At 36.5% G+C, this 72,089-nt stretch overlaps 1 long non-coding RNA gene across 1 annotated transcript; it reads left to right on the forward strand.

The window, feature by feature from the left end:
• The first annotated feature begins 25,866 nt into the window (after positions 1–25,866).
• Positions 25,867–58,600, forward strand: LOC136386070 (uncharacterized). The gene is made up of 3 exons (XR_010747884.1): positions 25,867–26,073; positions 33,600–33,742; positions 57,907–58,600. It is a non-coding gene; the product is annotated as an uncharacterized lncRNA (long non-coding RNA).
• Positions 58,601–72,089: the final 13,489 nt, after the last annotated feature.

Raw genomic sequence — 72,089 nt, forward strand, 5'->3', positions numbered from 1 at the left:
GTGTCAATGGGAAAGTATACTGAAAAATAAGGAATAGTTGATGATCACTGATAAAGACATTTAGGAGATTAGTGAAAACCAAAAGAATAAACAATATAGCATAAGATAAAATTAACTAGGGAAGATCAAAGAAAAAAAGAGACAGCTCCCCTTCTAAACTTCGTGATTCTCAACCTGCTCTCTCGTTAGTTCTGGCCCACAGCATAAATCCTACTTTTGACCAAATCACTTCATAAGGCAGTGAGGTATGACTCAACCTCTCACATACTTTGTTCATTTTTTATTGTAATAGACATTGAGAATTGCAATGCCCTGTCAAATACTTATTTTAAAAGACATATATACAATGGAATATTTCTTGGCCAAGAAAGAGAACAAAACCTTACTATTTGTATGGATGAACCTAGAGGGTACAAAGCTAAATGCAATAAGCCAGTCAGGGAAAGACAAATGCCATGTGATTTCACTTATATGTGGAATCAAAAGAACAATATAAATGAACAAAACAGAAATAAACTCAGACAGAGAACAGACTGATGGTTACCAGAGGTGAGGGGGTTGAGGGACTGGGTGAAAAAGGTGAAGGGGTTAAGAAGTATAGATTGGTAGTTACAAAACAGTCACAGGGATGTAAAGTACAGCATAGGAAATACAGCCAATAATACTGTAATAACTATGTATGTTGCAAGGTAGGAACAAGAAATATCAGGGGGAACACTATGTATAATATATAATTGTTTAACCACTATGATGCACAACTGAAACTAAAACAAAACACTGAATGCAAACTGTAATTGAAAAAATACTCATAAAACAATAGAGAGGTCCTGGCTGGGTAGCTCAGTTGGTTAGGGTATTGTTCCCATACACCAAGGTTGGGCTTTGATTCCAGGTCAGGGTACATACAAGAATCAACTAATGAATGCATAAATAAGTGGGACAACAAATCAATGTTTCTCTCTCTCTCTCTCTCTCTCTCTCTCTCTCTCTCTCTCTCTCACACACACACACACACACACACACACACACAAATCAATCAATAAAATTTTTAAAAATATAAATAAGTAAACAAATAAAAAGACAATAGAGATCACTGCTGGTGGACAAAACAGTGCCGTGGAAAAAAACTGTTCTCCGTGCTCAGTTTCAGTATAAGAAATCATCCTTGGTTCCTTTCAAAACAAAGGTAAATGGTATTTTTAGTGGAGTTTTCTTTGAATTGTACTTTATTTTCCATCAGAAAAGAAAATTAAATCACAACAAAAGGGTATCACACCATGAACCAAAGGTGCAATCTGAAATCAGGTCTCAACATTTTTTCATTTTAATAAGTGAGAAAAACTACATTTGAACAGCTGTTACAGTCTTGATGACCCAGATATGACAAATGTGAGAAAGGAGGTAATTCCTTAGCTTTTAGTGCATGGCTTGGATTAAAGGCTGGACTACTCCAGAAAAACTACACATGTGGAGACATGTGTCATGTCTTGAAGAGTGGTTGGAGTTAATTTAGATGGTCACCATGACAACTACTAGTTGAGACAAATTTTTTATAGTGAGGGTACAGAAATTATTAAATACCACAAGAATGGGGTCATGTGGTCCTGGGCCAAATGGACCTAAAGCAACTTGAATTCATTTATTCCTATTGTGAAGCCTTTTTATCTTAGTCTGACCATAAATGTCAAAAGCAAAGAGCTCAAGGCAGTTATTACATAAATATTTTTGCACATAATCTTGCCTCATTCTTTTCCCAGCTGCAGACAAATGTCAAGTGCTGCTTTGCAGAAGTCAGAGTAATTAAAAGAAACATATAATTTGTTAGTGCAAACTATTTTACATCTCCCCCTTCAAAAGTGTGTTTGTCCAGCGCTTTGTCATTTCCTTTCTCTTAATGAAGGCTTCAAGTATCGCATTTCAGAGTAGTTGCCTTGTTTGACAAAAGATAAATGGTAAAAAAGTTAATTCACATACTGATCCAGCTGTAGGACAGAGACAGGAAAATGGAGAGCAAATAGTATGTCTGATGTTGAGAGTCTCTATGATTTTATTAAAATCCCTTGTATCCCATCTTTATAAGTAAAAACTCAAACACATACCTAAAAAAGCTGATAAAATTAATTCTGAATACTGTATTTCAAATTCCAAAAAATTGATGAATCATTGCATTTTTCTCCAAGAATACTACTGATATTGGATTCCCAGGTCTCTAAATACCATTCTACTATAAGTTACATATATACTACATGCACTTTTGTGTTTTTCAATAAAGTGTACTTCACAACCTCCTCCAGGTCACTCTTGGTTAACATCCAGTCTCAACTGGGTGGAACAGTAACTAGGCACACTGGTTGATGGGTGGATTCCACATAAGCTGTAGCAATCTCCATCTCCCCTTCTTTGTGTACCAGCCTCTCTCCACTTCACCATAGAATGTACAGTGAGATTATATATTCTGAGATATGCATTATTTTGTGATAGAGACAGGGAGAGAGACAGATAGGGAAAGACAGGCAGGGTGGGAGAGAGATGAGAAGCATCAATTCTTCATTGTGGCTCCTTAGTCTCCTTAGTTGTTCATTGATTGCTTTTTCATATGTTCCTTGACTGGGGGGATACAGGAGAGTGAGTGACCCCTTGCTCAAGCCAGCAACCTTGGGCTCAAGCCAAAGACCTTGGGCTTCAAGCCTGCAACCTTGGGCTCAAGCCAGCAACCATGGGGTCATGTCTATGATCCCACGCTCAAGCCAGTGACCCCACGCTTAAGTTGGTGAGTGTGCGCTCAAGCCCAATGAGCCTGCGCTCAAACTGGCAACCTTGGGGTTTTGAACCTGGGTCCTTCCCATCCCAGTCCAATGCTCTATCCACTGTACCACCACCTGGTCAAGCCTGAGATGTGCATTTTAATCCTACATTACTATTTTATGCTTATGTCAGAAAAGAAGTTTTGTGCTAGAAGTATTGAGGGAGGGACAGCAATTAAGGTGATATCCCAAATGTGATGTAGGGAATATCTGGATGAAAGACTAAATGGGAGGCTAAAGTTGAACTTTAGAATAGGAGATAACAAAGAATTGGAATTGGGGTCAAGAAGGACCTTTTACAGAATCTATAATCAGTTGACTAGAGAGGGAGTGATGAGGTTAGTCAGGGGGATATGCAAAGGATATCTAGGCATAGAGCTGGGAGCCAAATGCTGATTCACATGCCTAGGCCAGAAGAGAGGACAGTTTAGACATGTATAAGTTAAGTCTAGTAGACAGAATCCTTTTAAACAAAAGCCAAAATAAAATGGTTGCAGCTCACACAAAAAATAAACATTATTTTCCAGTGAGTATGAAAGCTGTATTGGACTGGCTGGTAATTATCAAGATAGGACCATAATCATTAAAAGACTAAATTACTGGTAGAGTACTGCCCCTTAAGGTGTAAAAGGCTGGAAAAAACAGAATATTCTCTTAAATTACTAATTTGAATAATATGAGACAACCACAGTTATGTACCTATTCTGACTCATTAAGTTCCTAGGGCTTTTTTGTTGTTATGGATTATATATATTAAACAACTGTTTATGATGAACTTCAGTGGAAGTTACAAGGAGTGAGATCCAGTGACAACCAGTTGATTATGAAGGCACCATGCCTCACTGTTGCTTGAGTATTATCTGTAATATGCAATGGCTCTAGTGAACTGACAACACCCACAGCACTCATTGGCCAGGCCATGATTCATCTTTCTGATTCCCCATGGTGTTCATGGTGATATCTTCTGGACTTGAAATATTAGAGTGACTTGACATGTTTTATCTCTAATATCTAACCTCACATTATATCTAGATAAAATATGTTAGTCTGAACTCCTAGGCCCTTCATAATGTGACATCAGCCTACACTCACAGTAATTATCATTATTATTATCATCATCATCACTGCTAACAGTTATTTAGCATTTATTGTGCACCAGACCCCTTTATATACTGTCCTTATAACAATGATAGAAGATATTGGCATTCTTAGTTTACCAATAGTGGCTTAGTGACATTAAAAACATTCTTTCAAACTGCACAGACAGTGTATAGTGGAGCTGGAATGTACACTTATGCCAGTCAGTTTTGAAATCTAGAGAACTTAACTGAAAATGCATCAGAAACACAAGGATGACCTTTACAACACATTTATATATCTAACCAATTTTTAAAGCAACAGAAAATAGAGATTATTACAGAACATTTTTATTGAAGATTATAAACAAACATATGCATAAACTAAAAATTTCTGATATAGAATAATATTCCACAAAGATGAAAGGAAGATGGACAAAGAAAGAACTTGTCAGGGACTGCAGTACCAAAAAGTTGTTTTGTGAGGTGTGCAGTTCCAACTAAAATTCTAAGAATACAAATGATTTCTTACCTGAAAAATAGCTTTTTGAATAAGAAATTTACTTTAGACCTCATTTCCCTATGTGGCATATGAAAAAATTCTCTTCAGTTGATAACAGATATGCCTGAGAGCTCCTATCCTTATATTCACTCCTAAAAATACAATCTCCATCTTTCACTTGATCTTCTCTTGTAGCTGTTTTTCCTTGAGTGCACACATACAGGATATGTGCCATTCTCATTTCTTAGGAATCTAGACTAAGATCCCATTCAATTGGTCTTTCCTTGAACTTTTCCCCAAAGAGCACGTGTGCAGGCATCTTCCTATCTCTGAAACTTGAGAATCCTGTATTGGATGCCCTCTCACCATGCATTTCCACATCTATTATTCCATGAGTGCACTTAAGCTGGCCACTTCCTGTACACTCCTTTTAGACATCCAGTGGAGGACTTCCTTTACTTGGTCTTCTCTGGGGACTAATTTCCTGAGTGCATATTTAAAGGCCCACTCAATCACTTTTATTTTAGGAATCCTGCATAAGACTTCTTTCATTTGTCCCTTACTTTGGGCTGATTCAATTGCTGAAACTTATTTTCATGATGGCACAGAGGAGAGAAAGCTTGGACTACAATCTCTAATGTCCTTGTTTTATTGTAAACTAGAATTGTTTGCATAGTAAATCTGGTGGCTTTTTGTATAGGGAAGAACCCCAATACTCTTATGTTCTTGTATCCCTGGGGGTTGTGATAAAACTTGTTTTTCTTCTTAAAAACAATTTATTTTACCCATGAAGGTCTAGAGCTCAGGCTGTGGGGAGCAACTCTCTATTATTTTAATGCAGCACCAATTCCCATTGACATCTCATTCTGAAAATTTGAAATCTAGACCTCCCTTGCTTGTTTAAGAACCCATCTAGTTCTCCCCTCTCTGCCTCTCTGTGTTAGGAATACTTCCAAAGTTCAATACACATGTCTAGAACTCAAATTATAAAACCTGATTTCTAGTTTTGTACAATCAATAATGTCAACTGATATGAACAAATCTCAGAGGTTGACACAGGGATGGTTCATTACAATAAATCAGTATAATAAATCAGTGCAGTCTCTTGAGCATCTACTGAGGTGTGAATAATCTGATGAGTTGAGAAATGTGGTCCTACAGAAATAGAGAACCTTATCCCACAAAGTCAAGGATTTACAAACCTGGTCTAGATAACAAAACATGCTACCTAGGACATGTGCATCAGAGTGGAACCCTTGTGTGTCAGGCTCTTATTCAATCACGCTGAGCTCAGATAGAATTTCCTGTAATTGCTATGGAAAAATACAAGTAGAAGATTCTGGGAAAAGGATATACAAATAGGATACAAATATTATAGGAGACCATTGCCCCATCATTTTTCTATCAGATGTCTCTGATAGCCTGTAAGACAATCAAAACAAGGGCTGACATGAAGCAACGTTTCTAATGTACAGGAAACAAACCATGCTATTTGTAAATTCAGGCCTTCTTGATTCAGAACATTTTTCTTTGTCTCTTTTTCCTGTCTTCTCCAAAAGACGTTTCTGAAGCAAATGGATAGCTTATTTCAACAAGAAATGGGATCATTACTTTGCTAGATGATAACAATGTTCAAGGTCACTTTCTCTCTGAGCAAAGAAAGTCAGGCCCTACAGACGTTTATGTACTGGTTCAGAGGACTCAGAAGTTATGAAGAAATCACCACCCTCCCAAGAAGACATGTTAACTATGAAAGTGCACAACTACATCATTCTGGGGATAAAATTGGGATATATTTTGTGATGATAAATTTCCTTCTCTGCATAACAGGTAGCAATATTATTATTATTTTTTTGTATTTTTAACTGGAGCAGAAAAAAAGCTCTCATTACATACTGGGCATGCAAATAAGGTCACAATGATTTTAATAAAAATGTCAGCACTTGTATGAGTTCCCATATCAGCACTGCAAAATATCCAACCCTCGTATCATTATTCTACTCCTGGTGTAAGATTGAAGACAACTTACTGGAATGTTGTATACTGTGGGACCGACCCACCAAATGTCTGGAGTTTAAACGCAAATATAAATTAAGAAATTCTGCATCTACCACTGGAAGTAGATGCTACACAGTGCACAGTGAAACCAGAATAACATCCATGCACAGAAATCTAGGGAAATCATTCCCGAACCTCTACTACCCTCGCCAAAGTAACTCAGTATAAGTAGAACCCACAGAGCCAGATTTGACTCCACACTACCCCTACCACACAGTGTTTTCAACAACAGTCCCATGTCATTCCTGTTTATTGACACAATACATTTTTTGGTACAGTTTTTCTTTTGGTCCTGTTTTATTTGGGGATTGAGAGTTGAGGAGGGCATGAGAGTGTAGAGATAAAATACTCACTAACCTTTCACTGTCACAATCAATTATGACTACCACCTACCACCATAGGTCATTATAGACAGTTATAAACTCTAATCTGTTGTTTTACAATTAAAATGTAACTATTAATCTCAGAACTACCCCGTAGTGTTTGAGTTATTTAATCATAAGAAATTTTGAAATTCAACCTGTTTTACTTAGAACCCCACGCATCAAAGATAATGACTGGTGGTTTACTATAAATCAGTTTCCTTTTATTCACATAAACCTTTTCCCATTTCCCTTTAAACAGATGGAGCCATGTAGTTGAGTTTTATAAACACCACTTCCAGATCCAACACAACAAAATATGTCTTGTACTCTTCACTTTCTTCTGGCACACAAAAAAAGAAAACCCAGCATGATATATGAGATCACAATAACAAATACACATGCACGCACTAATATGCAGAAAGTACCATAAATGAATGTTGATAAAAAAACATTAAGCTACAGTATCAGATCCACAAACATTGCACATATTGGAATTACCAGATAGATGTTTAATACAAAAAACATAATAGGGTATCATGAATATGAATATGACAAATGATATAATTCAGCAAATACATATTATCTCTCACTCTTATATGTGAACATATATGAGAACATTAGTTTCTCTGAGCTAAGCTAATGGAATATGACTGAGAAATTTTACTGGTTCCTCCTTGACACTTGATCTGGGTCATGTGGCTTGCTTTGTCCAATAGAAAAATAGGTGTAAGTGACAAGTTGCCAGTTTCAAACTCATGTCTTCAGTGGCATTTTTGTTTCCAGCTGACCTTTGGGAAAATTTAGATTTCTGCCATGAGAAGAATATTTATTAGGTAGCTATAGCTCCTCTCACTTGTGTCCAAAAAACAAGACACATAGAAATACCTGAATTTGACACACAATTTGAAGCAGAGCTTTTTTTAATCATACAAAGGCATTTCATTAGCAACTATATTATTCACTTCATTTTTCTTTAAATATGTTTGTGCAATTGTGTACATATAATGTGTGATGATAATGATAATAATAAAAGAAAACATTTTTTCTATGTTTCAATGGTTAACTTATCCTCATTCTCTTACCAGTATACAGAATTTGAGGCATTTCAGGCTAACTTGAGAAATCAGTTAATCAGTGTCAACAGCTATTTAATCAAAAGGTATAAAGAGGAATACACTATTTCTATGTGCTATTTCCTAACAAGGAAAGGATGAAAGTGACTATGGTCATACCAGCACAGTTCTGAGGTTAGCAGTGAAAATTTGTCCTTTTGGTGAGACTATTCCAGTTAGTTGTAATCTCAGAGTGTATGTTCCAAAAACAATGTAAATTAAGGTATCTGTGGCACTCCTAAGTCAGTGCTTTAAGAATGAAGAAATAAGAATATTTCCAATGCTTGCTTAAAATACACAGAATGTATATGTTCTTATGTGTACGAGAATACATATGTGGTGGACCTTTGTTGTCTCTGAGCTAGGCTACTGAAATATGGCTGACAATGTTTACTGTTCTTCCCTTAAACGGTTTTAGCTGAGTCTTGTTAGAAATGGAAGAATCAGCATTACAGTCTGAAATAAATATTTTTCTGGAACAACTTCAGGAAAAGGGAATTTGATGACCCAATTTTTGCCTACACAGCATTGCTGGGTAGTGCCTTTTCCCTGAGAGTGCAAGTCAGCCAAACCCTAATTGTACTGCACCATTTACACTGGAGGCTTTTGGGGCCTGGTTCTCATTTCTTCTCATACCAGTCCTCTGACTCCAAATGTGAAAAGTTTATGTTCCTCTATTTAAAAATCAACTTTCTTAACTTGAAACAGGAACATTCTTGGTTCTAAGACTGTTTAGGAAAATCTAGCTAATAAGTGACAAACAGCATTTATTCTACAGGTTACTGACCACACAACACATAATGCCATATATTTAACTTTTCACTCCACATGGACATGTTTGCCTTACTATGCATGTTCTGACTTCTGAGTGTTAACAAAAGTTAGCTTAGCAACTGCCAGGGTGTTTGTATAATCCCAAGTATAAATTGCAAAGCGTACCTTAACTCTTCAAGAACAAAATTTAAAGTGAATTGTATAATTACAGCTAGTTTACAGCATAATTCTGAAATCAGCAAAAAGGGCTGTAATTGATGCATACATGAAATGACCTTGCAGACCTAGATCACTTGTGATTATTATTATTTTTTTTAATTTTTCTGAAGCTGGAAACGGGGAGAGACAGTCAGACAGACTCCCGCATGCGCCCGACTGGGATCCACCCGTCACGCCCACCAGGGGCAACGCTCTGCCCAGCAGGAGGCGATGCTCTGCCCCTCCGGTGCATCGCTCTGCCGCGACCAGAGCCACTCCAGCGCCTGGGGCAGCGGCCAAGGAGCCATCCCCAGCGCCCAGGCCATCTTTGCTCCAATGGAGCCTTGGCTGCGGGAGGGGAAGAGAGAGAGAGGAAGGAGGGGGGGTGGAGAAGCAAATGGGCGCTTCTCCTATGTGCCCTGGCCGGGAATTGAACCCGGGTCCCCCGCACGCCAGGCCGACGCTCTACCGCTGAGCCAACCGGCCAGGGCACTTGTGATTATTTTTTAAAATTAAACGTCAGTTTGAATATAATACAGTTTTTATAATTTAATTTTAGTTTTATTGTAAAATATGCCTAACAAAATTGGTCATTTTAACCATTTTTAAAGTATGCAGTTCAAAGGCATTAAGTACATTCGCATTGTCCTACAACCATTACCACTATCTTGAGAAATTTTTTATATTTTAAAACTAAAATTCTGTATCTATTAAATGGTGACTCCATAGTCACTATTCTCCATATACTTTGGCCACTACAATTCTACCTTCTGTGTCTGTGAATTTCATTATTCTAGGTATCTCACATAAGTGGAATCATATATATTTGGGCTTTTGTAATTAACTGACTCACTTAACATAATATCTTCAATGTTCATTTATCTATGTTCTAGCAGGTATCAGAATTTCCTTCCTTTTTGATGCTGAATAATATTCCAGTATGTGTATAAATTGTATTTTGTTTATCTATTCATTGCTGATGTACATTTGGGCTATTTTTACCTTTTGGCTATTATTAATAATGCTGATAAGGACATAAGTGTACAAATATCTATTTGAGTCCTGCTTTCAATTGTTTTGGGTATATACCCAAAATGGAACTACTGAATTATATAATTCTATGTTTAATATTTTGAGGGGGCCTGAGCAGGTGGTGGCACAGAGGATAGAGTGTTGGACTGGGATGCAGAGGACACAGGTTCTAGACCCCGAGGTCGCCAGCTTGAGCACAGGCTCATCTGGTTTGAGAAAAGCTCACCAGCTTGGACCCAAGGTCGCTGGCTCAAGCAAGGGGTTACTGGGTCTGCTGAAGGTCCACAGTCAAGGCACACATGAGAAAGCAATCAATGAACAACTAAGGTGTCGCAATGAAAAACTGATGATTGATGCTTCTCTTCTCTCTCCCTTCCTGTCTGTCCTGTCTGTCTGTCCCAATCTATCCCTCTCTCTGATTCTGTCTCTGTCAAAAAAAATATTTTGAGGGACAGTCATCCTGTTTTCCATAGTGGCTGTACAATTTACATTCCCACCAGCAATGTATAAGATTTCAATTTTTCCACATCCTCACCAAAACTGTTTTTCCTCCTTTCTTTTTATAATGCAATTAATCCTAATGTGTGGGAGTAGCACTAGATTGTAGAGTTGATTTACATTTCCTTAATAATTAGTGATGTTACACACTATTTCTTGTGCTTATTGATTGTGAATATTTGGAAATATTCTTTGAAGAAATGTCTAGCCAAGGTCTTTGTCCATGTTCAATTTGGTAGTTTGGGTTTTTATTTGTTGCTAAGTTGTAAAAGGTGTATATTCTGGATGTTAATCCATTCTTCAGATATATAGTTTGTAAATATTTTATCCCACTCTAGGTATTGTAGTTTCACTCTGATGATAATACCCTTTGATGCATACATATTTTTTAAATTTTGATGAAATCTAATTCATTCTTTTCTTTTGTGGCCTATGTTTTTGGTGTCATATAAAAGAAATCATTGCCCAATCCATTGTCTTGAAACTTTGTCCCCACTTTTTCTTATAAGAGTATTATAGTTTTAGCTCTTACGTTTAGGTCTTTGTTCTATTTTGAGTTAATTTTTGTATATGGTGTAAGTTAAGGGTTTGACTTCAATCTTTTGTATGTGAATGTCTAGTTTTCCTAATATTATTTTCTGAAAGCTCTCCTTTCCATATTGAATGGCCATGAAATCTTGAAGAAATCATTTCACCACACATGTAAGGGTTTTTTTCTAAGCTATCTAATGTATTTTATCGATCTACAGGTCTGTCTTTATGGCAGTACTATACTGTTTTAATTACTATTGCTTTGTAGTATGTTCTGAAAACAGTAAGTTTAAGTCCTTCAACTTTATTCTTTTGAAAGATTAGTTAGGATATTATGTGTCCATTGAGTTTCCATATGAATTTTAAAATTGATTTTTTATTGCTTGAAAAAATGTCACTGCAATTTTGTTAGGGATTACATTGACTCTATAGATTGTTTTGGCAGTATTAACATCTTAACAATACCATGTCTTTCATTCATGAAGACAGAATAATTTTCTACGTGTTTATGTCTTACTTAATTTCTTTCATCAATGTTATTTAGTTTTCAGTGTCTGACTCTTTGCTGTCCTCAGTTAAGTATTTTCCTAGGCATTTTATTTTTCTTGATGCTATTGAGAATGAGATTTTTTTAAATTTACTTTTAGGATTGTTCACAACTGGTGCAGAGAAAAACAACTAATGTTTGTGTATTGATTTTTTAACCTAAAACTTTGCTGAATTTATTTGTGAGTTCTAACTATGCATGTGTGTGTAGCCATTTGGGTTTTGTACATATAGATTTATATCATCTATGATTAGAGGTAATTTTACTTCTTCCTGCTTAATTTAAAAATTTTATATTTATTTATTTTTATTTTCAATTTTATTTTAGCTAGAAATTTAACAGGGTGACATGAGTACATAGGTTTCCGGAAAACATCTTTATAATAGCATTTGAACAGTTGATGGTGTAATTTACTCATCACCCAAAGTCAAATCACTCTTTGTCAACACATTCTTGTCACGCTTCACTCCCCTCCCTGAGACCCTCTCCCCAACACCTGCCTCCTGATAACCACTTCATGTTTATGTTTGTCCGTGAGTCTCATTTTTATATCCCACCTATGTGCGAAATCATATAGTTTCTAATTTTTCTGATTTACTTATTTCACTCAGTATAATGTTCTCAAGTTCTATCCATGTTGTCATAAATGGTAATATGTCATCTCTTATTCCTGAGTAGTATTCCATTGTATATATATGTACAACTTCTTATTTATCCAATCCTCTATTAAAGGCCACTTTGATTGTTTCCATGTCTTGGACACTGTGAATAATGCTGCGATGAACATGGTGGTACATGTGTCTTTGCCTACCAATGTTTTTGAGTTTTTTGGGTAGATACCCTGTCGAAGGATTACTGGATTATACAGTTGTTCTATTCTTAAATTTTTGAAGAACCACCATACTTTCTCCCATACCAGCAGTGAATGAGGTTCCTTTTTTCCATATCCTCTCCAACACTTATTCTGACCTGTCTTGTTGATAATAGCCAATCTAACAGGTGTGAGGTAGTTCTCATTATAGTTTTGATTTGCATTTCTCTGAAAACTAGTGAAGATAAACTTTTTTTTACATATATGTTGGCTAATTGTATGTCTTCTTGGGAGTAGGGTCTGTTCAGGTCCTCTCCCCATTTTTTTTTAAATTAGGTTGTTTGCTTGTTTGGCTGAGCATTGTGAATTCTTTATATATTTTGGATATTAATGCTTCATTGGAGCTATTGTTTGCAAATATCATCTCCCATTTGGTTGGTTTCTTTTTTGTTTTGTTGTTGGGTTTTTTTGCTGTGCAGAAGCTTATAAGTTGGATATTGTTTCATTCATTTATTTTTGCCTTCATTTACCTTGTCTTTGGGGTAAAATTCATAAATTGTTCTCTATGCTAAGGTACATAATTTTATTACTTATGTTTTCTTCCATGTAATTTACTGTTTCAGATCTTATATTCAGGTCTTTGATTCATTTTGAATTAATATTTGTGCAGGGGGACAAACTGTAGTCAGTTTCAATTTTTTGCACATAGCTTTCCAATTTTCCCATCATCATTTATTGAATAGGCTTTCTTTTCTTCATTGTGTGTTTTTGGCTTCTTTATCAAAGATTAAATGTCCATATATGTGTGGGGTTTTTTTTGTGGGCTCTCAATTGTGTTTCGTTGATCTGTTTTCTGTCAATAACATGTTGTTTTGATTTTCATGTCTCTAGAGTATAATTTGAAGTCAGGTAATGTGATACCTCTTGCTTCATCTTTTTTCTCAAGATTACTTATTTATGTGGAGGTTTTTATGGTTTCATACAAAGCTAGTGATTTTTTTTCTATTTTTTTAAATATTAGGATTTTGATGGGGATTGCATTAAATTTGTATATTACTTTGGGTAATATGGCCATTTTAACTATGTCAATTCTAATCCATGAACGTGGAATATTTTTCCATTTCATTGTGTCTTTTTCAATTTCTTTCAATAATGCTTTGTAGTTTTCAGTATATAGTTCTTCACATCCTTTGTTAAGTTTATTCCTAGATATTTTATTTTTGTTGATGCGATTGTAAAAAGAATTGGTTTTTTTTTTTTAAGTTCATTTTCTGAAGCTTCATTGTTGGCATATAGGAAAGCAATAGATTTTTGTATATTAATTTTGTATTTTGCTACTTTATTGGTTTATTGTTTCTAATAGTTTTTTAGGTGGAGTCTTTGGGGTTTTCTATATACAGGATCATATCATCTGCAAAAAGTAATACCTTTACTTTTTCTTTCCTGTTCTGGATGCCTTTTCTTTCTCTTAAGTGATTTCTCTGGCTAAAATTTCTAGAACTATGTTGAATAACAGTAGAGAGAGTGGGTAACCTTGCTTTGTTCTTGATTTTAGAGTAAAAGTCTTATTTTTTTTACCATTTAGTATATTAGCTAATGGTTTGTCACCTATATCCTTTATTATGTTGAGGTTCTTTCCTCTATACCCATTTTATTGAGTGTTTTAAACATAAATGGATGTTGTATCTATTGATAGAATCATATGATTTTTGTTCTTTGTTTTTTTGATGTGGTGTGTTACATTGTTCAATATACTTATGTTGGACCATCCTTCTACTTCTGGAATGAATCTCACTTAATCATGATATATATTTTTTAGTGTTTTTTATATTCGATTTGCAGTTGTTTTGTTTAGGATTTTTACATCTGTATTCATTAGCATAATTGATCTGTAGTATTCTGAAGAAAGTGCTTCCAGGCACTCCTCCCCAGACACTGAGCCCCTCTGTTATTCAGTGGAGAGAGTGGCTCTTGAAAGATAGTTGTATGGTCTGTCTCTGCCACTCTCCATACCATGCAAGGTAAGGGTGGTGGGATCTGGGGGATGGGGCTACACTTAGGTTTTCTCTGTCTCTGCACTGAGTGCAGGCTGCGGGCAGACCACAGAAACACTGACCATGACCCTTCGTTCTGCTGCCACTCTGTTTTAGTATCTTTCCCTCTACCCCTCAATCTCACCACTCTTTCTGGCAGAAGACCTAGTCACTCTGGGATTATCCCCTCTTTGTAGCCTCAGAAGAAAAAAACTCCAGTTTTTCCAGGCTTACCCCCTCTTCTGAACCCCCAGCATGCAGAATTCAGAGAGTCTGAGCTTCCTCCTTCTCCAGACACCTGCAGAAAAAAACACCCAGTCACTCTGGACTTCTCCTCTCTGTGGAGCCCCTACAGATGAAAACCCTCACAGTCTGAGCTTCCCTCCTTTCCAAAACCCCAACCAAAAACAAAAAACAAAACAGCCACTGTGGCTTTCTCTCCTCTCCAGAGGCCCTGCAGGCAAAAATCTGAACATTCTGGATCTCTCCTGTCTTTGGTGCCAACTGTAAGTGCATCTTATCTTATACCCCTGTTCAACCCTTCTCACTTTCAGTCCATTCACTGTGTAGATCTTTCAGGTGCATCTGCAAGCCCAGCTGGGGTTGCTTCACTGTGTTATAGTTGTTCAATTTGTTGAAATTTCAAGAGGAGAGATCTGGAGTATCTCTCACACTGCCATTATTCTGACATCTTCTCAATTTAAATTTTTAAAGTTTCTTTTTCTTCCTTAATTTATCTGGATAGAACTTCAAATATTATTTTGAATAAACTAATATTTATTTTTACTGAAGTCCCAATCTACAATTTCAGTTTACATCAACTCCCACTGATTCATATAAAAATAATCTAGAAATATTAACCTTCCTTCCACTAGTAAGAAGTTGGAACACCAAAGAACTTAAATAGGATTGGTCAAGTGGATAAAGTATCTGAAAGTGAAATAGTAGATTTTAGATCAAAAGCTAAAAGATCAGTAGCAAAAGCAGCTCTGGACTGTGCAAGATCTAAGTTTTATTAAACTATAGTGTATTCCTTTAAGGAAAAATACAAACCATAGCAAGATATTGAATATTTATCTAAAACAAGAAAGGAAATGAAGACAAATATTGATAGTCTTGGAAATTCAGGTCACTTTGAGAAACTTTAGGAAGCTTGTCAGCAATGATTATTTAAACACATTGTCTGATTTCAATCTTGTTACTGTTCTCATCTGGAATATGCTACGACTTACAGAAACTGTTAACATTCCTAAGACCCCTTGCAATTAAAGGGTCCTGATGATGAGTTGCCCCCCAGCACAGAAGATGGCTCCATGGCCTCTGCCTCAGGCGCTAAGAAGAGCTTGGTTGCAAAGCAACATAGCAATGCTCTAGATGGGCAGAGCATTGTCCCTTAGTGGGCCTGCCAGGTGAATCCCAGTTGAGCAACATGCAGGAGTCTGTCTGTCTACCTCCCCTCCTCTCACTGAATATAAAGAAAAAAAAGATTGTGGAAAATTATTATTCCCATTAACATTTGAAGGAGCTGATACACAGAGAGAATTATTAATTTTCCCAGGGAAACAAATCTAATAAGGTGGGTGGTGGTTCTGGAGACTATGAGCTTAATTGCAGCACTTCACTACCTTGTCAGGCTTTACCAACTACTGACGAATAGGTGGTATTTATTTTTGATGTAAAAGGTTTCAACTATAAATGAGTATTCTTTCACCCCAGGAGAAGACCAACTACTTCACTTCCTATCATGGTAGTTACAAGAGCATGTAGTTGGAAGTATATTTGCTTTTTAAGCACTTACTAATCTGCATTCTGGGAAATCTTCTCTAGCTTGTGTTAAGATTCAACTGTCTTTTTAAATTTCTTTTTTTTCCCAGTCAGTGTCTTGAAAATTCCTGGAGCTCCTTTTGGAGCCATAGGAACTGACTGGCCAAGTATTGAAGATACTAGGCGTATTGAGCATTGGACGGAGGCCAAAAAGGAGATATTACATTCTTTTCCTGTAAAAGTCCCCAGTGATGGAGTGATCTCACCTGAGTATCACCTACATCACCTACATACCAGTCACTACAGACAAAATTAAACCAAATCAAAGCAAGACATAGGGTTCCTAAAAGCAGCAGTGGCATTCACATTTCTCTATATTTCTGTCTCTCTTCCCTGTTTCTAAAACTAGAGGAGCTATATATGTAAAAGGAAGGTAGTGGGAATACCCCAGACCCAAACCCCATAAATACATACACACCCACACCAACACAGAGCTACATTAAAGGCAAGAGGTTTGAGAAGTGCTACTCCAGTTCTCTTTAGACACAAACACAGCACTAACTATAAGAGCTTCAGAATAATAAATGTGATATTAAAGTTTTAAACAATACTGTACAAAATTTTAATATCTAAAAATAAAATATTTGCCCACTGTTTTATGAAAAGGAGAATTTGAGATTTCATGTTTGAAAGCAGTTAAAGTGAAGAGCATTTCACATTTATAGTTTAAATAGTTCACGATGACATATCAAGGTCAAGGATGTAGTAGAGGTGAGCATACCACCTTGACAGGAAAAAAATATTTTATTGCTGACACTGTTTAAAATTACTGGGCACATGCTGATAATGACAAGTATACAAACTTTTAGTTGATTTTATTATTATTTTTAACATTTCCAGAGACAAAATATTTCTTGACTGCTTGCACAGGGGTCAGTCTCTACCAAACTGCCCTTGTCACAGGACTGCTAATTGAGACTCCCCTAAAAGACATTTACAATGGCTTAGTGACCTACCTAAAGAAATAAAACTTCTTTTCTTTCCTGACCAGTCGGTGGCGCAGTGGATAGAGCATCAGACTGGGACGCAGAGCAACCAGGTTCAAGACCCCGAGCTCACCAGCTTGAGTGCGGGCTAATAGGGTGTGAGCAAGGCTCAGCATCTTGAGCCCAAGATCGCTGGCTCGAGCAAGGGGTCACTCGGTCTGCTGAAGGCCCACAGTCAAGGCACATATGAGAAATCAATCAATGAACAATGAAGGAACCTCGACGAAGAATTGATGCTTCTCATGTCTCTCCCTACCTGTCTGTCTGTCCCTATCTGTCCCTTTCTCTGTCTCTGCCAAAAACAAAAACAAACAAAAAAACCTTTTTTTTTTTACAGAGACAGAGAGTCAGAGAGAGAGACAGATAGGGACAGACAGACAGGAAGGGAGAGACATGAGAAGCATCAATTCTTTGTTGTGGCACCTTCGTTGTTCATTGATTGCTTTCTCATATGTGCCTTAACCAGGGGTTACAACAGACTGAGTGACCCTTTGCTCAAACCAACGACCTTGGGCTCAAGCTGGTGAGCCTCTCTCAAACCAAATGAGTCTGCACTCAAGCTGGGGACCTCAGGTTTCGAACCTGGATATTCCGCATCACAGTCTGACTCTCTATCCATTGCGCCACCACCTGGTCAGGCGGTGTTGGAGTCCTTTGGGAAGCAAATATGGAGACAGAGTTATGAGCACAACAAAATTATTTTGGGATAATACCTAGAAATGATAAAAGAGGAAAAGGAGCAGGATTGGGCCAAGACAATGTGGACCTGACTCAATATCAGCCAACTCAGTAAAGAGCTGGAAAATAAGAATTGCTTGTTAGACCCCTACATTGAGCAGTAATGACCAAGCTTTAGTAATCACACAGTCATTGATTAGGGGCTGTCCAGGAAAAGCATGGCATCCTCTGGAAAGCTGAAGGGGACCCTGAAGGTAATGCAGCTGGAGGCTGTCAACTAACTTCATCCTTTAACTGAACAGCAAATTCTTTCTTGAAAAGAAATCTAAGCTGGCATATCCCTGGCTCTCACACCTGGTCACACATTAAATTTCTGCATCCCCAGCTCGTCTATTAATTTTAAAAGTGTAATAAGTGTTTTGTGATGCCTCATTAGATACTCATCAACCGCTTCTATATAGTCAAATAACACGTGGATACCCAAGATATTCAGACATTAAGAAGAGTCAATTCAGTAAACATGGAACTGAAATTTGAGACTTGACTCATTTTTGTGCCAAATTGCTGTTTATTTTTGATCAAATGATGTGCAAATTTTCTGGACTATCTTTTATTCATATTTATGTCTTCTCTCTCCCCACACAGACACACATGAACAAAACAGAGCTTAGCAGGGCATTAGCTGCCAAGGAGGGTCACAGTAAATGTTAGTTTAATAGAATTACTGATAATAGAATGTTTTACCTTCCTCCTTTTCCTTAATATTCATATAAATAGCCTTTGTGTCAATTGCTCTTATTGGTGATTCTGAGTTTGGTTTTAAAATCAATATATTTTCTGAGACTCACAGACATAGATAAAAGTGAAGTGGTTACCTGGGGGAGGGGTGGGAAAAGGGGAATAAAGAGGGAACAATATATAGTGACAGAAAAATATTTGATTTTGGGTGATGGGCATACAATGCAATCAACAGTTCAAATGCTATAGGGATGTTCACCTGAAACCTACATACTCTTATTGATCAATGTCACCCTATTAAATTTAATTTCAAAATTTAAAGAAGGAAAAAAAAGAGATCAGTATATTTTGTCTATTTTATTCTTTATAAAGGAAGGAATAAAATCCCACCCAGTGGTAACAGACAATAAAAATACAGAAACACTTAGAATAAGAAATGTTCATTTAAAAAACTTTACTGAAGAAACATTTTTTGGCCCCTCCTACTTCACTTCCATCTCCAGTAAGGTAGTGCTCTTTCCAGAACACTAAAGAGCAAGGTTGGGAGCAAGATATGTTACATATTGAAAGAGCCAAGCGTTCATATATCAGCACAAATTTAGGAAAGAAGGAAGTCAAGAACAAAGGGAAGAAGGAAGGAAGGAAGGAAAAAAGAGGGGAAAGGTTATAGAAATTGATTACAAAAATGTGAGGATTGGGAGGCACCTCTGTGTAAATTTAATAACAACTTTTATTTTACTGGTGGACTGGGAATAATTTTATGATTGGAAGAAGTTTGCTTTCATGATAAAGACATATAAATATGTGAGATCCAGCTCACACTTGGGATAAAACATGAATGTCAGGAGGCCTTAGTAGTTGCCAACAAAGGACCAGCCCTTTGCAAAATGTTCACTGTCAGTCTGTGGCATCCCTTGTGGTCACTCACAGGTTAAACTTGGCAAGTCATGAGACTGACATTAAACATAATAAATAAATAAATGAATAAATAAATACCATTACTTTCAAAAGCAGTAGATTCATTTGCAGAGGTGTCTATTAATGGCCCCTTTTCAGTGCTAGGTGACAAATCATTGACTTTCTGACTGCCTGAAAGAACCTGTAAGTGGGGAGGCTAGGACAAAGTCACATGAGGTCTTTCTGGAAGGCTCTTTGATGCAACTGCTTATGATGTGCTGCTGGATAATTTACTTGTTTCAAGTACATGGTTAATGGAATTATTATTCATAATTAGGAAATGCCTAGAGAGCAAACAACACAAAATGTTCTGACTAGCTGTCAGTAATTGTCAGGCTCACACTAACAATGCCCAGGAAAAGTAAAGGCTCTGGTATTTTCCTTTCATTTTATTTAGAAATGTGATTTCTTAACAACAATCAAGTGCTATGGGCAGTGTACAGACATACTTTGGGAATATTGTGGGTTATGTTCCAGACCACCACAATAAAGCAAATATTGCAGTAAAGCGAGTAACATGAATTTTTGGTTTCCCAGTACATAAAATGGTTATGTTTACACTATACTGCAATCTATATATTAAGTATACAATAGCATTATATCTAAAAATGTACATACCATAATTTTAAAATACTTTATTGTTAAAAAATGCTAATCATCATCCAAGCCTTAAGTTACCTTTTTGCTGGGAGAAGCTCTTGTCTCAATGTTAACGGCAGCTGACTGATCAGGATGCTGCTTGCTGAAAGTGGGGATGGCTGTGGAAATTTCTCAAAATATGAGAAAAATACAATTTCTTCCAAGCTTGACTTTCCTTTCATGAACGATTTCTCTGCAGCATATGATGTTGTTTGATAGCATTTTATCGACATTAGAACATCTTTTAAAATTGGAATCTGTTGGTTACAGCATCATCTTAATACACCAAGGTTGTGGGTTTGATCTTCGTGGTCAGGGCACATGCAAGAACCAACCAATGAACGTATAAATAAGTGGAACAACAAATCAACATCTCTCTCTCTCTCTCAAAAAAAAAAACCTAATTAAAAATGAAAAAATAATAAAAAATAAAATGGGAGCCAATCTTCTCAAACTCTGCTGCTTTTTTGTCAACTAAATTTATGTAATATTCTAAATCCTTTGTTGTCATTTCAGAGCATCTTCACCAAGAGTAGATTTCATCTCAGGAAACCACTTTTTTTGCTCATCCATAGGAAGCAACTCCTTATCTGTTCAAGTTTTATCGTGAGATTACAGCAATTCAGTCATATCTTCAAGATCCACTTGTAATTCTAGTTCTCTTGCTATGTCCACCATATCTGCAGTTACTTCTGTAAAAATCTTGAACCTCTCAAAGTCATCCATGACAATTAGAATCAACTTTTTTCAAACTCTTATTAATGTTGAGATTTTGACCTTTTCTCCTGAATCACAAATATTCTTAATGGCATCTAGACCGCTCAATCCTTTTCAGAAAATTTTCCACGTATGCTGCTCAGATCCATCAAAGAATCACTATCTATGGAAGTTGCCTCTTTAAAACATGTATTTTTCCAATAAGACTTGAAAGTCTAAATTACTCTTTGATACATGGGCTTCAGAATAGATGTTACATCATCAGGCATGAAGACAATATTAGTTAATCTTATTGTGCATGTCCATTAGAGCTCTTGAGTGACCAGTTGTAATATTTTGAGCAGTAATATTTGAAAGAATTTTTTTTTTCTGAGCAGTAGGTCTCAATGGTGGGCTTAACACATTCGGTAAACCATGTTGTAAAAAGCTATGCTGTCATCTAGGCTTTGTTGTTCCATTTACAGAACACAAGCAAAGTTGATTTAGTATAATTATAAAGTGCCTTAGGATTTTGAAAATGGTAACATTTTTCTCCAATCTACAACAAGACCCTAAATCTGTTCAGTTCTATAAAGGGTGAGAGAGGTGAGGAAGCTTCAGAAGAAAAGTTTGAAGCTAGCAGAGGTTGTTTTATGAGGTTTAAGGGGAAATGTCTTTCTCAGTAACATAAAAGTGCAAAGTGGAATGGTAAGTGCTAAAGTAGAAGCTGCCCCAATTTATTAAGAAAACACAGCTAAGGTAATTAATGAAATTAGCTACACTTCCATTATAAGGCTGTTTCAACTTGGAAAATGTGTTGTTTAGTGTAGCTACTCTCATGTTAGCACTTTTAATTTCCTTCAAAAACTTTTCCATTGCATTCACAACTTGGTGAACTATGTAGTGCAAGAAACCTAGATCTTGGCTTATCTCAGCTTTGAACATGCCCTCCTCACTAAGCTTCATCATTTCTAGCTTTGGGTTTATAGTAAGGGATGTGCAACTCTTCCTATTACTTGAACATGTAGAAGATAATGTAGTATTATTGACTGGCCTTACTTTAGTATTGTAATGTCTCAGTGAAAAGAGGGACCTAAGGAGAGGGAATGCGATGGGGAATGGCTGGTTAGTGCAGTAGTCCAAACACACACAACATTTATTGATTAAGTTTGCCATCTTATATGGGCACAATTTGGAGCAACTCAAAGAAATTACAAGAGGAACATCAAAGATTGCTGATCACAAATCTCCACATAACAAATTTAACCAAAATGAAAAACTGTGGAACATTGAGAGAATTAAAATGTAATACAGAGACACAAAGTGAACAAATGCTGGTTGAAAAAGGGTGTCCATAGACTTGCTCAAATAAGGTTTGCCACAAACCTCCAATTAAAAAAATGTAATATCTGTAATGCATAATAAAGCAAAACACAATAAAACAAGGTGTGTCTATATGTGACTTTATCACATACAAAACTGAATACATTTTTTGAAACTTTTCATTTATTCCAGTGGTGTATATATTTTTATTCCAGGCCTAAACTGCCATATATAAGGTGTGCAGTGATGTTTTTCTAACTTCATGATCAACAGAGGCTTGTCTTTATGAATATAATTATGACTTTGATCTAGAAATCTCTAGTTATTATTACCAAATTCAGTAAGGACTCAAGTGAACACTATTTGTATAATTTCGCCCAGTTTTTGAGACTGTTAGAGACAAGTAGATCCCAAATAACATTAAAACAAGGGCATTTGCAAATACCTTGTAAGTCAATATTTTTCAGTTCATATTTCTTTTTTCTCCTTCTGTAATTTATGTAGTCACTTTGATTTATGTAGTCACTTTGTAAATTATGTAGTCACTTGATTTATGTAGTCACTTTGAGTTGAAAGTTCACATTTAGCTGAAAATGATCCACATGGAATAATCTTGATCTTTGTCCAAAATATGCCAAGAGACCTTTGAGATTGAGTTAAAATACCTTAACTCATTATCAACTCTACCAGCAACAGACAAGTCTGGGAATGAAGTCACTTAAACTGCATGTAGTCCCACCAGACCATTAAAGGCTTTTCATGCCCTGAGACACTTGCATTCCAGATATTTTAAAGGTTCCTCTGATGATATTAACTATTTACAATATTATTTATATGTTATACATCTTGGTGTTATAATTTGGGAATACAGAATAGAGTTCTGCAGGAGAGAATTAGCTGAGAATTCTTGCTAAAGAAGATGATGATCATTAACTCTATTATAGCAAATGTGTATTTCCTAATACATACAAATTATAAACCTTAAAGTAGCATACATGGCCATTGTACCTATTAGAAATAATAGGATAAAAAAGATAGAAAAGATAATTCTATCATATTATATCAGACTCATACAAATAACAATGCCATTTCTACCTCTGAGTATTATGAATTTAATCTCAGAATATTCTTATGTTATAAAAAAAAGTCTTTTATGCTTTAGAGGTTTTTACTTTTCAGTTGATGTAGTATTTCCAAACTATTTTCAATAGTCTCATAAAGATGATTTCATTCTTGTTTTGCAGATGAAGATGATGCAGGTCACAAAGTAAAATAACTAGTAAGTAGCACATCCTTGTTGTTATGGGTCCACTATGCTTTCTTCCACACCCAGGTGCCTTCATTTACAAGCACACATTACAGATCTGGAGGGAAGAGATATCTGGAAATTCTTACTAGACAAGATGAAGATAATAAAGTCTATTACAACAAATATTAGTATTCATTTTCATACCTGCATTCCCTATTAGATGGTAAGCATCTTTTTAAAATATACATTAAATGTATGTCCCTCATACCTTGCACAGTATCTATGTAGTCACTATTAGAAATGTTGAACTAAAAGGTTTAAATAGAAGACTTTTTCTCTCAGGGACTATTTGTCCTGTCACTAAGAACAGAGATCTGTCTTCAACCCTGGAAAAATGTGAGAAGGCACATGGGAACAGGAAAAAGAATAGATTCATTCATCCATTCATTCAAAGACTACTTATTGAGAATCTATTATGTGCCAGGTACTATGTTAGGCAGAAGGCATAGTAATGAAGAATACAGGCATAATGGCTATACTCACAGAGCACTCCTAGATTTGGACCTGTACTTTTAACTCCTATTACAAAGTATGAACCAGTTCTTCTCAAAATTACAAGTGTGTATGATTTCTCCAGGGAATTGACAGATTCTGATTCATTAGTTCTGAAGTGGAGCCAAAAGTCTAAATTTCTCACAAACTCCCAGTTAATGCGAATTATGCTGATACCAGATTCATCATTTGAATAGTTATGACTGTGATTATAAAATTTTATTTTTTTGAAATACTGTTCTATATTCCCTCTTCCTCCTCAAGACTTCCCCAGTGTTCCTTGTCCTCATGTGTATATGTGTGCATGTGCAAATGTGTTCTGTGCAATTATATCACATATGTAGGTTTGTAAATGCACTATCACAGTAAAGTTACAAAATAGTTCCATCACTCCTAACCCTCCTCCCCACAACATTGCTAAAGCCCTGGCAACCACTAATCTGTTATCCTCTTCTATAACTTTGTCATTTCAAGAGTGTTATATAAATAGACTCATACAGTATGTAACCTTTTGAGATGGGTACTTTAACTCCAGATAATTCTATGGAGAGTCATACAGGGTTTTACCTATATCAATAGATGATTCCTTTTTATTGGCGAGAAGTGTTCAGTGGCATGAAAGTACCGCAGTCTAACCATTCTGCAACAGAAGGACATCTGGGTTGTTTCAAGTTTCAATTATTTCAAATAAAGCTGCTCTCAACTTTTTTTGTACAAATATTTCTGTAAACATAAGTTTTCATTTCTTTGGAATGAATAAGGAAGATTGCAACTGCAGGGCAACATGGTAGTTTAATGTGTAGTTTTATAATAAACCGTCAAACTGTTACTGAGAGTGGCTGAGCAATTTTATATTCCCACTAGCAAAATTTGAGTATTCCAGTTGCTCATCATCCTTGCAGCATTTGGTTTGAAATATATTATTATTTTTTAATCTTAGTAATTCTAATAGCTATATATAACACTATATCAATATGTTTTTCCTTTTTTATTGAATTTATTGTGATGACAATGGTTAACAAAATGATACACATTTCAGGTGCACAATTCTACAACACATCATCTGTACATTGTAGTATGCGTTCACCACTCCAAGTCGGGTGTCCTTCCATTACCACTTACTCTCCATATACCTTCAAGTGGTTTTAGTTTGCATTACCCTAACTGCTAATAATGTCAAACGTCTTTCTTGTGCTTCTTTGCCAACTGACATTCTCTTTGGTTAAATATCTCTTTAGGTTTATCATGACTTCTAATTTGATTTTTTTCTTTATTGTCTCTGTTGAGTTTAAGAGTTCTTTATATATTCTAGATACAACCACTTTGTCACATATGCCCTTTAGAAATATTTTCTCTCAGTCTTAAGCTTTCTTTCATCTTCTTCACAAGGTCTTAACATATCTTAAATTTTTCATTTTAATGCAGTACTATTTATCATTTTACATTGTATGGATTGTGTTTTGAGTATCAGCAGCCATTTGCTTAAACCTAATCCCAAATATTTTCTCCTATGTCTTCTTTTATGATAAAGATTTTAGAATTTTAAGCTTTACATTTAGAGCCATGACCATTTTGAACTACTTTTTGTATAAGGTGTGACTTTTAGATTGAAGGTTCTTTTACACCTGTTGAGGTGTAGTATGAGGTGCCGGTAGGTGTTATGTTCAGATGCTCACTGAACTCCACTGACATCACCCCTACAAAAATGGAGCAGAGCTCTTACACATCCTCAATACAAAAACTTGAGGCAGAAGTTCAGTTAGACTTTCCCTCTGCTGACATCTTTTCAGCAAATATGTGACAATGACATTTACTGCCTTTTTAGTGAATATGTAAGCTCAGCTTCTCACTAGACTGCTCTGAAGCTAAGGAGGAGTGGAGTGGAGTGCTGACAGAATATTTTACTGCTACAAGGAGGGTAGGAGTAGAAGTTCAGCTCCTTGCTGACATTATAGGAAGACAGGGAAATAGAGGGTTAACTAGTTCTAGCTCTCATGAACTCATTCTACCTCATTGCTGATGAGTTGGGGCCGAGGCTCTGCTCCCCAGTGTATTGCACTGATACAGGTTGTGGACTGTGAAGCATAGTGGTAAGTATCCCTACTTCTTATTCTCTTATTAAGTCTTGTTTGTTTTAGGAAGATATGAAGTCTGTTCACTGCGGGATGCCACTGGCATTCTCCTGGGTGGGAGGGAGAATGGTAATACCACCTGCTTATGGCTAATGGGAAATGAAATATCAAATATTCATTCAGCATCGCCAAAACTATTCCTTCAGGGGATTAATTGTACTGCCTGCACATTCTGGGCAGAAAACAGATGACTAGCTTCCCCTTCAGCCCTGCTAATGCCACTGGGCAGGGAAATCAGAGGACTACCACCTGCTTCTGTGGTACAACAGGGAGTGTTAGAGAGGAAAATCAGCTTGTGCTTGGCCCCACTGGAACTTGGAGAGAGGCATACACTTCTCCAATATTTTATTTGTTTTTGCCTGTAGTGGAGTTGCTACTGCCAAAATGGTTTATATTATTAGGTTTCCCATTTTCTGAACTTTAGCTAAAAGAAACAGGGTTTTTTATTGTTGTTGTTGTTGTTTTGTTTTGTTTTCTCTCTGCCTGTGATGTTGGCAGTTTTGGATTGGAGACTTTTGGAGCATCCTGTCTTAGATATACAGAGGTGATAAGAAAACCCAGATAACCCATTTCCATGTTGTTTATCAAGCACCTTGCTATTTAAACCTGCAAAGAATAGAGTGCCATGCAGTGAAATTGCCTTCCTGTGGATTGTTACTGAGGTCTGACTTCTGTCTCAGCCCTAGGTATTATATTCTCTGAATCTTGAGGGCCCAACAGTGTGATACTTTTTATTTCTTATTAAATGGTCCTTAAATAATGATTGAAATGAGAAAACTTCAATTCCAAGAGCCACCAAGGCAATTTCTAGGTTCAGGAAGTGCTATCAGCATCTGAGGGGTTGCATGCGAAGATAGCAAAGAAAGCTCTGGCCTGCCTGCTTGGATTTCGATCACGTCTGCAAAGAAAAAAAATGACTTTCTGGTTCCTCCTTCTGCTTTTGAATGTGGCCTTTACTTACACCCTTCCAAGTCCAACATGCATAATGTTCTTCATTACTTAGCTAACATTTTCAAATGTTCAGTTCCAGAAATGTCTTGGCAACCAATGGTGGGAAATCACAGAAATCATTTTTAACCTCTGCCCCTTAGTTCATTTACTCCCTGCCTTCCCTAAGGATAACTCAGAATAGGCAAAGTTTCCATGACACTGGGAATTTTTAACATCTTTCTGTGGAATAGAGGAATGTGGAAGACTTGCACAAATTCCTGACAAGCTCTGGTATGTAAAACTCCTTTAAAACACTTTTCAGATTCATGCTTAGATTATATCAATAAATAGTTATAACTAAGAGCTTAAGTTTAAATTTCTTAAATGTATTTCAGTTAAAATATGTCTTTACTCTGTATCAAATATAATATATAACTATAAAACATGCAAATAAATCTACCCAAGTCATCTAGACTTAATGGTAAATCCAAACACCAATGCCTTTTGTAATGAGAAACCTGAAATACTATCTATATATGAAATGATATACATAGTTTAGAACTATATTTGGAAATGAAAATGAACTTTCTTCCAGCTATACACAAAGAATCTATTATTAAAGACACAAGTGGTTTAATTGTTAGCAGATCGGGTGGTCAATCAAGCCATATAAAGTTCCAACCTGTGGAGAGCAGTTTCTCACAGATTACATTTCCTCACCTAAATTGTGTATATCAGTGTCATTCTTATAGGCTTAATTAAAAAAGGACCAAAAGATACTAAAATTCCAAGTTCATTTGGAAAACAGAATACTGATGCTCAGAGAAAGTAAATGGCATGTCCAATGTTGAAAAACCAATTAATTCTGAATTAAAATTCCTTTTTTATAACTCTTGGACGAATGCCATTTTCTTTACATATTTTAGTTGTGCATCAGAATCACCTAGAGCAGTGGTCCCAACCTTTTTTGGGACACGGACCGGTTTAATGTCAGAAAATATTTTCACAGACTGGCCTTTAGGGTGGGACGGATAAATGTATCATGTGACCGAGACAAGCGTCAAGAGTGAGTCTTAGACGAATGTAACAGAGGGAATCTGGTCAGTTTTTAAAACTAAAACATCATTCAGACTTAAATATAAATAAAACAGAAATAATGTAAGTTATTTATTCTTTCTCTGTGGACCGGTACCAAATGGCCCACAGACCGGTACAGGTCCGCGGCCCGGGGGTTGGGGACCACTGACCTAGAGGGCATGTAAAAATGCAAACTACTGGCTCCCTGTCCACAGATTCTGATTCAGTTGTTCTGGGGTGGGGCGTGTAAATTTGCATCTCATATCAGATCCCATATAGCTGCCGATGCTGCTGGTCTTAGGAAACACTCTTTGAGAACCAATACATTGCAGCATTTTTCTCTTATGTTACATTTAATGAACATTTTTGTTTTTAACTTTATATCTTATTGAATTTTAAAAATATACAAGGGTGGACAGAATAGTATAAAAATCCTCATAAATCTGTTAAACACTAACAACAATTCATACCACTTTATTTTTTATGAACTTTTTCTCTGGGAGACAGGTATTCTTAGAAATTTGAAATACCTAATGAGAATACGGTCTTGTATTATTATTCTAGTATTTTTCATTTTGTAGTTTTATCTAATGTAAAGTATCTTTACAACTCTTAAGAAAAGGTAGAGATGGTGGTTTACCAGCTTCCATATTACAATGAGGGGAATGGAGGATCCAATGGCTATTAAGTAATTCACTCAGACTCATACTGAAGTTTGACTTCATAATTTAACTAATCAGTTATCATCATTTAATTACTTCAATTAAAGCCAAAATTATCTGATTTAAGACATGTAAAAAATAATATGAACTTCTAGACAAGATGTTAACATAAGTAAAAATAGTACTCCAATCTTCCCCCAACCACATAAAAATTACAATGAAACTAAAGAGTAACCATCATTTAGAGCCACCTGAAATATATCTCAACAGAAGTCTTACAACTAAGAATGTAAAGAAAAAGCCACATGGAAGTGTAGTGGATAGAGTGTCAGACTGGGACATGGAGGATCCAGGTTCAAAACCCCAAGGTCACCAGCTTGAGCGTGGTCTCACCCAGTTTGAGCATGCACTCACAAGCTTGAGTGTGGGGTCACTGGCTTGAGCATGTGATCACAGACATGACTTTATAGTTGCTGGCTTGAGCCCAAAGGTTGCTGGTTTGAGCACAAGGTCGCTGGCTTGAGCCCAAGGTCACTGGCTTGAGCAAGGGGTCACTTACTCTGTTGTAGGCCCCTGGTCAAGGCACATATGAGAAAGCAATCAATGAACAACTAAGGTGCAGCAACAAAAAATTGATGCTTCTGATCTCATTCCCTTTCTGTCTGTCCCTATCTGTCCCTCTCTCTAACTCTCTGTCTGTCTCTGTCAAAAAAAAAAAAAAAGAAAAGAAAAAAGAAAAAGAAAAGCCACATGGAGACTGGTAAGTGGGTTAGAGATATGGAATGGGCTGGTACTACACCTTTATGGGGCAAAAAAAAAAATGGGAGTAATGTCTCAATTTCAAGGATTCCCTCTGAGGAGTGAGGGGTCTCAACCCACACCAGGTCCCTAAGCTTAGGGTTCCAGTGCAGGGAAGAGAATTTCTTGTAAGATTTGGCTATAAAAACCAGCTGGGATTATGAATCAGTAAGCCTGGAGAGCTGTTGGACTCTCAGGCATTCTTTTTAAAGGGTTCACACACAGACTTACTCTGAACTCTAATAGTGGGCAGCAGCTTGAAAGGCACTAGGGATATATGAGGAGGAACTGAATCGTCTGCCATCACAGCAAGGGCTGGAGAGTCAGCTTTCTACCAGACAGAAGTGCTATCAGAAGCCATTTTTCTTTGCTCATGCAGAGTAGCCCCAGGCAGAATGCAGGTGGTAGTTGACCTTGGCTTTTAACTCCCAGGAGGCCCCAGAGCCAGCACATATGGTGGACAGCTTTATTTCACATTGAAGCACCACCCAATTATCTTCAGGAGTGACATGCTTAAAGGGAAGATTCAACAGACACCAGAGCCTTGCCACAATAAGTTCTGCTCTATGTGGTCATCCTCTGTACCTCTTAACCTACTGTGTGGCCAGTCAGTCCACACAGGCTATCCACCTGGAGGTAAACTTTTCCCATTGAGGTTCCAAGCCCTTCCCATTAAGACTCAATTACAAAAGACGGTATACACACCCACATGGGAGGTGCACCTGGAGTGCCCAGCTACGATGATTAGGAAGACTGTGCTGCTGGACCTTATAGCATACCTGCTTCATAAAACTATTCTTCCAAGCCCAAGAGACATAGTTGTTCTACCTAATACATAGAAACAAACACAAGAAAGTAGAAAAAATGAGGAGACAAACATGTCCCAAATGAAAAAAAAAACAGAACAAAACTCTAGAAAAAGAACTAAAAAAAATGGAGATAAGTATCAATAGAATTCTAAACACTGGTTATAAGAATGTTCAATAAACCTAGGGAAAGAGTAAATTAACTTAGTGAGAATTTCAACAAAGAGATAGAAAACATAAAAATGAATATTGAAAACATAAAAAAGAACCAGTCAGAAATGAAGAATACAATAACTGAAATGAAGTATATGTTACAGAGAATCAACAATGGAGTAAACAAAGCAGAGGATCAAATCAGAAATTTAGAAAATAAGGAAACAGAAAACACCTAATAAGAATAACAACAACAAAAATGAATTCAAAATAAGAAAAATTGTGTAAGGAGTTTCTGGGACATCTATAGGCATACCAACATTCACATCATGGGGGTACCAGAAGGAAAAGAGAGAGATCATGAGATTGAAAAGTTATTTGAAAAAATAATGATGGAGAACTTTCACAAACTGGTAAAAGAAATAGATATATAAATCCAGGAAGTGCAGAAAGTCCCAAACAAGATAAATCCAAAGAGGCCTATAGCAATATACATCATAATTAAAATGTCAAAGCTTGTGCAAAGAATCTTAAAAGCAACAAGAGGAAAGCAGTTATTTATAAGGAAGCTCCCAAAAGACTGTCAGCTGATTCCTTAACAGAAATTTTTCAGGTCAGAAGGGTATGGCAAGAAATAATCAAAGTGACAAAAAGCAAGGGACTATAACCAAGATTAACCCACCCCAAAAAGTTATCTTTTAGAATCAAAGAACAAATAGCTACCCAGACAAGAAGAAGATAAAGTTGTTCATGACCACCAAATAAATATTACAAGAAATATTAAAGGGTCTTATTTAATAATATGAAGAAAAAAGGATCAAAATTATGAATAATAAAAAGTCAATAAATATATCTATCAAAATTACTTTAGCTTGACCAGGCAGTTGTGCAGTAGATAGAGCATTGGCCTGGGATGCTGAGGACTCAAGTTTGAAGTCCCGAATTCACTGGCTTGAGCATGGGCTCACTATCTTGAGCACAGGGTATTCAGCTTGAACGTGGTCTCACCAGCTTGAGCACAGGGTCACCACCTTGAGCATGGGATCATAGACATGACCCCATGGTCACTGGCTTGAGCCCAAAGGTCACTGGCTTGAAGCCTAAGGTCATTGGCTCAAGCCCAAGGTCACTGGCTTGAGCAAGGAGTCACTGGCTTGGCTGTAGCCCCCTGGTCAAGGTACATATGAGAAATCAATCAATGAACAATTAAGGTGCTTCAACTATGAGTTGATGCTTCTCATCTCTTTCCCTTTCTGTCTGTCTGTCTGTCTCTCTCTCTTTCACTAAAAAATATAATTTATATGCAAATAGATTAAATGTGCCAATCAAAAGACATATGATGGCTGAATAGATAAAAAAAAAAACAAGACATTTACATATACGGTCTATAAGACACTCACTTCAGATGAAAAGACACACACAGACTTAAAGTAAAGGGATAAAAAATGATATTTTGGCCCTGGCCAGTTGGCTCAGCGGTAGAGCGTTGGCCTGGCGTGTGGGGTACCCGGGTTCAATTCCCGGCCAGGGCACATAGGAGAAGCACCCATTTTGCTTCTCCACCCCCCCTCCTTCCTCTCTGTCTCTCTCTTCCCTCCCCGCAGCCAAGGCTCCATTGGAGCAGGGATGGCCCGGGCGCTGGGGATGGTTCCTTGGCCTCTGCCTCAGGCGCTAGAGTGGATCTGGTCATGGCAGAGCGATGCCCCAGAGGGGCAGAGCGTCGCCCCCTGGTGGGCAGAGTGTAGCCCCTGGTGGGAGTGCTGGGTGGATCCCGGTCGGGCACATGCGGGAGTCTGTCTGACTGTCTCTCCCCATTTCCAGCTTCAGAAAAATACAAAAAAAAAATGATATTTTATGGAAATGGGAGTAAACAAAAACTGGGACAGGAATACTTATACCAGGGAAAATAGACTTTAAAAGAAAGGCTATATAACAAGAGACAAAAAAGGACTCAACAACTCTACTTCTGGGTATTTATCTGAAGAAACCCAAAACAGTAATTTGAAAAGACATACATATCCATATGTTCACTGCTGCATTATTTACAATAGCCAAGATGTGGAAACAACCTAAGCATCCATCAATAAATGAATGGATAAAGAAGAGGTGGTGCATATATGCAATGGAATATTATTCAGCCACAAAAAGTGAAATCTTGCTACCCAAAACAGCAGGGATGGACCTACAAGGTTATTGTGTTGAATGAAATAAGGCACACAGAGGCAAATAAATGTCATATGCTTTCAGTTACATGTGGAATCTAAAATAAATAAATAAACAAATCAACAAACAAGCAGAACGGAAACAGACTCATAGATACAGAGAACATTTTTATGTTTGTCAGGTGGGAGAGGGATTGGGGGGAAGAGTGAAAAAGGTGAAGGAATTAAGAAGTACAAATTGGTGGTTACAAAACTATTGTAGGGTTGTAAAGTACAGCATAAGGAATAAAGGCAATAATATTTTAGTAACTATGGATGGTGTCTGATGGGTACTGGATTTATTGGTGATCACTTAGTAAGTTATATAATGTCTCATCACTATGTTATACGCCTGAAACTGATATATTATTGTACTTCAACTGTAATTGAAAAATTAAAAAATGATATTTAAAACTAAGATAATAATATTAACAGGGCCACTGTAAAATGGGATCAGACCTGCATCTCAGAGGAACTGCCTTGCACGATTTACTCCTTAACTTCTGGAATATTAAAACAAGGAAAAGTAATCTCTGAAATGGGCCTACACAGCACTGTATCCCAAACAACTGTTTCCAAACATAGCAGGAAAGCAAGTACTCTGACTACTAACTGATCGAAAATTAAAAACATTCTTTAGAAATAACATCACTATGTTAGTTTATCCGTACATGTGGAAATGCCTTCCTTCTATTCATGTAATTGTTTCCATTTCTTTCCTATTATTACTCCTTAGCCACACCATCTAATCAGAACACTATTCGGGTTTCTGCTTGGATCAGTGCTTCCAAAATAGCTATTATTTTGGTTTTTAAATGTATGCTTGTTGTTTCTCACTTTGGCCTTTTATTTTTTAGGCTAACAGGCAGAAACACTCTCTTAGCCCATGTGGGCTGCTATAACAGAATACCATATTATGGATGGCTTAAACAACACTTATTTCTGATAGTTCTAAAGACTGGAAAGTCCAAGATCAAGACTCCATTAGATTCAGTGTCTGGTAAGAGCCCACTTCTTGGGTCATAGACAACCATCTTATCACCAAGTTCTCAAATCATAAAAGAACAAGGGATTCTTCTTGAACCCCTTTTATAAGGACTCTAATTCCATTCATGAGGGTTCTACTCTCATTCATGATCTAATCACCCCCTACAGGCCCCACCTCCAAATGCCATCACATTGGTCACTGAGGTTTCAACATATGAATTTGAAGGAGACACAAATGTTCAATCTACAGCATTCATATAACTGGCTGTTTCTACACATGTAACCAGTAATTGTGATACAATCTTATTACAAATGTCAAGTAGTTAGTGGCCCAAGAAGATTCGGACTTACTGACGGGGTGGAAGTGGCTGCATTTTTAGTAAAACTCCCAGTGTGATTAACTGTGGTTAATTGCTATAAGTATGTAATCACCAATACTTGTCTCAGTGTCCATGCCAGAGTATGAAGCATTTACATCATTTAGAACATGAGTCTGAGACTTTGCCTCTTGCTTTCACTGCTTTCAGAAATGTGTCATTTATGTGTCTCCAATAAATTGTGGAGCTTAAATATCAAGGGGCTTTTAGATAAATGTTAACTAATGGTAAGTAACATGTGGCCTATTCTTTGTATTATAGAACACATATACATATATATTATAAGTAACTCATTGTGGTTATGATCCAGTACTCAGCAATAGAAAACTATAAAATACTTATGTATGTCAAATAAAATGCCAATCAATGTATCTTATGAAGTCTTACCCAAACTCTTAACCATTATACCGCTCTAACAATTATCACATTTAGAGACATAGTGGATGTACTTAATGTAATAATGTGCCTCTGTAATTTTTTGTGACAGACATTGAATTCCACACTTTCTATAATTAGCACAGAATAAAATATAATAGGTCAAAGGAGCTCTTCCTGAGATAAAACTTGGTAGTTACAGTACTTTCTTACCACTGATTAGTAGCTTTTAAAAACATAATTTTGCTTTATTTCCTTCAAGTTTATGAATTTGAGATAATAATGAATTGTTTTAGGAAACTTTTCAAATTGACAGTTGTTTTTTGTTGGAATCCATGGGAGTCCGAAAGACCAGAGTAACAGGCTTTACTGAAAGGAAGAAAGGAACCCTGCCGGGCACTCCTCCAGGGAGAAGTGCCTCAGTACAAGCTAGGGAGATGAATTTATAGGGTTGAAAAGAGGGTCTATAGCAAGTGGGTGTTGAGTCAAAAGTCCTGGTATGCTTCCTTCTGCGGTTTTAGGATATTGGCTTCTTGGAATGCTTCTCCTCAGGGTGGCTGACCAGCTTCCTAGAACTTTTCTGTTTCAGGGGCGATAGTCCAGTAAGTAAGGGTGGGGTCAGATAGACAAGTGGAACAGCAAAAGGGCAGCTTGGAAGTTGTGGTGAATTCATTTATCTATCATTTTTATATAAGGTCTATGAAAAATAAAAATGTCTGCTTATGATACTTTTTACTTTAAAATTTAGATTTGCATCCAACACGATATATGAAAAGGTGCTCAATATTATTAGTCATCAGGAAATGCAAGGAAAAACCTCAATGAGATATCAGTAGACTTCCATCAGCACAGTGAATATTAAAAGGGTTGGCAATGCCAAGTGCTGGCAAGGATGTAGAGCAACTGGAACTCTTGCACATCGCTGGTTGGAGGTAAATTGGTAAAAGCACTATGAACAAATGTTTAATAGAAAATGGTAAAGCTAAAGAACGAATACTCTAAGATCCAGTTATTCCACTCCTGGTTATATACACAATAGAAATGTGCATACAAATGCGCCAAAATGCATGCACAAAAATGATCTTGCCAGCCAAAACCTGCAAACACAAATGTCCATTGGCAGGTGATTAGATAAATGCATGTGATATATTTAGACAACAGGATACATTCATACAATGGCATACAATTCAGCAATAAAAATAATAAACTCCTTGATATATACACACACATTTTTGCAGACCTAAATGTGTACCCCAATAAACTCAATTAAAAATAAATTGACATAAAAAGATAAACTACTGATATATGCAAATACATGAATGAAACCTACATACATAATATTGAGCAAAAGAAATCCAAACACAAAAGATGACAAACTGGTCAATTCCTCTTACATTATGTTAACAACAACAACAACAAGCCAAGAATTTGGGGGAGTATTAATTAGGAGACAGTACAAAGGAGCTTCCTAGAGTACTGGTTATGTTCTGTATCTTGATGTCAATACCTGCTTCATGGGTGTAAAAATTCATCAAGCTTTACATTTAAGATCTGTTTACTTACTAAAAATTTATCTTTTAAAATAGAAATAAAAAGACTATGTTTCCAAAATTGTCAAAATGGTCTGGTGAATTGATACTTCTGGGCAGGCTGATTTAAAAGGATGCAAATTTGTTCTCAGCGAATGAAAGTTTTTCTAAGTTATCAGGTCAAATTTCTTAACATTCTACATGGGCAATGTTTTCAAAAAGAGATGTTTGAATGTCAATTTTGAATAATCTTTTTTATTATAAAATGCCACATGAAAGGGGCTATATTTCATGACCCACATGTTGTGTTTAATAGTCATATAACATAATTTTTCATTCTTAAACAAACAAGTTAACAACTTAAAAACAATGGAAAGGCTTTATATATCTCTTGTTGCCATCATAACTTACACAACCCCTTGAAAACAATCATTTAAGTAACTATTAGATTTATTCATTATTGAAAAAACTTTGCTTAATAAAATATATTTTTCCTGAGATTTAAAAAAGTAAATGCCTTATACATGTCTTATTTCAAAAAATAATTCAGATGTTTTATTTTCTACACATAATCATTGCTTCAAAAGACAATATGCAGACCCAAAAGAAAGATGCCAATTTTTAAACCATACCCTGGGAAGGAACTATTTTCTACCTGAAATGGCCTATCCTGCAAAGGCAAACCAAATAGGAAGGTTCTCTTGACCTTGAGGAGATTCTACCCACCAAGTCATCTGCTCAGGCATAGTATTTTGTTTTGCTAAAGTTTGGTACTGTCCTCGTTTAGTACTTGTCCCAGATACAACTTCACACAGGTGACTGATTTTCGAGGGATGGAACTGAAGTCACGGGTTTTGTTTGTTTTTGGAAACCCCAGAATGCTTTATCAGCACTGATTTTTCTGGTCTTTGAAATGGAACAAACCCTTGTTTCTTAAGGTTAATTTTTACACTGAGAACCTTCTTGGCTGTCATTTTTCTTCTGAGCAGTGTCTGTTCCTTACATTACACCCTGGGGTATTACCTAATGTGTCACCTCTCCAAATTAAAGCATAATATTAAAAGCCAGGTGCTACTCTCAACATTGCAATGGCTGAAACAAGGTAAAATATAGAAGATGTTTCATGTCCATAGAAGTGGTAGAGGCAGAAAATAAATGAGTCTCCTTTAAGATGAATCTTTTATGGGTCAGCAGATTTATTCAGAGTTACTTTAAAAGAAGTTAATATTTCATTAGCGATTAATTTATCTGTCTCAGCAATAAGACATTCTTCAGTCATTTATTTCAGTATAAAAAGTCACAGCAGAAGGAATGCAATTACTGTTGAAGAGAGACATAAATATTGAGGCAAAACTAAGACTTTTTTTTTACAGAACTATGGATATTACAGTTGATTTTAAGCTTCATTTAATCAAAACATTTTGCTATTTTTGGTAAGTTTATGATCAGGAAAGATGAAATAATTATTTTTTGAAGGACACTAAAGCTAACATATTTTTGCAAAGTTTGTAGCAATGATTTAAATATAATTGCTTGGAGCTATTGTACAAAGAATATGGGAGATACTGGTTGCTCGACTGATTTTAGACAAAAAAGCAAAAGCAATTACATGGAGAAAAAACTACCTTTTCAACAAATGATGCTAGAACAATTGTACATCCAGAGGCAAATGTATAAAATGAACATCAGCTTAAATCTCATAACATATATAAAACTTAACTCAAAATGGATCACATATTTAAATATGAAAGTTAAAACTCTAAAACTTTTAGGGAAAAACAAAGGTGAAAATGTTTGGGCTCTAAAACTGGTCAATGAGTTCTAGACATGACATGATCAGCATAACTCATTAAAGAAGTCCATTAAAGAAAATACTGATAACTTAGATTTCATCAAATTTAGAAGCTTTTGCTTTTGAAACACTACACTAAGTGCATGAAAACACAAATTACAAATTGGAAGAAAATAATTGTATCCAAACCATATATCTACACAGATGACAACTATCTACAATACATTAAAAACTCACAAACTCAACAGTATAAAAAAAAAAGAATCAATCTGATTAGAAAGTATTAAAACACTAAGAGATTTCAGTGAAGAAGTTACATAGAGGGAAAACAAGCAGTGCTACTATTGTGGGGAAGGGCGCTCCTCCAGCGGTGGGAGACCCTTAGGATCTGAAGGCCTAACATTTTGGACTGCCACTGGGCGGGCTACCGTTGCAGCAGGGGGCCAGGTTCTTCTGGCTTACTGCTCAGTGGGGCTATTATGGTTGTGAGGGTGAGATTAGAGTGGGGGGTGGTCGGGGTGTTTCAGTAGGGGCTATGGTTGGGGCTACTATGGCTGCAGGAAAGTAGGGAAGTAGGGTGCTTCGGGCTGCCCCTGCCAGGACTACAATGGTGGCAGGGAGGCAAAGCACTTTATGGTGTCCCTCTGGGACTACTATGGTTGATGGGGTGGGGGGCATTTTGGTTATCACTTGGTCAGGCTACTGTGGCTTAGGGTGCAGGGCTCTTCCATGGGCCTGCTGTGGGGTGCTTCTGGCAGCACTCAGCAGGGCTATTACGGACAGCTGCGGGGGGTAGGGTGGGGTGCTGAGCTCTTTGTGTGGCACGTGGCAGGGTTACTATGGTGGAGGGGATACTTGACACTTCAGCTGTTGTTCAAGGGGCAACTGTGACAGGGGAGGGTAAATGCTTTACACAGCACCTGATGGTTCTACTCTACCTGCAAAGGAGCGGAGCTCGACGGGACTATGGTGGCTGTTGGGAGCAGGATGTGTTGGACAGCATTTTATGGGGCTATTATGGCAGTAGGGGGATTGAGCGCTTCAAGTTACTGCTCCGTGTGGATGCTATGGCTGTGGGGAGCTGGGGGCCCTGGTGGAGCTTGGCATGGCTATTATGGCAGTAGGGCTACTTTGACGGCAGGGCTACTATGGTTGTGAGGATGAGTTTATGTCAGCACTTGGGGGAACTACTATGGCGGTGGGAGCTGGGCTCTTTGGGCTATTGCTCAGTGGGGCAGTGGAATGGGATGCTTCTTGCAACATTCAACATGGCTATTATAGTTACAGGGGACTGGGCATTATGATGAGTTCTATGGCAGAATGGGGGCAGGGCCAGTGTCTGGATGCTTTGGGCTACACCCCAATGTGACTACTATATGTTTGTGTGTGTGTAGGGGGGTAGGATTAGCAGGGCACTTTGGGCCCTGCCGCTAGTGGAAATACTGTAGCTCCCAGCATAATGGGAGCATTGAGTTGCTGCTCTGTGAGGCTATGTCTGTGTGGGAACAAGGTTGTACCTTATGAGTAATTCTTCAAGGAGCTTCTGTGGTAGTGGGGTCTGGGAGCTTAAGTCTACTGTTCAGCAGAGCTACTACAGCAGTGGGGTAAATGTTGCTTCAGGAAGCCTTTGGTGGTGCTACTATGGTGGCAGAGGGTGGGGCACTTCCAGCTGGAGAAAACAAGGCACTTTAGGCTGCCACTGGATGGGGCTATTATAGTGTAGAGGACAGGGCGTTTATAGCTATTGCTCAGCAGGCTATTGCTTAGCAGCTAGCAGGGCTGCTGTGGGTTAGGACACTTCAGACTACCCCTCAGTGTGGCTACTAAAGCTGTGGGGATGCAGGGTCTTGGGCAGGGTCTTGGGAAGCTATTGATTGAGGGAAGCTGAGCACTTAAGGCTACCATTAGGTGGGGCTGCAGGGGCTGGAGACTTGTGGGCAAAGTGCTTCAGCCTCCCATTCAATGGGATTATTATGGTGGCTAGGGCAGGCTCTTGGAGCTGCAGCTTGGGGCTAGTCTGGCATTGGGGCTCAGGGTGCTCCAAGTTGGCGCTCCCTGGTCTCCCATTTCCATAATGGCCAGAGAAGGGAAATGGCCTCTGCCCCAGAACCACGCAACTCTGATTTTTCTTGAATTCCTCCCTAAGATATCTTGAAGACTCTATACCACAAGCTTAAGCAACAGACTTTTCTGTAGGACACAAGCTGAAACTGGTGACAGGAATGCTGTAAGGGTAGGGTTTATGCAGTCCCCCTAAGCCAAGGCAGATTTTTGGGGAGTGTTCACCCAGGAAAGATGGTGTCTGTGGGCAATGCAGTAGAGGGACTCAGCACAGGATCCCTGGTAGCCATCCCTTTAGTTCTCTTTCTGGTTCTGCACAGCCCAGTCTATTCTCCCAAGACTCTAGTCCCCTGGAGCTGCCTTCCCTCTGCCTGATACCTGATTGAGTGTTGTGAAGGAGATTTTGTGCACTGGAGCTTTAAGAGGGCTCCTGGGTTTCTAACAGACTTCCAGCTATCCCTGGTGGGAAGAATCTTGGCTGATTTTTGGAGCCAGATGTTATATGAGTGCCTCTTCTTGGCTCTGTTGCTGTGGGCTGGGGAGCCCAGCTTGGGATTAAGACCCCCACATTCTTCAGGGTTACCTTTGCAACTGAGATATCCCTCTGGATTCTCAGCACCTGCAAGTGGGTACAAGGCCAGACATCTTTGTGTTTCTGCTTTTCTACCAGTTTTTATGTAGCTTCTATAAATCCTTAGTTGTAAGACTTTTGTTCAGCTCATCTTCAGTTGGTTATTCAGGTTGGTTGTTCTATAATTTACTTTTAATTCCACGTTGAGGCCAGAGGGAGGTGAGTATAACTTCCATCTACTCTGCAGCCATCTTCTCCCTCTACTATGTTTCTTTTTTGATGTATCCCCTTCTGTTCTACAAACTGTGCAATGATGGGTAAGTTATAATAACAAAGAATCCATGAAACTTCGACAAGATGTCTACATAGAACAGAGACAAAACAGAAATCTGGAAATGTAAATGGGGATGAAGATCCATATTCCAAAGCAGGCAGTTGGGGGATATAAGTTCACCCCCTTTGGGAAAAGAAGGACTAGAAGGCTTCCACGTGAAGTGCGAAAACAGAGTTGGCCTCACTTCTTAAATCCAGGGGCTCTGAGTCATAAAAGTAGAGTGAAAAAATACTGACAACTACTGCCTGGGGCTACAACTTATACTCAGCTGCCAGACAATGTAAGTCTATGGATAGGACATAGCCTCAGTACAGGGCTGCCTGAAGTTCACTACCAGTTCTGTATATCCTTCATATCTCTACCGTGGAGGAGGCCCAAACCTTAATTATGAGAGCTGTTTCTCAACCAATGGCCTCAGGACATTCGTGGAAGTAGCCTCATAATTTTTATGGGAAGAAGGAGCATAGAGGGGGAAAAAAAAAGAAAACAATGCAAAGTAAAAAATATGTTTCTTTAGATAAGTCTATGATCCATGATTATAAAATGCATGAAGAAATCTAATGCTAAGGAAGAGTCAAGAAAATAATTATCAGAAGAAAATCTCTTGAAGATGTTAATGTCATAAAATTATTACATGAATGTTTTAAAATAAACAAGGTTGGGATATTCAAAAACATGAAGACATAATATGCATAAAAAGAGAAAATATTAAGAAATTGCATAAATAAAACAAGGTCAATATAAAAAAGAATCAAATTGAAATATGGGAAGCAAAATGTAATGAAAATAAAATTAATAAGATAAATTCTAACCACCATTAAAGAGATTATTACTGACTGATAACCCTGAACACTTCACCTACCACACAGCATAAAGATTAAAAAATATATAATATATGTAGAAACAGTTAAAATTCCTGCAAGATCTAGTGAAGAACATTTACACTTAAACTTCACTATCTCTTCAAAAACATGTTTCAGCTTACAGGCATTGTCAGGGAAAGAGTATCTGATAAGACATTGGATGAGAATTGTCTGACATTAAAGAGAAAACTAAATATTCAAATCAATAGTATACTTTGAGTACCAAGCAGAATAATAATGAAGACATAATAACAATAGAATAGATCTATAGCTAGATATATAAGAGAGAAATTTTCAGGAAATCAAGGATAAAAAATTAAGTTAGAGGGGGGCAAGGGAGATGTTGAGGGGAACACGGGGAAAGGGGAATGCAATCGGACAACACTAGAATCTATGTAAACACAATAAATTAAATAAAAAAATAATAAAACAAACAAAAACGTAATAGAATAAAGCAGTCTTTTTATCTAAATGTTAACAGCAATTTGACAAACTGTATTTCTCATTATCAGCAAGAATAGACAGAAAATGGGCTAAAAGCATCACAGAGTTTAGAGGAAAAACAATTATGAACCGAGAATTGCATACCCACCAAAAGTGTAATTCAAACTGAAGGGCAAAATGAAGACATTCTTTAAAGAAAAAGACTAAATGAATTTGCCACAAACAAACCATATAATATTGACTTCAGTTAGAAAGAAGACCTTAGGTAAATGCCATTTTCTTCTTACTATGCGTTATTTTCAATAAACTGTTTACTGGGAGATTAGGTAAATCCAAACTTTCCCCAGATTCCTTACAATCCGCCTTTAACCCTTTCCTTCTTAGGAGTAAATTATCCACATTGTCCAGTCTGTTCAGGATCTATGTCTTGCTGTAGCTGGCTCAGTGAAGACAGGGCCGCTGACTGGTGTACCCTCACCTCTGGAGCAAGATTTAGATATTTCTCATTCTAAACAGCTTATTCTATGTTTCACCACAGCCTTTTCTTTCTGCTCAATGTTCTTTAAACATTTCTATTTTTCAGAGTTGTATCTATGCCCTTCTCCTCTTATTCAATATTTTGCCTTAATGTATGAATTTTTTAATCACCTGAGGCACTCATTAAAACAGATTCTTCTGGCCCTGGCTGGTTGGCTCAGTGGTAGAGTGTCGGCCTGGTGTGCAGGAGTCCCGGGTTCGATTCCCGGCCAGGGCACACAGGAGAAGCGCCCATCTGCTTCTCCACCCCTCCCCCTCTCCTTCCTCTCTGTCTCTCTCTTCCCTCCCGCAACCAAGGTTCCATTGGAGCAAAGTTGGCCCGGGGAACTGAGGATGGCTCCATGGCCTCTGCCTCAGGCACTAGAATGGCTCTGGTTGCAACAGAGCGATGCCCCAGATGGGCAGAGCATCGCCCTCTGGTGAGCATGCTGGGTGGATCCCAGTCGGGCGCATGCAGGAGTCTGTCTGACTGCCTCCCCATTTCCAACTTTAGAAAAATACAAAAAAAAAAAAAAAAAAACACACAAACAAAAGAGATTCTTCTACCTAGCCTTAAATATACTAAATCAGAACAAAGTAGAGTGAACCTTGTAACTGCATGTTCAGCAATCAACTCAGATATTTCCAATGTGGTTTAATAACCGCTGCTTTTGTAAGCTTTCTATAGCATTATCATGTTTAGCTTTGCTTTTGACTCATAACAATTCAGCTATAAGTCACAAAAGTTATATCAGAATAAAACCAATGTTCCAAGTTCCATATGAATATGCCTACATACTAACTGGCCATTTCAATATAAATGTATTACATGTACCAAAATATTGCATGCAAATTTGAACCCATCTTTTCTCCTGTTTATTCTATGTAGTCCCTGAACTAAGAATGTGGATTACCTTTAGCTCCTCTGTTCCCACTTACATTTGTTTCCATATTTTCTTTCGTTCCTCAACCCTATTTATCTTGAGCTCTAGTTACTGTGTACTGGTTCACCGACATGACAGTGAAGGCCACTTTCCCATTTTACACATGGAATGCTCAAAACGTATTAACACTTTGTTCAAAGGCAACCTTTTCCTTGAAGCTGTTTTCTCACTCCTCAGGCAAATCTCCACCTGTTTCCACACCAAATTCTCAATCACAGCACTTCCTATATGGTTTGAAAACTATCTGCTTACACCTGTCTTCCTTACCTGGCAGGAAGCACTCGCAAAAAAAAAAAGTCTGATCAGGCCTTATTTGTTTTAGTATCTCAAGGTTAGGCACAGAGCTTAGTTTGGAGCAGTACTTAACACTTGGTTCATTAAGTAAAGGCACAAGCAATTGAGTAAATTGACCAGCATTCACATAATCAACAATCAAATTCCAAATCAACCTATGTATTTTTAAGGAATATTGTGAGCTTCCTGTAAAAAGTCTAGATTCCTACAAAACTCTTACTTTCCATTGTAAAAGAAGTTCACATACTAATAAGCAAATTGTGATTTTCAAATAAAAAACTCTAAGTTAAACCTTTTAATGCTTTTTCAAACTCTTTTTCAATATGAAGCTATGAACATCAACAAAATATAGCATGTTCCTTGTCCTCTAGAGATAAGAAGTCATTTGTGGATATTATTAGACTTTTTCTCTGGTTACTCCCCTTTTCCCCGTGTAATTTCTCTAGTCTCTGGATTGATTTTATGCCTTTTGTTTTTATGAGTCATTGACATTTATAAGTGTTGAAGTAGTGGAGAGAACACAATACGATAGTTTTCTCTCTCAGTATCCTTTTCCAACACCTTTGGATTCTCACAGTTAAATAAAATATAACAAAGATTGGTCTTGCTTGAAGAATCTTCAAGTCTTTATTGATTTTATGTTGCTCTGTAGGCTAAAATAGGAAGAAAGACCATATCTATAAAAAGACAGACATTCTGAATGATGTTTCCATGGAAATTAAAAAAAAAGAAAAACTTCCAAATGAACATCTTAAAATCTTGATTTAATTTAAAATTTTTTCCAATATTAAATTAATCCACAAGTTATAGAGGAGCAGGCAACATTTGACATATGACCTTGCCCCTTATGTTTTCTTAACATCTTTGGTGACATGTGACATAAGTCCATAAGTCCATAAGTCCTGAGTTGTCAGCTATTTCTTGATATCAGGCTATATTGGGGACCACTTCAGACATTTAAATTTAAATATTTAAACAAGCAAAAATATAAATCTTAAACAATCTAAAACAAAGAATGAGAGTTATTAGCTACATGGTTCTGATAGTGGATAGAAATTTGGATAGATTTTAAGAATAAATATTAACTAGAATACCTTGTACTTCAAATGCCTACCAGTACAGAGAGGAATCCAGAATCATCCTCCAAATACAAAAAAAAAAAATCTACCTTTTTTGAAATTATGGTATCGATTTACTTCAGTCCCTTACTGCCAGATATTATTTCCATTGAAGTAGGCTAAATATTCCCACATCAGTAATCTCAGTAGACTTTTCTGGGATTCAAGAATAATACTTGCATATTATAGAAAAGAATATAATATGTATATTGAATATGTACAAATAGTGTGTGACTGTTTATTCATATTGTTGAAAATACCTTGAAAATTGAATGCATACATGTAATAAAAATCACTTTTATAAGATATGCATCACAACCAATTAGTTTACCCTAATATCCCATGCTCTCTTAAGTACAAAATGACTGAAAATTGATTGATCATATCATGTCTGTATAATAATCACTCATTGATGTGGTCATAAGAGGAGTCATTAGAGGATGGTATATATCCAAGATGGCAACAGAGTAGGGGGATGGACATTCTACCCACCTTTTCCCAGGGCCAAACTGCAGTTATAACTAAACTTAAGAACAATCAGCTTGACAAACCAACTCAGGACTAAATGAAGAGGAGTCTATAACCAAAGAATCACAGAAGAAGCCACATCAAGACTGGTAGGGCCTGACCAGGCCATGGCGCAGTGGATAGAGCATTGGACTACAATGTGGAGGACCCAGGTTTGAGACCCCGTTTGAGACCCCGAGATTGCCAGCTTGAGCGTAAGCTCATCTGGTTTGAGAAAGGCTCACCAGCTTGAGCCCAAGGTTGCTGGCTCAAGCAAGGGGTCACTCAGTCTACTGTAGCCTCTTGTTTGGGGCATATATGATAAATCAATCAATGAACAACTAAGGAACTGCAACGAAGAATTGATGTTTCTCATTTCTCTCCCTTCCTCTCTGTCTGTCCGTATCTGTTCCTCTCTCTGACTCTCTCTGTCTCTCCCACAAGAAAAAAGAAAAAAGACTGGTAGGAAGAGTGAAGATGCAAAAAGAGCTAGCCCTGCTCCCAGGAGTGAGTGGCAGCTGAGGGTCTAGAGGGACATCCAATCTGTGGGGGAGGTCAGCCCTGAGAGGTGTACACCCTAAGCCCCAGGGAAAGCACCCCAGCTTAGAGCACCAGAGCCTAGAAGAAGTGTCCACATAGCATTTGGTGGTGAAAAGAGGCAAAATTTCTGTCTGTGAGAGACAGAAATTCTCAGAGACACAAGCATCCTCTTAAAAGGCCAACACAGAAAATCTTGTTCATAGCCACTTACCCTGGGCTCTGGCAGAGGGAGAACTAAGAGGACTAATGGCATGTGAGAAGACAGTGAAATTGGCAGACCCAGGGAGAGACACAGTGGAACAGCCACTAGAGTGCCTGTGCTGTATTATTCTCCAACACTGCATTCTCCATCGTTCTCAGGTGGAGCAGTCTTCTCTGTGCCACAGTAGCCTGGGGGAAAGTAACTGCTCCACCCTCAGGAATCACTCTTGTCTGAAACTATGGGGATTGGGCCCTGTTGAAAAGTAAGCATCTTTGGCCAAGAAGCTGAGGGCATGACAGTGACTCAGTTATCTAATGTTGAGGCTGGTGCTTTCCCCCCACACACTTTCCCAAGAATATGACTGCTGCTTCCATCCCACAGTAGAGTCAGTAGAAACTGCCCCAAATCTGGGAAGACCAAATCTCTAGGTTTTAGAGGTTGCAACCACCAGCAAAGTTATCATTTAAAATTAAAAAAGAAATAAAGACCTTCATAGACAAAAAAAAAAAAAAAAGGCTAAAAGAATTCATTACCACTAAACCAGTATTATAAGAAATATTACAGAGCCTGCTTAAAAAGAAGAAAGAAAAAAAATAAATTGAGAGAAAGAGGATAATAGCCTTTAGAATAAAATAGCAATAAGTAAGTACATATAAATAATAAACTTAAATGTGAATTGATTAAGTGCTCCAATCAAAAGACATGGGGTAGCGGCATGGATAAGAAAACATGAGCCATATAGATACTGTTTAGAAGAGACCCACCTCAGAAAAAATATACACATAGGCAGACAGTGAAAGGATGGAAAAGAAATATTCCATGCAAATTGAAATGAAAAAAAAAAAAAAAAAAAGGTGGGGGTAGCAATGCATATATCCAACAAAATAGCCTTGATAACAAAGGCTATAGTAAGGGACAAAGAAGGTCACTACATATTGATAAAGGAAGAAATCCAATGAAAGGGTATAACCATTCTAATTATTTATGCACCCAATATAGGAGAACCTAAAGATATAAAGCTGATTTTGGTGGACATAAAGAAAGAGATCAACAGCAATACAGTAAGAGCAGGCGATTTTAACAATACACTGACATCAATGGATAGATCTTTCAGACAGAAAATCAACAAAGAGCAGCCTTACATGACACTATAGATCAACTGGATTTAATTGAAATTTTCAGAAAATTTTACCCCAAAGCAGCAGAATGTACATTCTTTTTAAGTGCTCACATTAAATTTTTAAGGATAGACCACATGTTAGGACACAAAACAAGTCTCAGTAAATTTAAGAAGACTGATACCATAGCAAGCATCCACTCTGGACACAATGGCATGAAACTAGAAATCAACTACAATAGAAAAACTGAAAAACATCCAAACACTTGGAGGCTAAATAGCATGTTATTAAATAACAAATAGGCTAACAATGAGATCATGAAAGAAATAAAAAATTTCCTTGAAACAAACAGAAATGAAGATACAACAACCCAAAATCTATGGGACACAGCGAAAGCTGTGTACATACCATTACAGGCATTCCTCAAGAAGCAAGATAAATCTCAAATAAAAATTCTAACCAGACTCATCAAGAAAAAAAGAGGACATAAATAAATAAAATTAGAAATGAAAGAAGTAACATAACAACTGGAATCACAGAAATGCAAAAGACTGTAAAAAAATACTATGAAGAATTATACACCAAAAAACTGGACAACCCATGTGAAATGGATAAATTTTTAAAAACAACCTTCCAAAACTGAATCGGGAAGAATCAGAAAACCTGAGCAGACTGATTATAATTGAAATTGAAATAGCTATCAAAAAATCTCCCAGTAAAGCAAAGTCGTGGACCAAATGGCTTCACGGGTAAATTTACCAAACATTTAAAGGAGAGCTAACACCTATCCTTCTCAAAAAATTTTCATAAAATTCAAAAGCATGGAAGACTTCCAAGCTCACTTTACGAAGAATGCATTATCTTAATTCCAAAGCCAGGTAAAGACACTACAAAGAAAGTAAACTATAGGCCAATATTTCTGATGAATATAGATGCCAAAATTCTCAACAAAATATTAACAAACTAGATCCAGAAGTACATTAAAAAGATCATACACCATGATCAATAAACATTATTTATCACATAAACAACATGAAGGATAATAATCACATGATCATATCAGCAGATACAGAAAAAGCATTTTATAGAATCCAGCACCCATTTATAATAAAAAATCTCAGCAAAATGGGCAGAGAGAGAAATATCTCAATATAATAAAAGCCAAATATGACAACCCAACAGCCGACATCACACTCAATGGACAAATATTAATAGCAATCCCCTTAAGTTCAAGAATAAGACAAGGGTGTCCCCTTTCATCACTCCTATCCAACATAGCACTGGAATTCCTCTCCACAGGAATCAAACAAGAAGAATAAATAAAAGATATCCAAATTAGAAAAGAAGTAGGAAAACTGTTAGTATTTGCTGACAACATAATACTGTACATAGAAAACCCTAGAGTCCCAGCCCAAAAATTACTAGACCAGGTAAAGGAATTTGACAAAGTGTCAGGATATAAAATTAAGATTCAGAAATCAGTGGCATTTTTATATACTAGTAGTGAACAGTTAGAAAGAGAAATTAAGGAAACAATCTTTTTTACTATTGCAACAACAAAAAATAAAGTGCTGTGGAATAATTTTAACCAACAAGGTAATGAATTATATTTGGAAAATTATAAAACATTGAAAAAAGAAATCAAGAGAGATACAAACAAGTGGAACATATACCATGTTCACTGATAGTAAGAATTAGCATCATTAAAATTTCCATACTAACCAAAGCAATCTATAAATTCCATGCAATTTCTATTAAAACGCCAATGAAATACTTCATAAATCTAAAGCAAGTATTCCAAAAATTTATTTGTAACCAAAAGAGAACCTGAACAGCCTCAGCACCTTGAAAATGAAGAGCGAAGTGGTAGGTATCACACTTCCTGATATCAAGCTATACTATAAGGCCAATGTAATCAAAACAGCCTGGTACTGGCATAAAAACATGCATACAGATCAATGGAACAAAACAGAAAACCCAAAAATGAATCTATACCATTATGGTCAATTGATATTTGAGAAAGGAAGCAAGAGTGTATAATGGAGAAAAAGACATTCTCATTAGTAAATGGTGTTGGAAAAACTGGACAGATACATGTGATAGCCAAGATCTTGAAACAGCCCAAATTTCCATCACTGGACAAGTAGATGAAAAAGCAGGGGTACATTACACAATGGAATATTACATGGTCATAAGAAAGAAAGAAATCTTACCTATTGCAACAGCATGAATGAACCTAAGGATTATTATGATAAGCGAAGGCAGAGAAAGATAAATTCCATTTGATCTCACTTATATGTGGAATCTAAGAACAAAATAAACTGAGGAACAAAATAGAAACAGAGGCAGGGTCACAGGGAACAGATGCACAGCTGTCAGAGAAAGGAGGAATAGAGGATGGGATCAAAGAAGGTGAAGGGATTAGCCAAAATCATATATGCATAACAACACATAGATACAGACAACAAGGTAGCTATAGCCAGAGTGAAAGAGGGGGACAAAGGCATGGAGAGGGGGCAAGGGGGTAAGTGGGGATAGAAAAATACTTTGTATGGGGCATAGGGGGCATGATGCAATGTGCAGGAAGTGTCATATTGAGTAGAACAGTTGAAACGATGTCAACACAATAAATTAAATATAAAAAAATTTAAAGTATTCATTCGAGTCAGATCAAAATTCAAAGATTATCAATGCTGATAAAAACAAGCAGAATTCATTGCTTTCCAGACCTTGTGCCTTGAGAGCCAGGAATGTCACTCAAAAGACAAGTTCACAAGGTCTCACTGAGTTAAAAACAAGTCTCTATATTGCATAGAAAGAAAAAAGATTTTCCTAAATTAGGATTCTGAAGGTCATGATTTGAATAAATAAAAAAAGAACTCTAAAAAGTCTCTTTTGGAATTAGTCGTTGTTCTAGTTTACATCACCAAAGTGTGGGCACAGAGGTCATACATTTACATTAGCAGAGATAATCATATTCTATTTGCAGGGCAGACTGCAAACTCATGGGCCAGGAATTTGATTCACTTGGCTCTTACACCAGTACCATACACCTTGTATCATGCTGAGCACATAATGATGGTGAAGAATAATTTTTGACTAACTGCACATAGGTTATGCAGAACAACAAAACAGCCATAACTGTGTATGTTCCTCAGAACTCTTTGCCTCTGTGAATGATTATTTCCATGTTCAACCTAGTGCTGTGCTTTTCCTTGTCAACTTTTTATCTTTAGGAGATTTTCTACTTTGGTATGAGTCCTTACATAATTTATAAGTGATTCTTTGTCTTCAATTTATTTTCAGACTCTTTATTTTCTGGGACCATATATAAATCCACTACAAATAGGCTTTTAAAATGAAAATGATGTCAAATACCAAGAGAATGTCTCTTGAAGGTATACCTTCTAGATCCATGGATTAAGGCTAGAATTTCACTTTGTTTCAACCTCTTTGTCTCAATTCCCACCTTGTTTCTGTTTTAGTCAAGGATGTTAAAGCTTATTCATCTTTTTCTCACAGGTTATATAGAAAATTAAATACACACTGTTTATCCTTTTCTCTAGGCAGTTTCTCTTTCAGATTGCTGCTTAAGCAACCCAACAGATATTTTAGGGTACAGAGGCTAAGTACTAGTATGACTAATGCTCTTTGGCTTAATAAGCATTTTGACAGATTGATAATTCTTAACTATGTCTCCAACTATCATATCATCCTTTTATATGATAAAAAGTTGAGATGCCTCCCTCTCCTTCTTGTGTCATCTCTTTACCTAAAGAAACATGGGTGCGCTGGGAGTAGAGCACAGTATAATATAAAGAAACAATGAAAATTAAGGGGCAGTGTAGGAAAAAGAAATCAAATCAAGAGGCAGGTAGAATATTGAGATGTCAGTCAGAATGAAATGGGAAGGACCTGACAGAGAAAAAAAAGGCATCAGAGAATCCAGACAAGAATTGCTATTTGAATTCCTTGCATATGTAAGTGTGGAAGTGGCTGGCATTTGGTTGAAAGGATTCATTTTAAGAGAACTGCCTTAACTACTGAGGCAGAGCTGTGGGCTCATTTCATACTGTGACTCTAGTGAAGCATGGTGCATAAACTGGGGAAACAATGACCCCTCTTATATTTGATGCCTCATAATCTGCCGCTAATGACCTATAAGATGAAATCTCTAATTTGATGTCTCTTTCTTACATGATAACAACCTTAAGCCATACCCATATTAAACTTCTCTAATACACAACTCACTTTAATTGTTCTCTGTCCAAACATCTTTAATATCCCCCCACAGCTAATACCACCACCAAAAAAAATGAGTATGTACATTATAGTCTGCCAGTTGAGCTTTTGCATAATATGACTGCAATTGAACTAAATTGTCTCCTCTTACTACTACTCCCATACAGATACCCAACTAGAAATAGTCACATTTTGACATAATCTCCCTGTAATTGTCCTACTTCTGTGTACACTGTTCCTTCTGTCTCAAATGTGTGCCTTTTTATCAGTTTCTTATCCTTCAGTGTTTAATTCATATTTTATCTCCTCCAAGTGGCCTATTCATTTTCCCTCCCAACTATCAATGGCAATTTGTACCTCTGTCAATGTTGGTTAGAATATTCTGCTTTGTAACGTTATTTTTTATTTTACCCCTCAATTTTTAAATATCTATAGGACAGCAGTTTTCAACCAGTGTGCCACAAGAATTTTTAAAACGTGCAATACCTGACTATTTAGTCAGGGGCACTGACCTCTTTTCCTTTAAATTGTCAAATAAAAAAAAGTGACAACAGCCAATACACAATAGCTTTCCAGTGTGAATGAATCAAAATTATATCCATTTTTTTTGTCAGATAGGCAAAAAATATATTTTTTGGTGTGCTGCAGAATTTTAGTAATTAGTTTATGTGTGTCATGAGATGAGAGAGGTTGAAAATTGCTGACATAGGATAAGAACAATAAGAACTATGCCTTTTGTTCTGCTTCTCTATTTCAAGGTAATGCTTTGAATTTAAACTAGTTGTTTTCATAATGTTTTATACACAGACTTAAGTAAAGTAGGCACTTGTTAACTTCAAAAATAAATTAGGACTACAACATAATCAGTTTCATTGGTGTGTGTGTTTATATGTAAATATGTCATAATCAGATTCTGAATGTCAATTCCAAAAGTAAAGTTACATATAGTGTTTTGAACAATATAAATATTGTCATACGTGATACTGAGTGTATAGGAAATACAATATCAAAGAAGATCAAAAAGATTTACATCAAAGCTTCTAAATGAGATTATTCAAGGAAGGCTTCATTACTGAGATGAGTAAATTTCGATAGGCAGAGAGGAAATTAGAGGAGAACATCAGGTGAAAAAAGAGAGGCATGAGCAAAAATGCAAGAATGAAAATAAATGACTATGGTGATTTTGGAAAGAAAAAGGACAAATCTTGTCTGCTGACAACAGAGACTGAGTCCGAATGAGGAGTGGTAAGCAATGCTGATGAATAGTGTGAGGTCCAGTTTGAGAAGGCTCTGGAAATCAGAACAAAGATTTTGACATGATATGATAATAATTGTTTATTCTTATAAAATGACTTATAGTATACAAAGAACAATGGATTTTTTTTAATTTAAACTTTTATCTGTGACAGTCACTCTATATTTCAGACAGAGAACTAAAACCAGGGCAGTTAAGAATCTTCTGAAAATCACACAGCTAATAAAATATACAACACCTAACTTACTACTCAGGGTTCTTTTTGCATCTACACCACGATATCTCCTGCATTTTTAGGCAAAAGGTTGAAAGGACTGGTGTATCAGGAAGTTTATATTATCTATGTCAGACATAACTCTATTAGAAATACCTAGTCGGCAATGCAGAGGCCAAAAACATTCTCTATATCTGAAACAAAATACAGATTAATGGGGGATGGGAGTGAACACAAGAACATTAGGAGTTATATGAGTAAGATTTTTATGGGGAGTATAATTTGGAAACAAGAAACAGTTTGTTGTAATGCTTACCTTGATGATAACAAAATAACATGCTTCTGCATATCACACTTAGAGTGTATAACTACTTTTCCTTTGTAGAGTAGTGAATAAAATAGCACCTGGAGATAAAGGCATTACTGAAAAACCATAAACTTAGATTTCAGTATGGATTTAGTGTAGCATCGATAGAAAGAAAAGAAGAAAGGAAGGAAGGGAGGAAAGGAGGAAAGGAGGGAGGGAGAGAGGGAGGCAAGGAAGGAGGGAAGGAGGGAAGGAAGGAGGGAGGGAGGGAGAGATAGAGGAAGGAAGGAAGGAAGGAAGGAAGGAAGGAAGGAAGGAAGGAAGGAAGGAAGGAAGGAAGGAAGGAAGGGGGGAGGGAGGGAGGGAGGGAGGGAGAGAGGGAGGGGGAAGGGGGGAAGGAAGGGGGGAGGGAGGAAGGAAGGAAGGAAGGAAGGAAGGAAGGAAGGAAGGAAGGAAGGAAGGAAGGAAGGAAGGGAGGAAGGAAGGAGAGAAGGAAAAGAAAGGAAGGAAAAGAAAAGAAGGAAGGAAGGAAAAAAATTATTCCTGAAACATATTCAGACTTATGCTGCAGTAAAATATGTTTCTCTGTTTTTCAAAAGACAAGGGAATTTTTCTGCAAAACACTTAATCAAATGTGGGTAATAAGCAGATGCAATATGAAGGGAAGACAAAAGGGGATAGGATGCTCTGGGGATCGTAAAGGAGTGAATTTTTGCACAGCAATAGCATTGCTGCCACTGAGAAGAAACAGAATGTGTCAGGGGACTAAAATGCCAGCCCTATATTGCTAGTCCTTGTCACAGTCATAAAATGGATTAAATAAATAAAACTAAACAAGATAAAAAGATGATATTTCAGTTTCTCTAGAATACGTGAGTGGGCTTGTTTATTTGCTTGATAACTTTAGGGATTTTTTACTTGTTAGTTTTTTATTTTTTAATGCAAATAGGTGATTAAAGAATAAAATCAATGAGTGTAAAATGATTATGGGGAATTGGAGATTTGAAGTTACTATAATAGGCCAATTTTTAAAAAGTAAGAACATAATAGGGGTGCACTGTGTACTTGTATTGATTTCAATAATTTTATTTTTAATTTGTTATTTAAAAGATGGAAACTACATAAAATACATGTAGTTAAAACTTTCTGAGGGTATTATCAAAAGTGACAGCAGTAATAAAGTTATTCATGATACATTTTAATAGACAGAAGCAGAAGCAAAGTTGGAAAAACTGAGGCAGTTTTAAGATTCCTTAACGTATAGCCTGACCTGTGGTGGCGCAGTGGATAAAGCGTTGACCTGGAAATGCTGAGGTCGCCAGTTCGAAACCCTGGGCTTGCCTGGTCAAGGCACATATGGGAGTTGATGCTTCCAGCTCCTCCCCCCTTCTCTCTCTCTGTCTCTCTCCTCTCTCTCCCTTTCTGTCTCTCTCTCTCTCTCCTCTCTAAAAAAAAATGAGTAAGTAAAAAAAAAAAAAAAAAAAAAAAAAGATTCCTTAAAGTATAAACATTGACATAAAATTCCATGGATTAACTATTTTTCAGCTGCAATGCACCATTACTATGAATTTACAGCATATTGCACAACCAATTTCACTGTAAATTAATCCAATTTATCAGCAGCTTTTCTTAGTTGCTTATTTTGACTGATAATAAGTAGAAGCAAAGATAATATGTGGTAGTACAAAAAAGATAAATTTCAGAATTTGAAACAAATATGTCAAAAGGCATTAATAATTACAATCTCTACAAGAATTCATGTACATCTCTTTTCTTCTGGAGTCTAAAGTGATTACATTTTTTATCCTGGATACCAGACAATGGCAATTTAAAAAGGCAGAACTTAAAATTGCTGAGTCATTGATATCTGAATGGTACATTCATTGTCTCAAGATAAATACTATCTCTATAAAGTTTTAATAAAATATTGTTTTGAAATATAATCTCTGATCTGCATTTCAGAAATCAATAAAGGCATATAAGGACAAATGGTAGGCTATGCCTAGCCTAATATCTTATAAAGGTTTTTTTTTTTTTTATGAACTACATTTGGAAGGAAGATGAATACATACAGAAAGTTATTGACATAAAACTAGTAGTAGCTTATGTCTCAATAAAGTAGTCATAGAAAGCGTTGTGGTGTACACCCAGATACCTCTTCAATGCAGAATTTAATGTCCTAGTTGCTGAAAGTGCTCTGGAAAGAATGCCTTTGATTGTCAGTCCCCTCGGAAATTGCCTCAACTCAAGAGAGCCACCTCCTCTAAGGTTGAATTACCTTCCAGATTGATCTACATCAAATTTCAAGTCAGTATAAATGTGTAAACTCCTGCCCAGATCAGTCCTACTCCAGATAACTCTAAAGGTATATTCTAGCAGCAAAATATTCTCTCATTTTAAATCTCTTGCTTTGAATCTCTCCCTTTAGGAAATACTTGGATCCGCTTTTGAAGGGTTCAGCCTGGATCTCACTTTCGATTAAGTCAAAGACTGTTCATTAGGAACCTTGATTACAACTGCCAAGTCTTTTCACCTTTGTGACACAAAGTAACCTAATCAAGAAAAGAAATTCCATGTCATATTTACAAGTCCTACACACCCACTCATAGGGAAAGGATTATAGAAAGTGCGTTTACATGGAAGGAAGGCAGGGCTTTCAGAATCCATACTAGAATTCTGCCTACCACAGCTTGGTTTGGGGTTTATAAACACCATATTTTCATATAAATTAAATCACTTCATAGCTATAGTTGTTTCAATTCATGCTTTAAAGCTTTGTAAGGTAGTTGGCATATGTTTTATCTGGTGTATGTGTATGTGTATGTGTATGTGTGTGTCTGTGAATTATCCCCAATTAAAAGAAAATAAAAGAAAAATTTGGGGAAAGGAGCAATGTCCTTTCAATATCATAGAAGTCACAGGTTAACTTCAAGATTATTTAGGAGAGTAAATTTGTTTGACTAATTGTTCCTAGACATGATGATGTTACCTGTTAAATTACAGATTTTCATTTATAGGTGCAAATAATTGGTAGAAAAAATAACCCAGAAGTTACAGTTTACAACTTGTAAATCAGTAACTAACTGTGTGTTTAATCTATCAATTTTATACATTCCTTTCTTATATTACTTCCACATAGCTCCTCCGTTTCTCTCTTCCTTTTTTAAATGTTTACTTGTTGATTTTAGTGAGAGAAGAAGGGAGAGGACAAAAGAGAGAGACAGAACATCAATCTGTTCCTGCATGTGCCCTGACCAGGGATTGAACCCGTAACCTCTGTTCTTTAGGGTGACACTTTAACCAACTGAGTTATCCAGCCAGGGCTACCTCAATTTCTCGTTTAGTCTTAACATTGTACTGGTTCTGTCATAACTAAATTATCTAAGTAAAATTTTGACCTCATATATTTGTATGAAAGTCATCCCAATTATAAGAATTAACTAGATATTTAAATGCTTATACAATCCAGCAATTTACCTGAGACTTCTTTATTTCTTATAGTCTTGCTGCCAAATTCAATTTAAGTTTGAGCATTTTCACTGGTGGGGAATCTTGCTATTTCCCCATGCTTCCTTTCAATTATAAATTGTCAGAAAGTTCTTCCTATAATGAAGGATGATTACATGTTTTTCAAGTCATACCTACTTATATGTAATTTAAGATCATATTAATTCTAGCAGCTTGTAGAATGTACCTAATGGATATTCTTGAACTAATGGATAAATTAATAAAATGAAAAAAAAAAACTGGTTATTTGAGGTGAATGTTTTTTTTTGTTTTGTTTTGTTTTGTATTTTTCTGAAGCTGGAAATTGGGAGAGACAGTCAGACAGACTCTCGCATGCACCCGACCGGGATCCAACTGGCACGCCCACCAGGGGGCGATGCTCTGTTGCGACCAGAGCCACTCTAGCGCCTGGGGCAGAGGCTAAGGAGCCATCCCCAGTGCCCGGGCCATCTTTTGCTCCAATGGAGCCTCGGCTGCGGGAGGGGAAGAGAGAGACAGAGAGGAAGGAGAGGGGGAGGGGTGGAGAAGCAGATGGGTGCTTCTCCTGTGTGCCCTGGCTGGGAATCGAACCGGGGACTTCTGCACGCCAGGCCGACGCTCTACCACTGAGCCAACCAGCCAGGGCCGAGGTGAATGTTTTTAAAGAAAAATATTATATGGCAGTGTTGTAGAATTTTTATAAAGAGATTATTTGGAAAGTTAGAAGTCATTTAGAAGTCTAGTCTAATTGGCTTAATTGACAGTAATCTAGTCCCCTAAACTAGGTGTTCTTCATGAAATTATTAACAAAAACACATTCACAATTATTTTATTACTCCACAGATATTTGAGTTCCAGTTTCGTTCCCCAATATTTTTCCATTCTTCGGGTTGTGTGATTTCTATTGCTCTGTTTTTAAATCTAAAGATACTTTCCTCTGTCATCTTTATGTCCAATCAGCCATACAACTTATTCAATTATTATTTCTTTTCAATTTCAAATATTATATTTTTTAGTTCTACAATGTCTATTTAATTCTTTTTGAGTTTCAATTTTTCTGATGATAATGTGTATCTTTTCATTTCTAGGTATGTTCACCATGACCTCACTGAACATGGTATAATAGACTGCTTTAAGTATTCGTCTGATAATCCAAACATCTGTATCATCTGAAGGCTGGCATCTGAAGACTATCTCTTGATGGTCTCTTACTTTAAAGTTAATCAATTCTTAGTTCTGTGTATGCTGAATAATTTTGGGCTGTATCTTGGATATTTTTAATATTGTCCTGTGAGATTCTGGGGTCTGTTTATGTCCTTTGGAGAACGTTGCTTTTGAGTGTTTGTTTTAGTTGGAAATCAACCCAGTTTGTTTCAGAATGCAACTTCTGTCCCACTGTCTGTGTGTGGTGGTTCCAATGTCAGTTAAAATTTCTAAGCTCCTTTATGTTGTTTGGGTCTGACAGCTACATTTGCTACTCAGAAGCCAGTCTGGTACTTAGGCAATTGTTTATATGGTAAGTTTCTTGAAGTCTTTGGTACACTTGTTGGGGTCTGTCCTGCTCACTAACACTTTTTGCAACAACATGGATGGACCTGCAAACTATTATGTTAAGTGAAATAAGACAGGCAGAGAAAGAAAAATATATGAATGACCTCACTCATTTGAGGAATCCAATGAACAATGTGAACTGAGGAATGGAATAGAGGCAGAGGCAGGATTAAAGGGTCCAGAGGGAAAGCAGACAGAGGGAAAGGGGATGATAGGATGGGATAAGAACAGAAAAGCAAAACTGGGGGGAGGGCGTTGCGAGGAGGAGGGCAAGGAGAATGTGGTGGGGAAAACAGGGGAGAGGGGGAGGTATTTGGGGGAGCACTAGAATCTATGTAAACCCAATAAATTAAAATTAAATTAAATTTTTAAAAAAAGAGCTTGGAATTTTATGTTGTTTCCAACACAGGTTTAAGAGATGTTTTTCTTCAGATCTTTCCAATCTGATATTTATCCCACACATTCCAACTCTCCAAACCCTCATCCTTGATGTCTCTGGCCATGAAATGAAGTCCCCTTAGAGTTCTAGACTTTCACACTGTTGTGCAAATCCATGTGATTGAAATCTTCAAAACAAAGTGGTGAGAGAAAAGATAAAAAAATAATAACAATGGTTTTCTCTACACTCTTTGGACAACAGGAGCTCCTTTTCCTGTTTCCTTTTGCCAAAGAGACAGGTTTTCTCTGGGGATTAAGTACTCCTGTTGCAGCCACCACAGACATTCACTTTTATGACTGGGGCTGTCCTCAGGACAGTTCTGGAAGAAAAAAAGGGAGAGAAAATATAGATTTCTCTCCTACTCTTTGATATGCAGGGAGCTGTTTGTCTTGTTCCCTGGCTAAAAACAGGTGGTTTTTCCTATCAGCACACACTATACTATTTCACAATTTTGGTAAAGGCCAGAAAACGAAAGAAAAAATATTATAATACTAATTTCTAATATGGGCTATTATTCAGGTTTTGATTTCTGTCTTCAAACTGCCTGCTCTTGCTTATATTTCAGATTCCTCAGATGACTACCTTCTCTGTCCAGAGATTTAGTTGTTATCAGTGGGAAATATAGACCAACTTGCTGGCCTCTAGTTATTTTAAGTGGACAATATGTGGATAATATGTTGCACATCTAATTCAAACTCATAATTTTAAAAAAATGTATGGAAATCACAGAGAGATGATAGATGATTGATAGATAGATAGATAGATAGATAGATAGATAGATAGATGATAGATATTACATTGCTATGTCAAATCCTGATTATTTTAATCATAAAATAGTATGCTTAATATAGTGAATGCTTGGTATATAAATAGTAGCTTATTCTTTTTCATTGTAATCTTTGTCTCTTCCTTCCTTCTATACAATCTTCTTTAGTTAAAATAATATCTAAATATGATAAGTTCTATGGAAATGTTCTCATAACGAATGAATGATGACAGAATGAGTCATACAGAGTATGAAATTGTGATTCCATTCTTAAAATCATGTATAACTAAGGGACAAATTCTCTTCACTGAAATTCAGTGAAGTACCTTTAGCACTTCTTTTACTAAGAGTCAGGGATCTAAGTATAAAGATTTAAGGAAAATATTATATTGAGAAGTGTGTTTATTCTACAAAAGTTTATATTAAACACTAACAGGGATTCTACTGGAAACATGCTAATTAAGACAGATGATTTATGGATATGCTTATCTAACAATCCTAACTTCTCTCCATAATTGCACATGAGTTAATTTAGGGACAGTTACATTTTATTTTGCACAGGTCAGAATTTTAGCATTAAATTAAAAGAAATCATAGATGCAGCTATAAAGAGAATCCTTGTTCATGAAAGATATAAGCTGACCTGAAGTTTAGGAGAATATTTTAATTAAAATTGAAATTCAGTTTGCATCTATGTTAAATTATTAATTAGAAGATAAGAAGCAACTCTTTCCATAAATATGAAATAAGGCAAAGGAGGTTCAAAACTTATTACTGGGAATAGAAGAAGAAGAAATAAATACAGAGACAATGTATTGAAGAAAAAAAAAGAGGGAAAGAGATAGAGTCTCAGATCATAAGTTCAATTCTATGTTTTGTATATGAGGAAAACTAAAGTCTAATTTGGTAAAAATATTTACAATAGGTCACAGAAGCACTGGGAGATGAAGTTCAGCAAGAAATAGGGGTCAGCGAACTTTCTCTGTAAAATATTAAGGCTTTATAGGCTATATGGTTTCTGCCACTGCAGTGTAAGAGTTTCCACAAAAAATAGAGAAATAAATGAACATGGCTAAATACCAGTAGAAATTTGCTTTTTAATACAAATAATGGGCCAAATTTAGTATGTGAGCTGTGGGTTGGTGAACCCTTGTCTAGAGCACAAACTTTTGGATTCCCCAGTGAATACAAATACACAACCTTGTAAAGGCAAAGGGGACTTTACTTTTCAAGAGTACTAGGAATTAAAATTTAGTATATTAGAGGTCAATTTTTTGTTCTCTGCTGCTTGCTTTGAAATGCATATAAAAATAAGATGAATTGGTGGATAGATAAAGATGATAAGCAACTATGGTAAATATCAGTCAGAGACAAGTGATATGTGTATGTATATTTCTTGTATATTTATTTCAATTTTTCTATATGCTTGAAAATGTTAATAATCTATTGTAGAAAAAATTTTAACATGGGAGCAAATTAAAATTTCTTAAAAATGTTCAAGTTTCTTTATAAATATAAAAGGTATTTTTTGCTAAATTTTTAAGAGAAATATTCTTATGACATATTTGAAACAGGCAATTTAAAAGACAATATTTTTAAATAATTATATATTAGTTATAACGCATACTAGCTATAGTTTTTATACACTATTTCTTGATACAATTTCTTATTACAGAGTTCAATTTGTTGCCAAAAGAAAAGTCAATGACAGATTGTTAAGATAGATTACATAAATTCAGTTATCAATGCAGTTGGCAAGATTTGCTTTATTCAGTCATAGAAACACTCATCTCATTTTATTTGGAGTTTAAAGGAAAGTAATATTGTAATTTTATTCAATATTCTATTAAGAGTAAGGTTATATGAAATTACAATGTTACTTGGTACATATACATTGAAATGTTAAAACCACCCAACTCACGGGTAATCAACTGTAGCATTAATATATTTTTTCATGAACTATATATAAGCTTTTTCTCAGAAAAGTAAGCTAAATGAAATTAGAAAATAAGTTCTTACTGCTGCAATAGCATGACTAATTTGAAAGCTATTATTGTTGTTAAGGTCTAATTCCATTAAAGGCAAATTGTGTGTTATTTTTATATCACATTACAGCAAAATGTTACCCTGGATGATAACCAACTATTTGAAAAAAAAAAAAAAAAAAAAAAAAAAAATATATATATATATATATATATATATATATATATATATATTTATAAGAGTTGCCTTTTAAGTAAGTGTATACATAGCATATTATGTTTAAATATTTTGATCAATATGGGGAATATGAAAATGGTTTATTGATGGTTCTTATTTTCATATCTTGCCATCTCAAAGAGTCAACAATGAAGTAAGCCATGGTGTCGCAAAATGAATTAACCAATCATAAATAAAACCACTCCCATTTTCACCATTATCACTTACATACTTAGATGTGATGTTGACATATTACTGATAACATCTTAATTAATAGTTCATGATTTTAAGCTTTCATATTTTTTTTGGAATGACAAGATAGCAAGTTAAAAGGGGAAGAATAGAGCAAATCAACTGAAATAATATTCACTCAAAAAATATAAGAAAATAAATGTCCTGGCCGGTTGGCTCAGTAGTAGAGCATCAGCCTGGTATGTGGAAGTTCTGGGTTCGATTCCTGACCAAGGTACACAAGAGAAGCACCCATCTGCTTCTTCACCCATCCCCCTCTCCATTCTATCTCTCTCTTCCCCTCCTGCAGCCAAGGCTCCATTGGAGTAAACTTGGCCGGGGCGCTGAGAATGGCTCCGTGTCCTCTGCCTCAGGTGCTAGAATGGCTCCAGTTGTAATGGAGCAATGGCCCAGATGGGCAGAGAATCGCCCCGTAGTGGGCATGTTGGGTGGATCCTAGTCGGGCACATGTGGGACTCTGTCTCTCTGCCTCCCAGCTTCTCATGTCAGAAAAATACAGAAAAAAATTATATATATACTTATTTTCATATATATATGGAAATAAGTACTAGCAAACTAAGGATGAAATCAGACCTTTTTTTTTTTTTTTTTTTTTTTTTTTTTTGTATTTTTCTGAAGCCAGAAATGGGGAGAGACAGTCAGACAGACTCCCACATGCGCCCGACCGGGATCCACCCAGCACGCCCACCAGGGGCAATGCTCTGCCCACCAGAGGGCGATGCTCTGCCCCTCCAGGGCGTCGCTCTGCCGTGACCAGAGCCACTCTAGCGCCTGGGGCCGAGGCCAAGGAGCCATCCCCAGCGCCTGGGCCATCTTTGCTCCAATGGAGTCTTGGCTGCGGGAGGGGAAGAGAGAGACAGAGAGGAAGGAGGGGGGGTGGAGAAGCAAATGGGCACTTCTCCTATGTGCCCTGGCCGGGAATCGAACCCAGGTCCCCCGCACGTCAGGCCGACGCTCTACCACTGAGCCAACCGGCCAGGGCCCAGACCATTTTTTAACCATTGAGTTAATAGAGACCAGAGTTGTAGTTGATCAAAACCTAGTATAGCTCAGGTTTTCAAAGTTGATTATTCTTTTCTGAATGGGTAATTAGCCACTTCATTAAGAATAATAAGGTGTATGTAGTCAAGTGGAGATTAAGTACACTTGGAAAATTAGACTCAAAGCTTAGAAATTACCAACATGTAAAAAATGTAAAAGACGCCTGACCAGGCAGTGGCTCAGTGGATAGAGCATCGAACTGGGATGTCGAGGACCCAGGTTCGAGACCCCTAGGTCGCCAGCTTGAGCACGGGCTCATCTGGTTTGAGCAAAAGCTCACCAGCTTGGACCCAAGGTCATGGGCTCGAGCAAGGGGTTACTCAGCCTGCTGAAGGCCCTCAGTCAAGGCACATATGAGAAAGCAATCAATGAACAACTAAGGTATCGCAATGTGCAACGAAAAACTAATGATGCTTCTCATCTCTCTCTGTTCCTGTCTGTCTGTCCCTGTCTACCTCTCTCTCTGATTCTCTCTCTGTCTCTGTAAAAAATAAATTAACTAATTAAAAAATAAAACATGTATAAGAGATTACATAGATCTAACCATAAGCCTAGAACTATGTCATTGGAAGGCATGTGAAAGAAGTTTAAAGAAAAGATTCTGCCTGAGAGAAATGAGACGTGACAATTTAAAGTTGACTTTGATGTCCACAGAACTACAATAGAATTTGTATAATTTCTTTAATATATCCTCTTAATTAAGTAGACTTATAAACACACTGAGCATGATGCAAGCAACAAAGTTTCTGGGTTTTTTTAACTCTTTAAAATTTTGTATTTTTTATAATTTAGATAAAACTATAATATTTTGAGTTTAGTTGTTTCTCTTATTTAGTAATTCTCTAGAATGAACAAATCTCAGAATAAGGAGGCAAGGAGAGTACTGAAGACTTTTAAAAATTGACATTCATATTACTTGAATGGTATTTGTGAAGCAATAGCACCAATGGATCCGCAATACATTTTAATGCTTGTTCTTAGGTTGATACTACCTTGTATGTTGCGATAAACTCTGACATAAGGGTCACATAGGCCACCGTTAAAATCCCTGCTCTGCCACTCACAGGCAGTGTAATCATAGAAAAACAAGTTTACTTCTTTGAGTCAGTTCTTTCCCTCAGAGTAAATCACATCTGTTTTTCAGGATGAGTAAATGAGGAAATGTTATTGTAGAACAATTCAAGTACTTGCCAAATGGCAGTGCTTTTCCTTATACTTGCTTCATAAAAATTAAATTTAAAATACACTTACTGATTTTTCAGCAATATGGAAGACTAGGTAACCTGGAATTTTTTTTTTTTAATTTTACCTGAGCATCTAGCAATACTTGGTTAAAAGAGAGACAGACAGACAGGAAGGGAGACAGATGAGAAGCGTCAATTCTTCATTGCAGCACCTTAGTTGTTCATTGATTGCTTTCTCATATGTGACTTGACCAGGGGGCTGCAGCTGAGCTAGTGACCCCTTGCTTAAGCCAGCAACCTTTGGACTCAAGCCATGAATGAGGTCATGTCTATGATCCCATGCTCAAGCTGAAAACACCACGCTCAAGCCAAATAAGCCCGCACTCAAGTCTGTGACCTCAGGGTTTCGAACCGGGGTTCTCAGCATTCCAGGCCAACACTTTATGTACTGCTTACCACCTGGTCAGGCACCTCCCACCCTTCTAAATTCTTGCAAACATTGGTCTTTTTACTATCTCCTTAGTTTTGTCATATAAATGAAGTCATGCAATATATGTTCTTTTCAGATAGGCTTATTTTACTTAGTAATACACATTTAAGTTTCTTTCATGTCTTTTCTTAGCTTTATAGTTCATTTCCTTTTACTACTTAATAATAATCTAGTCTTTCTATGTTTATTCACCTACTAAAGAACATCCTGGTTGCCTCCTAGTTTTGGCAATCATGAATAAAGCTACTATAAACATGCAGGGTTTTGTGTGGACATAAGTTTTCAACTCCTTTGGTAAATACCGAGGAACATGATTAGCAGATTACATTGATAGAGTATGTTTAGTTTTGTAAGAAACTACCAACTGTATTCCAAAGTGACTGTACAATTTTGTATTCATACTAGCAATAAATGAGAATTATTTTTGTCCCATAATCTGGCCAGCATTTGGTGTTGTCAGTGTTCTAGACTTTTTAAAAAAAAAGGTGTATCAGTTTATAAGCTTTTGCTTTAGTTTGTAAACACGGTATGAATCCAAATTAAAGTGTTCTAGTAGAATCAGTTAGGAAAAACTTGAAGGATAAGAATCCAAGACAAATGTAGCAGATAGAGTCAGTAAAAATGCAATGATAACCCTGGCCGGTTGGTTCAGCGGTAGAGCATCAGCCTGGCGTGCAGGAGTCCTGGGTTCGATTCCCGGCCAGGGCACACAGGAGAGGCACCCATCTGCTTCTCCACCCCTCCCCCTCTCCTTCCTCTCTGTCTCTCTCTTCCCCTCCTGCAGCCGAGGCTCCATTGGAGCAAAGATGGCCTGGGCGCTGGGGATGGCTCTGTGGCCTCTGCCTCAGGCGCTAGAATGGCTCTGGATGCGACAGAGCGACGCCCCAGAGGGGCAGAAAATTGCCCCCTGGTGGGCATGCCGGGTGGATCCCAGTCGGGCATATGCGGGAGTCTGTCTGACTGCCTCCCCGTTTCAGCTTCGGAAAAATGAAAAAAAAATGCAATGATAGTTGAGATTTAGGCTAAAGATTTTTTCTGTGCACTGGGAGGTATATGTGGCATTATTTACTTAAAATGAGAATTTGAAGGGGGAGAAATATGTTTAAGAGGAAGTGGAGAAGAAAATATTTATTTTTGTACATGCTGATAATTTATTCATAATTGAGAAAATATGAACTGTAAGAAAACCATTAACTAAAAATTCTGGTAGAAATGGTAAGAATTTAACAGAAAGTGATACACAATTAAGTGAAAATAAAAAATATCTAAAAATCCATATATTTGTGAAATAAAATAATTTTGATATAATATATACTTTGTAAGTTTTTGGCACTATTGTTTTTGTGTCTTTAGTATAATGCATATTGTCATTCATTTTAGTAAAAAGTAATTTATTTAAAAAGAAAGCATTTAATTTAAAGAGTTAAGGTACATTATCTAAAGTATAATAGTTGTACTTGAAATCATTTATGAACTAAAAAATAATTTGCGAGAACATGTTTTCAATATATTTGACTTTAGAATAATAACAGTGAACTCTTTTAAAGCAAATTATATAATTGAGTTTAAACATTTGCCATAGTGATCTCGATGAATCTTGGTATTAAATGCAGCAAAAATAGATTTTTTAAACTTGCATACTATCTATCTATCTATCTATCTATCTATCTATCTATCTATCTATCTATCACCTATCTGTCTGTCTATCTATCTATCCATACCATAGCTGAAATAATATCTGCTCTTAATCACATAGATAAGAACCAGTATTAAATTCCAGCACAACTACTTACTATGTGAAAATGAGAAGTAATTTGTTTCTTTAAACCTGTTTATTCATCTAAAAGTGAAAAGTAATACCGGGTCCCTACTAGAGCTGTTGAGAAGATTCAGTACAGGTAGGGACCAACACCCATACTTCACATTTAGTTGGCACAAATGAGTGAGATATAGGAAAAGACCTGTACCCACATCTCAAACTCAGTAGTTCAAATGAGCGAGCTCCTAAATCAGATATGCAGAGCATATCTAGAAACAAGGCAAACTATTTTTCCAGTTTAATAGCCATGTTACCTTAATGCAGAGTGACTACTGTCTTTGATGTAAACAATATTATTGCTCGGGTCATGTTATTTAGTCAACGATACTAAATATAATGCCCAAAATTTGAGGATGAAGATAAATATGTTATAAACTACTGCTCAGTTGAATGTTTATCCATTAAAGTGGTTTATATATTACTGTGAGTTCAATGGCTCTCAGCATTTCAAATATGTCATATTATTAAGAACTGTTTCATAATTAGCAATTATTAAAGAGGCCAATTATTTTTAAATGTTTACATGTAATATAGTAATATCTATAGAACAAATTGTCAAATACACATTTCTATTAAATTAATTTTATATAATTTTAAAGTGAGAATATTATGTATATGAAATTGTGGATACCAAAATTTTTTAATACATTAGCTTAAATATATTAACATAAACAATATTACTACATAAACTATTTCCTGATAAAATTGAATAATATACTTTTTGAAATTATTATTTCAAAGTATTATCTTCAAGGGCTCACTAGAAATAATAATCTATTAATGTAATAATTTTATAGCCTTAATTGTATATATTTCAATTAAGTTTTAACTATTTTTTCAATAAGAGAATATATATTTATATCTAAATATTTATTTCTCTCTATATATCTATCACCTATTTTTCTATCTACTATGGGCCAGATATTGTGGTAGATGGTGCTAGTCCTAAAATGGAGAACAAAATAGATAAGAAGTATTTCATTTTCTCATATTATTAGAGGGAACAGTTTATATCAGGAGTCTCAAAATCAGTTAGCAGAAAGTTGATCGTGTTTATAATCCAACATACTGTCAATTAATAAGAAATACATGGTTTACTTTATAAAAATAAAAAAATAAAAGTAAGTAAAACATCCTATATGCCTTTCAGCTATTTATGAGAGATTTGTCTTCCCCAACACTTCAGGTATAGGGGTTTAGATGTAATCCTATGGCTCATAAATGCTACCTCAAGCCCTCAGAGAGTTCAGTTGGCCCTACAAGTGCTGGCAATGATGGCAAGGCAGCCTGTTGGCAGAGAGGCGGGTGCAGAATAATATTTCAGCTCTAGATGTTTGTGTTTAGTGTTCTTGAAGTAGTGCCAATGTGTAATTTGCATTTGCCTGAACTCTGACCTACATGTAAAATGACTATGGGAAAGGAAAAGGGACAGGGAACATATAAATAAATTGTGTCATTTAGAAATATAGTAAACAAATACATATATTTACTTGACTTTTTTCTTTCCCTGGTATGCCCTTTTTTTGTCTCTGGTTTTGGAGGAGGGAGCTCTGGAGCGAAACAAAGGACATATCACTTGGGTTTTTCAGACATGTCTGTGGTAACAAAGCAAGCAAAGCTTCAAGAGAGTTTCAGGTCCTCTAGGGCCCAGCCAACACGCTATGAATCCACAACATACACACACATGCAGATGCACATACGTAAGGATGATTCCAGCTACTCCAAATTTTATAATTCCCCAAAATTAAAATTCTTATACTGATATTTAACATTCTTTAATCAAATTATATTTGATCTTTGAAAAACGCAGTAGTTGGGACACTAACACCACCCCCTAACCCCTGAAGTAAAAAATCTACATATAACTTTTGGATCTCCCAAACCCTTTATTAATAGCCTACTGTTAACCAGAAGCCTTACCAATAACAAAAACAGTCAACTGACATGTATTTTTGTTATATTTATTATATACTGTATTCTTACAATAAAGTAAGCTAGAAAAAAGAAAATATTATTTAAAAAATCATAAGGAAAGGAAAATATTTACAGTATTTATTAAAAAAAATTGTGTTTAAGTGGACCGTTATTCAAACCCTTATTGTTCAAGGGTCAACTGTATAAATAAAAACTATTAACACTCATTTGTTTTGCATTAGGATATATTTGCCTCTACTGTTATTGGCTCAAATAGTTAGGGGCCTAAGAATAAACTCAAAATAGACAGATTAACAGGAGAAAAGGCAAGGTACATTTGCCTGTTGCTCAGTAATGACTAATTTGATAAATAGCCAGAGGGAAAGGCACATATGCTTAATCAATAGAAGAATATGAAAGGTTCTACTGGGTTTTTTGATGCTATATGGTCAGCTTAATTCACATTTCCCAATGCTTAGAGTTCAGCTTTTTCCAATCAGGAAACTACTTTGGAGGGAAAGGGGGAGTCAATGCCATCTGTGTTTTTGGAGTTAAGTTTAGATAATGATTCTTTTATGGCTACTGATTATTTTGACATTTTCAGTTTAAAGTAATTTTCATAACACTTTGGTGGATTATTAATCTTCCTATCTTTCCCTCATCTGAAACTTCTCTAAATTTTTGCAAACAAGTGCTAAGTTGATTCCTGTGGATAGAAGACTTGGGTTAGCAATTGGGAGATAAGAGTTCCGCAAAGAAAAAGATGACAAAAATTAGAACAAGAATACAAAAAGGAAAGCAAGGATTAATGTTTGGAATCAACTCTAAACCAAGTTTCTGAGTTCACAGGGAAGCCAGTCAATATTTCTCTGTGTTGGGTTTGAAATGTGTTTAGATGGTAGAGTGAAACATTAGAGTAATAATCATGGTTATTTCCCAGAGCAGAGCATGGAAAATGTGGATGATCTGGTGAACTTCATGAATTGCCCACACTTTTGTGATAGTAAGTCATTTGAAGTTTATATGAAGTCTTTTAGCTTCAGTTTGCAGTATTCAGCTAAAGGGCAACTATGAGATAATTGAGAATCTTAGTAATGATTTGGGAAGTCAGGTTTTAGTTTTCAGTGAAGCCAGGTCAGGAGGATAGGAAGAAAAATTAAAAGCAGCAATTACTGACAAAAATGTACAAAATAGAAGGATCCAGTTTATAAACAGGTGAAAATAGTTCAAAGATAATGAACAGGACTCAAATCTGATAACCCACAAGAGCAAGCTATAATTTTCCATTAAAACATAACATGGACATAGATAAAAGTGAAGAGGGGGAGAGGAATAAGGAGGGACAAATATACAGTGACTGAAAATGATTGGACATTGGGTGATGGGCACACAATGCAATCAAACAGTTCAAATGCTATAGAAATGTCTACCTGAAATCAATGTACTCTTACTGATCAAGGGCACCTCATTAAATTTAATTTATAAATAAAAACTTATAAAATGTCTAAAATCACCCTCATTTTGATCAAATATAATCAAATTAAGATTATGCTTATATATAAAATAAGTTTAGTCTCATTAAATTTGGCCTGATCATTTACATAAGTGCAGCAAAAATGTTAAATGATCACATAGCCCTTTTTATAAATTGCTTTGCAAGAACTTTTTTAAAGAGACATATATTTGACTTTTAAAAGTCTGTTGGGGCTAGAAAGCAAAGCCAGATAATCACCATCAGAATTCAATTGAAATACCTATAGAGTTGAATAAATTTTTCTCTTGTCCAAAATATCTTAAGATTGCTGGACTTGCCAATAAGTCACCTTCCTTTACTCATCTGTAAGGTTTGGAACTCTGTAATGACTCCATAAGGCCAATCTTAATTTCTTAAAACTGTCTGGTCATATCTAAATCTATGCACATTACTCTCAAATATAACATTCCAGTCAAAGCTTTGATCATGTATGCAATGTTTCCAATTACATACTATATAAAGAAGACAGATTGTACTAGAACCTATGTAAATAATTATATTGACATAAATAAGAATACCCAATAATTTGATTTTAGGAGGATCAGGCAGGAGGAAGATAAATGTTTTATTTCTGTTTATAAAAATCTAGTAAATTATTATGAGTTTTAGATAGCTTAAGATAAAAGAGAAGGACTTCAATTTCTAATTTTCTATTGTTTAACTCCAAAGTTTCCATGTGATTGAGATCGCTTTCTAGAGATTTTTCTTTTTCTTTCTGAACTTTGTATTTTTTGTGTGTGTGTAGCCATGGTGTTTGTTTTCTTCTTTCCTGATGGAATTTGAAAGTGGTATTGTTAAAAAATCTAACAGAAAGCAACTTTTGTTGATTCAATGTGCAGATATTTTTAGGCAATCCTGAAAACCCAGCTGAATTTCTTTCTCTGTGTTATAGATGTTCAATTAGTTGTCATTTCTAGAGGAGAGATCAAGAGTACCTCTCATGTTGCCATTACTCTGACATCCATCTTGATTTCTTAATTAGCAAATTCAATATGATCACTTAATCAATGATGGCAAAGGGTTATATGAAATAAGGCTCCAGGATCTTTATTGTTTTATTACCTCTGTTGTAAGAACTCTGAGCAAGAAAAAAAATAATTTTCTCAAACTGTATTCAACATTTTTCTTCATTTATTAAAAGAGTAACAGCACCTTTTCCTGCCAATGGCACTGACTAATTAAAACCAGAAAGGTCGATGTTTGTGCTGCCTGTCACTACCCAGCCAAATCAGTAGAGACAAGGATTGAATCTTTATGGGCTCTTGAATCAGCCAGCCAACAATCTGAGAAAATGACAGGTTATGTATCCTAAAAATCATCTTAACAACTCATCTCAAGCCAACCATTTTTATTAGTGGAAGAAAAGTGTAGGTAAAGGGTTTGGAATTCAGAGAAAATTTTAATTAGATCAAAGTTACAGTCCAGAGATTTTTGCAGCATTTCTTCATCTGCTGACCAGTAATTCTTTATCTGTCATTGTCAGTGAACATTCTGCCCCTGGAGCACAAAGGCTTAGATACCATCTTGGTTGCTTAAAAATATCTCCTGGAACACAAAGGTGAATTACTTGCAACTTTTCTGGATTAATGTAGGTCTGGTCATGTATTTTAATTCCTGTGAAGATCTTTTTACATGCATTAATCACTAAACCTATCAACTATAACTAAAAGCCAAAAATTTGAACCCAAAGTTCCTATATAATTCTCCACTGTTAAATTTAACTATCTTATTTCTATGAGATTAGTTTCATATGGATGTAATCATTTTGCTGCTGAGTGTGTATTTTAGCATTGGAAATTCTCATAGGGTGTCATTAGTCAATGCATGTGGTCCAGAGACAGCTATGGCATTGCTTGTCTGATTTTGCTGCTTTTCTGGGCCTGGAGCTGAAAAACAACTGAGGCCTAAATGTTATCTCTAGGGGTTAATGATTAAGCATTATTCTCTGGTCTCCTTATTCATTCCCCTGATAAGGAGGGTTAACCCACACAACCAGCAACCTGCTAGTGGAGGAAAGGGTAACTTGAGGGCAAGATTTATTTTTGCCTTTGCTAGGCACCTGGGGCTTTCAGCCCTGATGAC

The sequence above is a fragment of the Saccopteryx leptura genome, chromosome X (assembly GCF_036850995.1).
Source record: "Saccopteryx leptura isolate mSacLep1 chromosome X, mSacLep1_pri_phased_curated, whole genome shotgun sequence".
In the NCBI taxonomy this organism is placed as follows: Eukaryota; Metazoa; Chordata; class Mammalia; order Chiroptera; family Emballonuridae; genus Saccopteryx; species Saccopteryx leptura.